At 37.1% G+C, this 72,089-nt stretch overlaps 3 protein-coding genes across 4 annotated transcripts in view; all 3 read left to right on the forward strand.

Moving 5' to 3' along the window:
• Positions 1–36,331: 36,331 nt before the first annotated feature.
• Positions 36,332–56,255, forward strand: adrb3a (adrenoceptor beta 3a). Of its 2 annotated transcripts, none has more exons than XM_043247445.1 (2): positions 36,332–38,251; positions 55,230–56,255. In XM_043247445.1, exons 1-2 carry the CDS (start codon positions 36,933–36,935, stop codon positions 55,255–55,257), a joined length of 1,347 nt encoding a protein of 448 aa, XP_043103380.1. In that variant the 5' UTR covers positions 36,332–36,932; the 3' UTR covers positions 55,258–56,255. The 2 variants fall into 2 exon arrangements, with proteins under 2 accessions (XP_043103380.1, XP_043103379.1); XM_043247444.1 differs by lacking the exon at positions 55,230–56,255 and adding an exon at positions 43,502–43,791.
• Positions 56,256–61,088: 4,833 nt separating this feature from the next.
• Positions 61,089–63,498, forward strand: npm2a (nucleophosmin/nucleoplasmin, 2a). Its single transcript, XM_043246059.1, has 5 exons — positions 61,089–61,440; positions 61,528–61,610; positions 62,682–62,792; positions 62,871–62,964; positions 63,152–63,498. The coding sequence occupies exons 1-5, from the start codon at positions 61,329–61,331 to the stop codon at positions 63,202–63,204; spliced, it is 453 nt and encodes a 150-aa protein (XP_043101994.1). The 5' UTR covers positions 61,089–61,328; the 3' UTR covers positions 63,205–63,498.
• Positions 63,499–63,638: 140 nt separating this feature from the next.
• Positions 63,639–72,089, forward strand: part of got1l1 (glutamic-oxaloacetic transaminase 1 like 1) — a 12,976-nt gene continuing 4,525 nt past the window's right edge. The window contains exons 1-8 of the mRNA XM_043246058.1: positions 63,639–63,859; positions 64,546–64,727; positions 67,165–67,288; positions 68,025–68,242; positions 69,321–69,471; positions 69,584–69,743; positions 70,895–71,037; positions 71,361–72,089. The exon at positions 71,361–72,089 is cut by the window's right edge and continues 4,525 nt beyond it. Coding sequence (XP_043101993.1) covers positions 63,748–63,859; positions 64,546–64,727; positions 67,165–67,288; positions 68,025–68,242; positions 69,321–69,471; positions 69,584–69,743; positions 70,895–71,037; positions 71,361–71,500 — 1,230 coding nt within the window. The 5' untranslated portion in view covers positions 63,639–63,747 and the 3' untranslated portion in view covers positions 71,501–72,089. The remainder of the gene's footprint in view (positions 63,860–64,545; positions 64,728–67,164; positions 67,289–68,024; positions 68,243–69,320; positions 69,472–69,583; positions 69,744–70,894; positions 71,038–71,360) is intronic.

The following is a 72,089-nucleotide window of genomic DNA, read 5'->3' on the forward strand; positions in this document are numbered from 1 at the left end:
GTGCAGTGGCTCTGGATAGATCTCTGGACTCTAGTAGATCAGCAGTGAGGTGACGAGACTCCTGACTGGACTGGTGAAGATCAAATTTGGCTTGACTCGACTCGGATAATCTTGGCTCATGAAGATTAACTGTAGCTCAACTTAGCTGATGATGAGGATCTATGGCTTGACTTGTCTCTTGAAGATCGATGGTGGCTTGCATTGGCTCATGAAGATAAACTGAGGCTTGATTTTGTTTGTGAAAATCAGCTGTAGCTTGGCTTGGTTCATCACTGGAAGCTGTGACATAACGGGGTGCTGTGATGTCTGCCATTTTGCGATCAGCCTCCACCATTACCACCATTTTGGGTGTATGCATACATACATTCCTTCACGGTAGAGACCTGCAATCCCGCGGGAGTACCACGGGTCTCGCGGGACCCGACGCAACCCAGTGCAGCGGGACGAAATTTGATATGTGAACGCGGGTGCGGGCGGTAAGGTCCTCGTGTGTGCGGGTTGCGGGAGAATAAAATTATTTGCGGGACTCCCGCAAAATGGAAATATCTTAAAATTAAATTGTTAAAAAGAAATAAAATATTATTTATCTGCTGCACAAAAGCAACAAGAACAACTCAAAATAACGTAAATTCTCACGTGGTTCTTACGAGGAACAAAGACCCACACCGAGGCAAAATGTCTGAAGAGCATGACACAGGTGGAGCGCTTAGTGCTACAGATATTAGTTCATTATTTAAAAAAGGAACATACAGAACTACAAAGCCAAACAAAGGGAAATCCGATATTTGGAAATGTTTTTCTATAGTATGTGACGGTATGGAAAGCACCTTCCCTTTGCGAGCTGCGACAAATGCAGCAAAATACTCGCATGCAGCAGCCACAAGTCTGGAAGTTCAGGTCTGAAGCGTCATGTGTGCACAGTTTTAATGTTTACATGCGGGCGGGAGTGGGACAAAGCTCGAATATTGCGGGCGGGAGCGGGAAAAAAAAATCTATATTGTTGCGGAGCGGGCGGGAGCGGGACTGAACCTTGCGGGAGCGGGACTGAAAAATCTGTCCCGCGCAGGTCTCTACTTCACGGCACCCACAGTGAATGCAGAGCCAACACAAAACAAAGCAAAGTCCACAAAATTCACAAGCGATGACCAGGGACCCTCACATTGTGATGTGAGCGGCTAATCAACACCTTCGCAAAAAAAAAATCTATGAGTACACAGTCTGGTCGATCGATCGATGTAAATATTCCCTGCTTGAGAGCTAATAACATCTTGGCAATGTCCATACCTGGCCAATGTCCATATGAGAAGCCAGTGGATTTAAAGAGTCTGAGGCGAGCAGATACATCTGCTGGGATTTATTGATAGACATGGTCAAAAACAGGTAGTGTTGAGAAAACAGCAAACAGGTACGGTGAAGGCAAAACACAAGAACAGTTCAGTGAGAAAACGAGGGTTGGTCGATACGCTTTGTAGAGAGGCTAGTCAATACTCTACAAGGATGAGTAACAGACAGGGCTTTAAGTAGACAGGATAACAAGGTACCAAGGGGGAGGAGCTAATCAGTTACTAGGGAAACTAACTAGGGGCAAAAGAATAAGAGAACACAGAAACAATGGGGAACAAACACTTCAAAATAAGAGTCTTTACACCAAGACAGAAAAAGACAGACAGGGGTAGCACAGTCTGGGGTGAAGTGCCCTCTGATGGAGTTTGTGGGCACTCCAGCTGGCAATCGTAACATTACTAGTGCTGTTGTATGTTGTATTATGTGTTTTTGTTTACACAATATATATGTGTATTGTATGTATTATTTATATATAAATAAACACACATAAAGTATATATTTAGAAAATATTTAATTAAACTATATTTACATTTTATGTTTACACATTTATATATTTATATTATATATTTATATTATACATTATATATTTATATTTATATTCTTATATTTTATATTATGTGTACATATATTAACATAACATATTTTTCTTAAATATATACACATGCATATATATATATATATATATATATATATATATATATATATATATATATATATATATTATTTTTTAAGGGATGACAAATTCATTATGGCATCAGGCATCTTGTGAAAAATGAGAAACATGCCAAGGGCAGCAGACAGTCTGAGATAAAGATGAGACAGTATATGCTACATGTTCGTGTAGGTATGTACCAGACTATCTCACTCCATCTAGAGTGATGTGAGTGAAGTGTGTAATAACTGAGTAATGCTGTGACAGGAGCTGTATGAGTGACACAGTGGTTTTTATGTGTATTTATAAGTCCACATTGAACTCTGAATCTAATTTAAACCTGGAAAAAATTGATTGTTTTATACAGTCTTAAAATTAGGAAACACAATTATTTTATAAGAAGGCAACATATTTAAGATGATTTCTAGTAAACACTAATCATATAAGCAAATTACTGACAGTAATTGATCATGGGAACTCTAATTCAAAGGTCAAATTATAGCACAAGATACTCTTTGTTATTGTCAAATCACGTTCGGGTTGATCGGGTTTTGTTCTTGCCATCTTGAATCCTGGTGTCATCAAAACAAAAAAGCTAAATTAAATAGATAAATTCAATGACATCATAACAATCATGCTAATCTTTCAGTTCAACTTTTACTCGCATTTTAAAGCAAATAAAATTTCATTGTAATGAAAATGGAAGCATCTCCACAGTGCTCATTTCTATTCTGATCTTTTACATTACGTTGTATGTGTATAGCTTACCATACTGTATTGTAACAGGGATGATGGATAGTAGCTCATGCATGTGTGTTTGTTCATGTGTCCAGTCTTATATTAGGGTGATGTGGTCCTGCCCAACCTGAACGTCAAGGGCACAGGCTAAAATAACCTTCTTAATTAGTTGTCAAAAGTAATTCCATCTACTTCTATCCGTGTCTATGTGCGCCTACACATTTGTTTGTAATGTGAAGCTCAAGGATTGGTCAAAATCATCCTAAAAATTAAATCCAGGGTACATACAATATTAGTGTAGGGAGAAAAACGAACAACCAAAAAAATCGGCCCTCACTCACGAGACACAAGCAGAACAAATTTTTGGATAGGACAAACACTACACAAACTAATCATCCTACTAGGGCTGGGACAATACGTTGATTCTGACATTCCTCTGGAATCAATTCTGAGCCTGGATTTTAACAACAGATGTCACTCTAATCTACTTTTTAGCCGTATATTTAAATGCTCATAAAGAACATCACTGAAGAGCACACTCAGAGCACTTATGCGTTCAGCCGAGTCATGTTATTTCACCTTAGCTCTGTGCTGCTTTTGACGTGAGATTAATGTAAACACAGCCCACCGTGAACACCTACGTAATTTGCTTCAACCTTTTTTTAATCCTTATGAATGATTGTTTTAGGTTCACGTGCGTGTAAGGATTTGGAAACAAGCAAAAATACGGCTGTTCAATATCAGATGTTCAAAACAGAATAGATTCCGGAGAAATCACGATGCGTTCAGGAAAAACTCCGAAACGAATCATTTCTCGATTCGCAATGCATTGCTCTACATCCTATTTGTAAAACAAGATGTCAGTGTCAATATTGCTGGTTACTGCATTTTTATATTCAGTAATATTTTTCTAAATTAAATACTAGTAACACGTTACTGCCATGGATATTTCGAATCGTAGCAACCATAGCGTCTCAGCTGAAAAAATGCTGTTCCACCAAAGTGTTTTCAAGCGACACCAGCTGGTCGTTCAGAAGAGCACCAGGCTTTTATCAATTTGCTTTGTGGACACAATTTATTGAATATATATTGCGAATGATTGTTCATAAACGGCCTATTTGCGAATGATTGGAAGTCATTAAAATACACATTTAACTAGAATATCTGATTTGTATGGAGTACTTGTGGGTGTTATAACCCTAACTCCTAAAACATACAGTATGTGATAAAAATTGTAAATAGTTTCACAGAAAAGGCTTAGACTAAGTAAGGATTAAGCCATATAGTTCAATTAGGACATTTAAGTTGCTTACTGTAATGAATCTTGATACAAAATAAAGGCACGGATATATTTTAAGACCAGTCAATTCACTTTCCCTTTCAGATGTACTGCAAAATTTATGACGAGAGTAGTTAAATAAATCATGACTCAAAGTGATTTGCTGTCCTTAGATTAGTTAGTCAATATACTGGTATTTGTGTCATTATTTAATGATGTTGTTAAAATATCACACAGCTGAACATCATCAGTTCTGCTTGTTTTTGTGTCCCTAAATTCATTTGTACTGCTCTTGGCCTGCAGGTTGGAGCTGTGGATCCTGGTGATTTCCCTGGAGAATCGCTGCTAACTCCCAGCGACGGCACTGGGCTGTGTTTCCCAAAAGCATCATAAACCTAAGACCATTTCAAAAACTCAGGAAAGTGGTTTACAAAACATTAACAACTCATTATTAGCTGCCTGATAACATAGTAAAACCTACAGCTAATTATATCAGTTAACGTTATGTCCAATTGTATAGAGTGAAACGTAAAAATGAATTGCCATTTAATCTGTAGGCCACCCTATACAATTCATTCTTCCTCTCCTTCTTCGGAATCGGTTTCTGGTTTAAACACAAATGACTAGTGTAGCATTTGCTATTTTTATTTCTACTGACTGTTGACTTTTTCAGTTTTGCAGCTTTGGTTAGTGTGAAGTGTTCCTTCTTGAGCATAAAAAAATATTTGCAAGGTGACAAATGTAAAAAAAAAAGGGGAACTACAACAAACCACTCTTTTGGACCACAATGCACTTCTTCTGAATATTGTGAGGACACATTGTTTATTCATCTACAACCCGAATTCCGCAAATGCTGGGAGGTTTTTTTAAGTTTGAATAAAATGAAAACTAAAAGACTGTTTTCGAATTATATCAGGCGATTTTTCATTCTCAATAGAAAACGGAGAACATGTTAAAACTTTCATCCACTAAATGAGCTCGTTTCAAATACGATGTCTGCTACAGGTCTCAAAAAGTTGGCACGAGGGCAACGAAGGGCTGAAAAAGCAAGACATTTAAAAAAAATACCGCTGGAAGAAAATTTAGCAACTAATTAAGTTAATTGACATTAGGTCTGTAACATGATTAGCTATAAAAGGGATGTCTTCGAGAGGAAGAGTCTCTCAAAGTAATGATACAGAGAGGCACTCCAATCTGTGAAACAGTAAAAAGATTGTGAAATTCTTTAAAAACAACATTGCTCAATGTCAAATTGCAAATGCTTTGCAAATCTCACCATCTTCAGTCCATAACATCATCAAAAGATTCAGAGAAACTGGAGAAATACGTGTGACAAGGCCAAAAACCTTTGTTGGATGCCCCGTGGTCTTCGGGCCCTCAGACAACACTACATCCCTCATCGGCATTATTCTGTCATTGGGCCCAGAAATACTTCCAGAAACCATATAAGCCATATGTAATCATGGTCCAGAAGCACATTTGGGCCAAAGCTCATTTAAAGTGGACTGTTTCAAATTGGAGAAGTGTTCTATGGTAAAACAACTCCAAATTTGACATTCTTGTTGGAAATCACAGATGCCGTGTCCTCCGGGCTAAAGATGTGGGAGACTTTCAAGAGTGTTATCAGCATTCAGTTCAAAAGCCAGCATGACTGATGGTACGAGGATGCATGTTTTGGAAGGCACTATGAATGCTGAAATGTATATAAAGGTTTTACAGCAACTTATGCTCCCCACCGGATGACGTCTTATTCACCCTTGTGTATTTCAGCAGGACAATGCAAAAACCACACGTTGCAGCTATTACAAATTATTTATTGTAATAAATTATTTGTTTTAATTTTTTCAAACCTAAAAACGTCCCAACTTTTCAGATTGTGGGTGGTAAATAATTGTCACCCACGAGTAATGCCTGCTTAAGCTGTCCCAGGGACATTTAATTAAGTTAAATGTACGTTTTTCACTGTATATACTAAAGGAACTTAAAGGTTTTGTTGTAGCATTTTAAAGTTTTTTACCGTTAAAATTACAATTACATGACTGTGAAACATGAGGCTACAATAAAGAGGTAAAGTAAAGCCACTGTCAACAGAAATCCGTTTAACACAATACAATGATTTTGCGGTTGGAACTGTGATGTTCCTCTAAGCCATTAATCTTCTCGCAGCAGTTCAAGCGAGTGTTTCTCCAGGTGTTTCATACGTGTTGATGGAGATGTAGTTCTGCGGGACTCCTATTACACGCTCTGCAGTCTCTGGACCTCCACATCAAACTCCTTCACAGCTCAAGAGCGACAGCTACTCGCAATGAGAGAGTCACACGTGGCCCGACTGTTTTTACAAGCATAGCCGTGAGTGTAATGCTTAAGTGGAAAGGTGTTTTCCCAGGTTGGAGTTAAAACAACTCTCAGTGTCTCTCTCACAGCTAATCTTGAGTCGGTGTTGCCATTTTCTCAGGCCACTACTAGGAAGTTTGAGAAATGTTCAAGCTGCCTCATCAAGGCAAAGTGGAGTTTGACAAAAGCAAGGCATTATGAGATAATCCTGCCGTTGTCCAAGTGCTGCCTCTCACATAGGTACTCGTTTACTTTTTCTATCATTCCTCACGCCTGAAGTCTTGAGGGTGGTGTCTAGTTACTTGCTTCCATGGCCTGGTTGACCATTCTAGCTGCAATGCTAATCCCAGCGTGGAAAAATATCTCTCTCTGACAAATATTTGTCTACACTTCACATCTGTTCAGTGCCTCTGTCAGGGCCCACATCTTTGACAACCAATGACCACAGACGTGAACACCCACACACACACACACACACAAGCATACACACAATCACTGGTGAGTTGCATGTGTGTAAGATGACGTGTTCGGGTTAAAGGTCTTTCTGCCTGTCTGTGAGTTTATTCAGAGTGATATATGAGAAAGAGGGAACCTCGGGAGGTTCAAAAACCTTGACAGTGAAGTTACTAGACACCATCTGGACGATCACAACAGTCACTAGCGAACCGCTCATAAACTTTGAATGTGTTTATTGTGTGCTTCACAGAGAGATGCAGGTTTGTTCTACTTAGTGATATTTATGGTTATCATATTTAATGCAATATAATAACGATTGCAATATTGTTGTTTTCATTAAAAACTTCAAGCTAAATTAATTAAATGCCATTTATTTAGTATATTTTGTTTTATGTATTTTTCTGTTGCTTTAATATAGCCTTAAGTATTTCCATTTTTGTCATCTGAAGAAATTGTTTTGGAAACACTTTACCAGACAATTAGCATACTGCACGTTTATTAGTACTTTTAAAGCACATATGAATGCCTTATTCTGCATGACCATAATTTGGATCCATTAATCCTGCAGTACCTCGTACCTAAACTTATAAACCTTACTCATTATTATTAAGCAGCTAATTAGGAGTTTATTTAGAGAAAATTAACTATGAATATGTGTTCCTCATCCTAAATGTTACCAATGTTTTCATTTCTGTAATTTTTCATTCTTAACATCAGTAAGATATTCAAAATTCATGACAGTGTCATTGCACAAAGCACTTTCTAGCGTGTTTTCTCTTGCTTGTTGTATTGCTGCTACTGTACATGACAACCACGCTCAACCAGTTTACACATTCCTCTCTTGAACATTCCTACTTATCTTATATTTAAATCTACGGTATACTGTCACACACATTATTTTATGTTTTTATCATTTAGATTTTATTCCTACATTTTTTTATTTAATACCGATATTTATGTATATTTCCTCTGCGTTCGTTTTCTATAACATTTGCACGACCTCCATTTCACTGCTGGTATATAATTGCGTATGTAACAAATAAAAATCTTGAATCTTAAAATCATTCGCAATAATGTATCGTTTCTGTCACCCTCGTTAAACTCACTGCAGCAAATCGCAAACTGATTAAGACAAACTAGCCGTCAAATGCAAGTAAAAAAAAAAAGTGAAAAATGAGTGTAAGTTTGTTCTCATGGCACATTATCATGAATGAACTCTACCATTAATATGTGGCACATTTTACAGAGAGTGAATTTCATAATTGTAGCTTCAGTCGGGCAGCAGAACGATTGTAATTGAAGCACCCGGTCTGCAATTAACTAAAGGGCAGATTAAAACGAGAAACCAAGTCTTTTAATGTGCCTTGTAGAGTGCACTTGGTATTACGAGTGGCTTACTTACAGTTGTCTCTGCACATTAAACGTCAAACTAATTACACGCTTCACCTTTAATCAATACCTTAGGGCCAAAGGAAATGTCAGTGTAATGCAAGTGGATTGTCTCACAAGGACTTCTCTTCTCTTCTCAGGCTTTTCCATAGCAAAACAACCAAAGTACTAATTAAGGATATGCTGCTTACTGACTGATCCTCTTCTGCCAACAGGAACAAATTAGTCAAAACAGATTTTAGCGTCCCGTGCACCTCGGATAATAACAACACTGAGTAGAGTAAAGAAGGTGCACAGGACACAAAACAGGAACAGGAAATGGCCGGCAGCGTAAACAAAAAACACTTCAGGGACTTAATTTCAACCAGCTTCCCTTGTCTCTTTGAAAAGTCTTGCTTAAAAACAATGGCCAACACTAAAAGAGGTTAGTCAACGTCTATGACTTATAGGTGGTTGCGCAATCATAATGGGTAAAAGTAATCTGTCTGATATCTCAATGAACAACTTCCTCTGACTGACCCATTCAACAGCACTGTGGTATCTGGCATCATTAATGAAGTATATTAAAAGAGATGAGTTTCCAAAGCAGCTGACTCTAATCAGTTCTCTCTGAGGGCTGCTGTGCAATGGGAAATCACTGAACATCTGTGTATAGAGATGGGATCTGGTAACCAGAAACTAACAGATGGTGCACTGAACTGTTTCTTTTTTTTTTTTTTTTTTTACCTGTGATATTTGACTATAGCACGGTGCAGCTTATTCCAGTTTATTTTCTTTATTATTTCATTTTATTTAAATTTACTTCTTTATTTATTTATTTATTTTTATTTCAATCAAGGTGACAATAAAGACAAAAGAGTTCCATTAATATATTTTTTTTGCACATTTGCGCATTGTGCAACTGTGCATTCATTAAAAGAATTGCATTTTTTTTTGTTAACAATTTTTTTAAAGCAGTAACGTAAAACAAAAAGCAGTTGTGTAACCCACCCCAAACCTTCCCTTTAATACGGTGATCCCAAATCAGCATATTAAAATATTTTCTGATATCTGATCATTTCATATCGTGTGGCACTAAAGACTGGAGTATTGATGCTAAAAATTCAGGTACAGTTTTATGCGTTGCCCTTTTTTATTACTATGTTTGCTAGGAAAAATAGTTAAATGTAGGCATGCTAATAAGCAACCAGTTAACAGAACTGAGAATTGGTCCCTGTACTAAAGCATTACCAACGATTTTACAATTTTACCATATAGCGTCAAATTGTGAAGAGTACAGTAAAGTCACAATTACTAGAAATAAGTGGCTGATGCTTTTGATGTCAGCTGGACGTCCCATAATGTTGGTTTGGGGGGCTATTTAAAGTTTGACGAGTGATATGAATAGAATGTAACTGTGCTTTTCAAAGTGCCACCGCTGACAAAGGTCTTACCGTAATCCTTCCAGGACCCCTTTTAAAGCTCAACTTCATTGAGAGATGAGTTGTGTCCAGACAAGAGTCCAATATCACATTGCCATAAGTGCTCATTAGAGTGAAACATTAGCTTGTTCTTGGCTGGCGATGTGGACATCTCTTGTTTGATTTGTGCGCACAGCTGATTGCCGACCTCCGACGGCAAGGTCGTCTTAAGTGGACAGCCAATGGGCTTTTGACGGAATTCATGCACATTCGTTTATGGCAACATGAATCTTCACGACACCCCCAAACGTCTTCACCTGCCGGCGAAGCACAGGGAGACTGAAGACCGACCCTGGTGATAAGAGGACAATTAGCTTCAGTGATAAACGTCTCACTAACACTTAATCTTATTGGGGGCCAGCAACTGAAGATGTCCTGCCTAATGAACACTGAGTAATCCAAGCTAAAACACTAATTATCCGTGTCCCGCCGAGTCCACCTTCAAGTGCGTCACCGGCGAATGACATCACTGCATGGGCTGAAAAACGGTACATCTGAATAGAGGAAGTAAGAAGATGTTGCCTTCGATTAGTGCAATTATGATATTGATGAGGAAACATGAGTAAGTCATTAGACAAATTTGAACCGTTAGGTCAAAGTTCACGCAATCGACAGTCTGAATGTGTTTGGATTGAGGAGGGAATTGTAAGGAATGACGTCACTGCGGCTCCACCAACACCAGTTTTATATCTGCCAAAAAACCAAACCAAAATGACAAATGATTCTGCATGTTTCAATGTGTCTATGTGTGTTTCTCTGATACGACAAGCCCATCTAAAAGTGATAAAAAAAGTTAACGCATAAAAACACATCTATCTAGCTGTCGAGCTGTCTAAGTGTTGTCATACTTAAATGATTTAAAAAAAAAAAAAAAAAAAAGCTGAAGTATTTTTAAGCTGAAGTAATTGCAAAAACATGTTTTTCATTGTGCATTCCAATTTATCTCGGTCAAGCTACAGATGGGTTGTTTTGATTAGGTTAAACGATCATTAAAAATCTGCTCACTAACACAATAAATAATGATAAAATAAAAAAATATTTTTGTAAATTAAAAATTTGAATGAATATTATATATAAATTAATACCATTTTGGAATGTATAAAAATACAACTGAAATCAACCAAAGTTTAAATATAATTTACACATACATACATACATACATACACTATATATATATATATATACACACACTGTGTGTCTGTGTGTGTTTGCAAGAAATGAGAACATAAATTTGTATAATGACCTGGATATAACGTAGCTATACAAGAATAAGGTGAATTTTTAGAATGTTACGCACACACACCAACAGAGATCACATCTTTTATTTAATTACTTAATTTCCTTTAGTTTTTCATTAATAATTAAAAATTTATTTATTTATTTATTTATTTATTTATTTAATTTATACAAATCTTTACTGGCAGTTTATAGTTTATGTGCTAACTAATGCCATAATATAAACAATTTGAATGCTAAAAAAGTATTCAAATATGTAGAAATCAACATAAATACATACTGTGGAAGATCTGGTTATCATAAAGAAAAGAAAAGAAAAGAAAAGAAAAAAAAAGAAAAGAAAAGAAAACTCTGGATTTAGCCATTACATAATACTCATTGGATTCGTTCAAGACGTTCATAATCGGCAATGAAAAACTCAACAAACAATTTATTCTAATTCATGAATGCTGTCTGGTAATGGTTTAGTTTACGCGGAACAAACGTCAGTGTCATTTCATACTTGATATCATAACTGATAACGGGAGTTAGTCCAAAGCAAAGACAGACAGCGCTAAACAAATAATCTAAAAATACAGTTGTGTGGTTTAGGCTTAAAGTGGATTAGCAGAGAAACACAATTCCATTTTTAACAGCAGAAGCGCACAAACATGCCCACGCTTGTGCGTTGCGCCTGCATCTTGTGTTTAGAAATGTGAGCAATGTACCGCTGCAAAGTAAGCGGGCAGATGCAATCAGTCAAACTCGCTGTCTCTCTTCCTTTTTGCCCTTCTGTCTAAACAGAGCTATTGCCATGCCGTCCTTCAACTTGACATGGGTTTTTACCTCTCCCTTTTTTCACCTATCCCATCCCGTCTTTGCTGTCTCCTGGATGCTGCTGAAGCGTTAACCAGCAGGGCTTCATTCCTGTGGCTGCAGGTTCAGATCTTTTCTAGCAAAACACAGCAAGCCATGCAAAGGAGTTCCCATGGGCCTATTCTTGGCACGTATTGTAGTTAGCTGTAAAAACACTTGCGAGTATTAGAAGACCACAGGCCATGAGAAGATACACTACAGCATTAGAATGGCCTGCGCTAGGGATGCACACTAGCGAGTCCACTTGAATGGGGGTCTGGGTTACGCTTCATGTGCACATGTGTTGGTTTGTATAAACACAAACCATCCAAAGCCTAGAAGAACTAAAATATGTGCGGTATACCAACAAGTCTGCAAGGTGAAAACGGTAAAATAAAATGTAATAAAATAAAATAAAATAAAATAAAATAAAATAAAATAAAATAAAATAAAATAAAAATTAAATTAAATTAAATTAAATTAAATTAAATTAAATTTAATTTAATTAAATTTAATTAAAGACATTTGGGGAAATCTGGTCCGCATGTAAAAAAAAAAAAAAAAAAAACATGCATTTTTTCTTTGGCTCGGTGGCTTTTCTTTTTTTTTTTTTTTTTTTTTTGAAGCTTATCTGCAATCAGCAACTCTAAAAGCTCATTACAGCATGCAGGAGCCGGCGCCAGAGATCAGCGCTGTACACCAAAACTGTATCCCCACCAAAAACAGCTCCACGCTAGTCTACATGCACGCTTGACCGAATTACTATACATGCGGTGTTGCTTAACAGTCTTACGATTTCAATAAAATAAACAGGTCGAGAAGGAGCCAGGAATAACATGCAGATGTCTGTTTAGATTCTGTTGAAGGGACCTCACACTGATTCAAACAATCAAAACAAACCAGACAAAACATACAGTGGAGAGTAAACCAGACCGAAGGTGAAGCAAAGACAACAAACCCCGCTCTGCCCGCAGAATGCTGGACAAATATAGCACAAATAATGCCAGGGAAACTGTGCTGGAGTTTCCGATGCTTTCTGAGAATAATCTCCTTCTCTGAATGTATATATGACTAATAGTTTACACACACACACACACACATACATATATATATCCTATACCCGTATATACAGCGGGATAAAAAAAGTATTGAACACAACACCACAACACCATATTTTGCTCTGCTGTTGACATTTTCACCAGACGTCGGTCACAAACCAAGTAATGCATCCATACAAAGAAAACAACGAAAATCGGTTCAGAAATGAAGTTCTATGTAATAAAATGGGATGACCCAGGTAAAAAGTACTGAACACGCTTTCTGAAATGTATTTACTGCGCTGTACAAAAGCCATTGTTGTTAGCGACAGCTTCAAGATGCTTCCATTCTTCCCAGTCTTCAAATCTCAAAGGTTTCATGGGCCTCTTCTGTAAACTCTAAACTTTGTTCTTTTCATAGATTTTCTATTGGGTTCAAGTCAGGTGATCGGCTGGGTCACTGGCTCGGTTCACCCTCATTTCATCTTCTTCATCCTGGCAGACGGCTGCAGATTTTTATCATTTTTCCATTCATCCTTCCTCTAATTATATGAATTTAGCCAGTGCTACACCATGATGTTTTGGAATAATGCGCAGCGCCATTGAACCTCCAAACATGTTCTGTATTATGGCATACAATTCTTATTACAGTATAATAATCTAGTTATAATTTACGTGAATAGTCTCTTTAAAACAATTTAAAGCATCTTTACTGAATTAAATTAAAAAGAAAGTATATTTTAATGTATATATATATATATATATATATATATATATATATATATATATATATATATATATATTTTTTTTTTTTTTTTTTTTTTTTAATGTGGCTTTTAATGAGCCATTAAAATGTATTTTAATGCATATCTAATCAATATGTGTTCTCATATTCTGATCTGGAATGGCGCAAACATGAAAAAAACTATGAAATGTCAAAAAAAACCAATCTGCACTCATCAACAGCCAATCAGATTAGAGAACTGGAACTAAACGTTGCGTAATTTAACAGACTGACAAAATTCAGGGAACTGTAAGCGCTACAAGCTATATGTCAGAAAAATGTACAAGTCTGAGCGTGTGAGCATACAATATCAGTGTATATTTTCATAAGGGACTCGTATTCTTTTGGGGCTTGTAATAGGAAAAGACTGAGGAAATAATTCAGCGGCGCAAGTGCAGCCCATAAAAGGGCACGTCTGTAAAACAAACAATGCGGCTACGCAGAGGGCTATCAGGTTCGAGCGCGGGACACCGAAAACTGCTTAAACAGGATGTGGTCGAACTCATTGACAATTGTTAATTTTTCCCACAGCTTAATAGCATAGTTCTATATTTGTGCTGCAAAGTGCCATTGACTAACTTGTCGGCAATGAGACGCAGCCGACGCGCTGCTCTGAGGTGGGACGCGCTGGTTGGGTCTCAGTTTGGTGGATAATTATCACGGCTGAGCCGCAGGCGGAGTTAGAGTCCGGAGAACACGACAAGCTGTCAGACGCTCCGCTAATCGCCTCCCACACAGAGAGAGATAAGAGCTCTGCCCTTCTACAGGGCCTCCATCACAGGGGAATACCCACAACACTTGCCTCGGTTAACCTAGAGATCCTCAACAGTGCTGAGGAAAACAACCGAGAAGAATTATAGTAATTAGTCACTGGTTCCCGGTGAAACCAGTGAAGACCATCTGTGGGATTAAACCTATAAAGCTGCATCAGATTTGGTACATCGTTTCATGCTTAAAACCTGTGTAACACTTTGGAATAGGTAACACTTGTGAACTATTAACTATAACTTTCCCCTCAATAAATTCTGAATTTGCTGCTTATTAATAGTCGTTAGGTTTAGGTATGGGATTAGGGATGTAGAATGAGGTCGTGTGGAATAAGCCATTAATATGTGCATAATTAGCACTAATAAATGGGTAATATGCACGCCAATAAGCAACTAGTAGAATAACTAATAAAATAAAGTGTTACCACTTACTACATGAGGTCTTATACCATATTAGGTCTTTCGGAATAATTGTAAAAACATTTATTTTCAGGTTGTTGTTCACGTGTCTTTTTTTGCTGTAAAAATGTATAATGCTTTATGAAGTAAGCATGAGAATAATATTACTGTTTGTTATACAAGTAGAAACTTTATCTTATCTTCAGTGTATTTCATTATTTCATAAAAGACCTGATGCATCAAATAAATAAATACAATTTGCATTTAGTTTTTGCATGAACGATCACTATGCTGCTCCATTAATTTAATTACATTTTTTTATTTATCTCATATCTTTTATTTTTTTAATGTAGGATTTTTCTGTCACCTCCCCTGCACAACTCAATTTAGTTTAAACTGACGGTGTTACAATGAAGCCCTTGTTGCAGCACTCCTCCTCTCTCTGCAGCGCTAAGGTGGTAGTGTGATAAGATACATGGATATGGGTTCCTCCTCAAACCTCCTCAAACCAGCTCAAACCAGCCCACCAGTTGCCATCTTCAGCCCCTATGCCACAGCACCCCACCCCCGGGATAACAGAGGTTATATTTTAGGTGCCTCATTTACAAGATTACTCGGTGACATTTCCGACCCCATTACATCGGAGGTATTATCTTTAATTTCCTTCTGTGATAGAAACGATTACGAGCGACACGCTATTTGAAAATTGTTCGAATAAAATGACCTTTTAAAAGCTATCCTAAATATATACTTTACCCTTTTGCGATCTTTATTGGAAATGATACATAATAAATATTATTACTCTACTCATATTCTGATTGTAATCATTTTAAAGTGGCTATTTCATATTCATTCTCATTCATTTTTGTATGACTTTATGCTTACTTTATGCTTTAACTAGAATTACAAAAAACTACAACGCTTTAAGAGATAAAGAGTGCCAGCTGATATTAATAATATATGCAATTTCTGTAAGTAATCAGTTATACTGCTATAAAGATCTCATTGATATGCAAGACAAAATGTGCTGAAATCTTTATTTCTGCCTTTTTTTAACATCTGTGTGTATTCCCCTTTTATTTTATTTATTTATTTTTAAGATGTAATACTTTCTTTTTTTAATGAATTTGAAAGTCTAAGCTAATCTATCTTTTAAAGGGAACACTGGATGCCCATTTTCCCTTTGTCTTATCAAAATACTAGTTACAGTCGTTTTAAGCAACAGCCTTTTTACCTTCTCAAAAAGAGCTCTGTTAACAGCGACTAGTTTCGGTACATGGCTCTTTAAATGCTAATGAGCTACTGCTCACCCCGCCCCTTTCTGCTGTCTTTTGTGTATTTGGTGAGACTTTACCAAATAAAGTGGTAAAAAAAAAAAATCAAAAAACAAAAACGTATCCTCAGCAGCTCAAATGTCGGGCTTATATTCACATTTTCACGTAGACTTTGCTAAAGCGGCTCTAGCGCGGAGAAAACGGCAGAGAGCGTACAGCTGGCTCAGGGCGGAGATATGCTAATATGGGTCCATCAGCGGTCGTGGGCGGGGACGACACCATACTGCTCAGAAAATCCAAACGGCTTGATAATACAGATGGTTTAGGTTTTAGGGAATAAAGAAAAAAGATCATTGTAGGGAGGTTTTGTCCAAACGCTGCTGACACATGTGTATACAAACACTGTGCATTTTCAAGTGCATTTAACATCTGATGTCCCTTTTAAAGCCCGTCTGTGGTTCTGACACACAGAATCAAAGCTGCATCTCTGGAGTGCCTGCATATTTTATAAGTGAAGTGTATGACCTGAACTAAATAACAACTGTTGATATCTATAGAGAATTTGTCTCATAATTGATGTTATTAAACTGGACTGAACCAACACCGAACTGACAGGAGCTGAGGAGATGACAATTTAAAACTGTCTCATATTTATGTATTTAATAAAGCCCTATATAAATAAAAACGACTTGACCTCGTGTTAACAGCAAGCACGCACTTTCAAATGACCTGACAAAGAGGCTTTACTTTATGTGATCCTTCAACGGGGCCATTTTAGCTCAGTCACTCGTCGTTATTTAAAACTACGTCATGTTAGTTTAATAAGTGCCACGATTAATAACTATCTAAGCAAATGGATGTCATTGGAGCGAGCTTATGCTCGCTTTGTAGGCCGTACACAAGGTCGGTCCACATTGCTGAAGTGCACAAAGAGACCACTTTGATGGAGAAAGGCACCTCACCCTCACACACACACACATTACACCATCCTCCGTCCGCTCAAAGAGACCTCACGTCCTCACATCCCACAGGAGCGGACATTTGAACGAAGGCCTGGCCAATCAAAGAAGCCTCTGTCTTTGACCAATAAAGGCATGTTTTGTCGGTGTGACTTAAATGCATTATTAACGGTTTATCACATCTGAAGGCTGGCTCACGGATGAATTCGGACAAACAAACGGGACGGGATGTGAGGGGCCTGGGGACAGAGGTAAACAGTTTGTGTACATGTGTGTGTGTGTGTGTGCGTCTAATAAGGGTGGAGCTGGTCTGGCTGACGGACAGGAATGATGCCGGAGCCAGACATTTCTGATGATGGCATCAGCGTTTTGACGGCAGACTGGAAAATAAACACATCTTTCTCCTCCGTCCATCTCGGGCCCGGGCCCGCTAATGCAAGCCTTGATCGCTAGCCTAGGTAACGTCTGCAGGGTATGAAAAAGAGCAGGACACCGGCCATCCTGTAAAGCCCTGCGCGAAAACATTCAGGCTTATTTTGACAGCTCAGACAGTACATAAAGTCTCAACGAGCCTGTGAAAATAAAAATATTTGGTGTTAATTTCAATCAAACTTCTGGAGTGTAACAGCTACCGAAAGATCGCCGACGCAGACAGGTCAGAACAAAATGGAAAGAGCAGTTTTGTCCTTCCTTGCTTTTTTTCCACATCTTGTATGGTGCCTCGATTGATTAGCGGGACTCCGGGGGGAAATTTAGGTGTTTAGGGAATTAACATTAGGGAGGCACTTTAGATGCATGAATGAAGAGAAAGAACAAGCTGTTTACTTCGGGACCTAGAACCAGCACAAACCAGACCAAGGTGGTTAGCTGGTGCGTGGCGGTGGTTTAAAAGAGGAGTTTGGGAACTCCTGGTCCAGCTGGTCGACTAGCTGAAAAACAGCTTGGTTAGGCTGGTTAAATACTGTGTGAGATGATAGGAATGAAGCAAGGAAACAAGGACACAAACCAGTAACAACTACTTTTTTTAAGCAGATGAACAGTACTTTACTATACTATACTGTACTGTACTAGTACTTAATACAAATTCATATTTATATATGAAATAATACAAAAACAGTTTTATTCAGAAAGGATGCATTCAGTTAATCAGTAAAGACAGTTATTTCTGTTTTCACATAAATGCTGTTTCTTTGAAGTTCAAAACAGCTTCAAAACAATTATCAAGGTTTTTTTTTTTTTTTTTTTAAACCCAACCTTCATTGGAGAATAAGAAATTAAAATGTGAAAGAAATCTTACTATGAATATATATATATATAGTAAAATCTGTATATATATATATTATTATTATTATTTTTTTTTATAAACTCTATTTGCCACGATAACAGCTTGAAGTCTTCACCTGTAATGCTTGAAGAGTTTGAAGGGCATCTGACAATAGATCAGACAATCTCTCCAGACCCTTTCGAAGCTTGATTTTGTTCTCAGTGACCCATTTTTTTACATTTCCTTTATGCCTGGATATGCGAAAAAAAAAACACTTACAAAAAATCTAAAATCTAATGGATAATATAAGGATGATAAAGTTATGCATCGCTTCTCAACTAAACCTTCCCTATACTCAAACAAAAAGCCTGAAATGTAACTTGTCTAACCAAACGAGGTGAATGTGGACTGATAAAGCTCTGAGAAACACAGACGTCCAGAGTTTGCGGTCAGTGTGCGAGGCTCGTCCGAGGCTGATCATAGGTGTCCAGTGATACAAACAATAGATGGTGTCTACACACTTGTCAAGACCGTTCTTTAAAATGGTTTTGTTTGGCAATATATTCTACTTGTTTCCCCCCAAAAAAATCCCAGATATTTCTCCTCTTGCCACCGCAGGAACTTCACAGTCCCATCCCAGCCAATAAACCGGATCTCTTTGAGCGGACACGCACTGACCACAACAACGTTAATCACAAAGCCAGCTGCACCCTCACATGAGCAGCCTCAGCTCCAGCAGGGTCATATCACATACGGAAATCATATTCGAGACTCCTCACGTTACCATCCAGAACATTCTCACGCACATCATTTATCATCATCAACAAGAATCACAATATCCAAAACACACTGCAACCTGGAGCAGGCTATTACAATATGTCATTACAAACATTATGCCCTATACCACTAAAAAGCCTTCTTTAATATCCCAGAACGACCCAAGCACGCACAAAAGATAGTTTGCATATGGTACGCTTGGAGTTTTCTATTCAGTTAAAATGCGGAGGAAGCAGCGAATGAAAAGCGTTTTGTTTGAAGCAAATCCTTGCTGTCATTCTCTCCATCTCTGATTTTCACTGCATTAAACGTTGTCCGGCGTCTGTACAGTGTGATCGCTTTGCCTTTATTCAAGTCTCTGTTTGTGCTCAATTTGAACAGGCTTGCCACCATCTTGGACGGCGTTCGCATAGAGACCACATTTACGTCATAGACCTCGTTGTGGCTCGTATTCAAACGACTTTCAGCGACGTGCAACTCCTGTCCATGTACTGTAGCAGCTATCCTCGAAATGACTTCCCAGAGTGATGAGTGCTGATACCTGCCATGCAATTGGATTAGAAAGGGGGTATTTCTTTTCAATTACTCAATAGTGACGTAAAGAGGAGTGGAACCTGAATTTGTAAAAATGTATAAATAAATAATAAAACATGCACATTCATTCATTCATTTTATATAAATTATTATTTGGAGTAATATGTTAATGTGCATGCTAATAAATATCAATTAATTTATTCTTTTAAATTATATATATATATATATATATATATATATATTTATATATATATATTTTATATATATATAAAATTAGTATTTATGTGAATAATACTCAATAATTTGATTCTTATTATCATCACCGTTTTAATAAATGTATTTTTTTATTTTGGTATAACAACAATATTAATAAACATTTCATACATACTATAAAATTATATATTTTAATAGCTATAATCTTGTTATAAAATACATATTATATTATTATATCTTTTTATTTAACAATAATAACACTAGTGATTAGTATGCACATAATAAAACTACATATTGTAATATATGTGTTTATTATTATTATTGCTGTTGTTATTGTTACTACTTGAAATCTATAGGAACTCATAATATCGCCTCTATAATCGTAGCCAAAATTATTAAAAGCAGAGGACAGTGTGTTATTACAGTGTGTTCTTACCTTGAGTAAGAGAGCATTGAGTAAGAAGTCAGTCAGTGTTATGATGAATGCGTACGAGGAAACAGAGCTCAGTTCATCCAGTCAGCTGCAGACATTATGAATATATTTGCACTTTTAACACTATAACTCTGTGTTCATTTCATATTTTTTCGTTTTGCCCTGTACTACCCTAATTATCCACATGTTTTTCTTCCACCTGATTTCGAAAGCCTCCCCCTCTTTCCACTGTGCTTTCTTTCATCTCGGTTTACAACCTCGTTCTCTTTGTTTTTACACTCGTTTGCTTTCTTGGTCATTCTCTCAAGTCTGTGCCACACCATAGCATTATTCCCAGCACTCCTGTTTCCTCTCCACCGGTGACACATCCACTCATTCAGAGGAAGTACAGGGAGGCTACACATTCCCTCTGAGCTCTCTGAAACCTCTTGGGTATACATTAAAAAATGTATTCTAAGACAGAGGTTCCCAACCACTTACACTCCGAGGCACACCTCTGTCCACAGACGTTCATAGCTTGTTTACTTTACATTTCAGGATGCTAGCATAGAGTGTAATTATTAATATGCTATCAAAAATATTTGTATGCTCATGGTTTCTGCCCAATAAAACATTTTAGAACTTGGCATAACTTTATTTATTGTAAATAAAATAAAATAAAACTCAATAATTCTTACTGGAAGAAGAGAGGGTAATATATCAATGTGATCTCCTGGTAACAAAATAAAATAGTAATTGGTGATTAAACATTATTATTATTATTTTATACGCGTTTTATAAATTAAATAATACCTTTCTTCCAGGTCTCACTGGAAGAAGCAATAGTAAAGGTGATCTCCTAGTTAAAATAAATACATAAATACTTTTCAATTATATATGACTTTGTCTTCTGTGCTCTTTTCCATACAATGGGATTCAATGGTCAAGCCCCAAGAATGACAAAAAGCTGAATAAAAGTATCGTAAAAGTGGACCACATGAAACATTTTTAATATGTCTATATCCCTTTTGCATTAATGAGTGAAGCAGCGTGAGGTTAAGTAAATAATGCCAGTGTTTATTTTAGTGAGACCTGTATCCCTTTAACTTCTATAAAACAAGAGGCAGGAAACACAAAGCAACTTTACAAGCAAGACCCATTTTCATAAACCATGGCTATGTTTCCCCAAAAGCATTATAAGCCTAAGTAGATTGAAACTGTTGGCAACGACACTTTTTATTTACGCTTACAACGCTGCTGGGGAAACGCAGCCTTGGTCTGTGAAAATAGGTCTTGATTGTAAAGCCGGTTTGTGCTTTTTGCCCAAAACTTAGCTCGTGATGAAATATTACTGCAATATCATTCTGTAAATACCCCACTGTCCTGTTTAGTCCCCGAAGCCAGTGTTGCACATTCTTGTGAATCCAGGACTAATAAATAGACTCTGCTCCATCAGCCTGCTGGAAGACAAGCTGCATAAATAAATATCACTGCTCAAAGAAATCAAAAACCAGCGCTATGCACCATGTGAACTGATCAAAGAAAGAGCCTGCCGCATTTCGGCTTGCGTTGGCCAAATAAAGAACATTTGAGAATGTGGGGGTCATGCACACATAAAAATGATGGTGGCGTTCCCACATGTCACATGCCTTAGCCTCGGATTCATTTACTGTTTAGACATTTTAACAGTACTCGTTTTTATACATTTACCGTGTCATGTAATGACTTCAAATATTAATCCAGGTGGCTTTTTTCCAAATACGCTGCTAAAGTTAAGCCATTTTATACTGCAGAGGTGTAGAAGCTATCTGAAGTGGCATTTAGTTGTTTTAAAAAAACTGGCATGAAAAGTGGCATGAATGCATTTACACATTAACTACAATTGCATAAATAATGCAACAATATTATTGTTTTACATGCAGGAAAAAAGTTAAATAATTAAAAATATATATTTTTAAATATAAAATTACATTATATGCTCTTTCAGGAAAACGTTAAATGCTGCTGATCTAATGTTGTATTTCATTTTAAAAGCACCAAAGCAGTATCCAGACTGCCTTTGAGGTTTAGATTGGGATCATATTTACACATTGTATCACAATTTCTTGACTTGAAAAAGATTTCTTCAAATTTGGGCACTTCTTTGGGCACTTTCAGTTTTCAGTTCTATAAATATAAGACATGTTAATTTTTCTAGAATTTTATTTTTAAATATAATTTATGAATTACATATAAAGTTAATCGTTTTACTCTTGTCCCAATCCACATCTTTGATTTATATATATATATATATATATATATATATATATATATATATATATATATAGGAAGACAAAATACATTTTGAGAGTGTGAAAAAATGTTTATTTGTTTATGTTTATTTATGATTATTTTCTCATTTCCTAAAGTTCACGCGGCCATTTTGCTTAATCATCAGGTAGTATATGGGACGGCTAATGTGTGTAATGTGTGTGTGTGTGTTGCAGTAGAGCTTATGTACATGTGAATTTATAATGCGCTTCGGTTCACTGAGTGCACAGCTTTTTAGCTCCTCATCCTGCCTCTCACCCAACAGTCAGAGCTGTGTGCCGTGATGAAGTGCCTTTCATATAAACCACGACTATGAGGATTTAAATACATAAACTGCTGCGTTTCTCTCTACATTTCGCATAAAGACCGATTGTTGTTTTTACCGGACTGGTGGCCATTTTATTCCCGGTCCTTTAGTCCTGTTTAGATTTGCACACATTTTAAACCCATTGGAAACTACTTCATGAGCCGAAAGCAAACACGAAGCACACATAACCAAGCAGCACTTACGGAGCGAGCATATGCAAAAGGGCCTCATTTCTATAAGCGTTTCCTCTTGGCAAGAGTCAGGTGTGGGGGAACTTATCACTGCTGCATGCAGAGAGGAACCATATGAAGCCACTTAAGAATTTATCGACGCGCTTAAAATTTAGTCTCTCACATTCTCACATTAGGGTTTCCACAACAACACAACTCATCAGTGGGATTTTGAAAAAAACAAAAAAAGCAAAGCAAAGTGCAAAAACTAGCATGTGTTTCCACTCTTCACGTAATGACAGCGATTTCCCTCGCATGCTGATAGCTGCGCAGCTCCAACCTGCGCAGTGTGTGTTAAACATTTGCTTTATGATCTCATCCTTTCTTCTGCAAGAAAGAAGAAACGCTGGTGGGATTTCACAGGACGATTCCACCCTTTTCTTCACATAGCTTAAGGGTTTTTATTATTTATTAGATTAGTGCTTTTCTAAATGGTAACTGGGAGTTAAGAAACGGAGCCTACCCTTCAAAACAATATAATCCTGCATACCAAGTAAAAAAAAAGAAAAAAGACATCTTTTGGCTCGGGAGACACAACAGCAGAAGTACAAAATGATCTAAAGTGCGGAGCGAGAACAGGATCATAAAAATATGAAAGGCTCAACTACAAAAAAGCCGTTCTTAAGCATATTGTATAAATATGATTAGTGCTGTCAAAAAAACGTTTTTATGTTTTATGTGTGTGTGTGCTATGTATATTTATGTAAATTTAAATACAAACATGTACAGTAAATATTTAGACAATATTTGCAGGTATTTAGATGTATATTTATATTAATCTAATATATATATATATATATATATATATATATATATATATATATATATACATACATACATACATATATACACACAAATAAAATGAGAATAGAAAAAGGACACTGAAAATGTTTTTGGAAGGCGGCTGTTATTGTCATACCCTTTGCGACCTTCAGTGTTTTTGTCATTTCTGTTGGGAAGACAGTGAACCCTGAGATGGAGAGGAAGGGAATGGGATCAGGAAATGACACGGGCCAGGTTTGAGCTCGCAAAAGTATCCTCCAAGCGCTCAAGATCTGTCATACCTACACCATCCGAATTTAAAAAAAAATATTCGGCTGCATTCAACGCAAATATGTAATGATATTACAGCAGATATTTCACCAGTTTCAGATTTTTTTTAAATGGAATTGAAGTGTGAAATGGACTTTTCTTCATCTGCTGCCTTTGATGTCAAAAAGCAATAAAATAAGTGAAGTCTAGTAATTTCCCTACAGAGCCAAAATAATAATTCAGAGTTTAGAGCAACTACAGCTACATGTAGATCTCTGTTAAAAACAAACAAACAAAAGCGGTTCAAAAAATTGGGAAATGAACCCAAATGCACTCTTCTTTCAATTATTATTACATAATAGAAAGAACAACATCCTGAACAATGGTTTGGTTTAAACGTACAAACGAGACTGGAAAGGTTTGTGTTCCTCTGTGTGTTCCCTTGCTTTTAGAGGGGACTGTTACTGTAGGTAACATGACATAATGGTTTATACAGTTAAACTGTGGTCTTTTCTGAGGATTGAACCACAAACTCATTTGACTCTGGTGTTGAAACAGCATTTTTTCCTGCTGTGTTGAAACGCGCAGACGGATTGACCAACTGAGCTCCACAAATCATGTGGATTTTGACTCTAGCACGTCTCTGAGCAATTACCGGATAGATCTGTTTGAGAGCTTATAGATAGTTTGGCCTTCATTCCCAAAGCTCCATTATGCAACGAGGGGAGAAGCGCGCTCCTGAACTTTGATACATTGACTTGTTTCTTGCCAAGCTACAGTGGTTGGATCAGTCATGACAAAAACAAGGGTGAAACAAACTGTCTCATATTATCTTGTGGCGCACGTACATGTCCTTACTCTTACTTCAGGTCGAACTGTCACTGGACTTTGACTTCATGACTAAAGCGTTTGTCCCTAAATTTCAACCCATGGGTGTGCTTCTTCACATGAATGCTTTCTTTATGTGTTTTTCATTGATTAAGGAATACCACAAACTTATACAATTATTATGAACAATATACAAAGTTTTGAATCAGTACGTTTTTGAATCAGTACATTATTTTTCTTCAGCTTACTATTCAGTAAGGACCCGCTTACTGGATCAAGCAATGGTTAATCATACAAAAGTAAAGCCTGAAAAATACATTTAAAAAAGCGTGTTCCCTCAAAGATATTCATAAGAATCAGTGTATTAGAATGATTTCTGAAGGATCATGTGACACTGAAAATTGGAATAATGATCACAGGTATAAATTACATTTAAAAAATATTTTTTCTAAATATATTTGAAATTGTTATAGTATTTAAAAACATATATATTTTTGTTTTTTTAAATTAAATAAATGCAGCATTTCAGAACATAAGAAGTTTATTTCAAAAGCATTTAAAATCTTTATTATTAGTAGTAGTATTATTAAATATATTTCAATAGAAAAGAGCTATTTTAAATTGTAGAAGTATTTCACAGTATTACAGTTTATTCTGTATTTTTATTGAATAAAATGCAGTGATCATAATGTACTTAATTCAAAATAATTTAAATCTTTATTATTATTATTATTATTATTATTCAGAATAACTGCAAATAAAAACCAATGAAATAAAGCTGAAATTAAAGGCATTTCCATAGATTCTTGTTGGCTGATTTTTCTTTACTATAACATACATACAGTACATGGATGGATGGATGGATGGATTATCAAGTGTGACCAAAATTTGAACTTGTAATGTATGTTTCAGAAAGTAAAATTAATAAAACAGAACAAAAAATACTGCAAAAATCAAAAATGCCTCCTACTTTTTTTACATACAGTACCCTGTGGGGACAGGCCAGATTTAGAAAAGGTTTAATTGTATGAAAGTATACAATAATAAGAAAGAAAGTTACTGGAATAGCAGAGGTAGAGTGGGAGGGACACACTGTTTTGCTCTGAACGTTTCCTATTTCCTTCAGCGCTCTTGATTAGCCTCCCATGCTAATGGAGAATTTCCTGTGTTAAGAAAACGCCACTCAAACAAACCGAGACAGGGCAATACTAAATTACACACAAACAGGCTAGTCACGACATGCAGTCTTGAAATATCAAAAAGAGAGAGAGATATTAAAACAGCATGCAACGTTTCAAGCCGACATTCTTTTGGACATATGGAAACATTGCCTTTAATAGTTTCAGCTATCGAAGAAAAACATTTTAATGTTTGAAGTGGATTAATATACATTATTTTTCTTGGTACCGTATCCGACTGATTTCGAGAGGAGTGACACATGGAAATATTAGTAAAGGTTTTATGCAAACAAACGTTTCGAAATCACCTGCCGCCGAGTTTCTTTTGATTCCAACCTGAGATGTGGTTCTCCAGATTATATCCTATTTTCTGTTCTGTTTGCTTTGTAATATGCGGCTCACTGGTTTTGAGCAATCACCTGACCAACATATTTTCGTGATTTGCAACACGTGATCATAGCATGTTGATTTTCTCAGCGGATTCCCAGAAAAGCTAAATGCCAATCATGTCTGAGAGGCCAATCAGAGTCCTTCTCTCATCTTCTTTTTTTTAACTCCTGTCCCTTCAGCAGTTTCCACTCCATAGTACTTTTTTTTCTCAGATGTCCTCTCTTGACCAATACCACATGCCACACATTCAAGTGTAGGCAATCTCGCTCTCTAAATTGGATTTGAACTTTCCTTTCATCCTTAATTCCACTTTTCTCACTCTGCTTTTCCCTTTCAAGGAACGGGATCACGTCGCTGTTCCGCAAAGAGGGCCGTCTCTAATTTGATCCCGACGTGCGCAGACGTTTCCATGACAATTAATGAAACAATCCCGAAACAAATTGGTGGCGGGTGTGTGATAAACAGACGGACTAAGGCATTCTGACTGTGCTCATAACTTACGGCCGAGCTTGATAGCATCTAGCTAATTCGAGGAGGCCTGCTCTTTGTAAACGGCATTTCCACCCTTTGAAGGACAGAGTTGCAGTCTTGTAAACTTCTTCCAATCCGGCTAGGCTCTTCTAAGGCAATGCTGAGGGAGACCGGAGGCCGGACAGATGTGGGAAGGGTCAAGGAAACGGAGCAAAACAAATTTACGAGGCATAGGGACTATGTGGATGCTGGGGACATTATGGCTTTGAGTTTGCCTGCAGTGATAAAGAGCTTTTCCTGAGTCATTACTGGGACGATGTGAATGTTCTGGAAGGGCGGTTCTCAAGTGCTTCTCCACTAATAATCAAGGCCCGTTTTGCTGGTGTTACAATGAAAATAGTCTTTCGTGGGAGCACCGTGATCAAGCGGACCTCTTGAGGTTCCTTACATGACCACAAGAATGCGGACACCTGGACACCGCACTAAAAATCACTTGCTGAACATTTCATTTGTAAAGCGCTGGCATTAATATTACACTCAAATTTTTAAAAGCATTGGACTTAAACAGTTAGTTCACCCAAAAATGAACGTTCTGTCATCCTTTACTCACGCTGATGTTGTTTCAAACCCTTTCGTGCACATTCAAAACATAACTGAAGATATTTTTTGCGAAACCTGAGAGAATTCTGTCCCAACATTGGAATTCCAGTCTACCGACACTTTCTGGCTTCAAAGAGTAATCCAAATAAATTGAGTGTGCTAATCCAAGTCCTCTGAAGAGACACAGTGGTTTTACATGATGAATAGATTTCGCATGCATGCATAGAGAACATAAAATATGAAGCTCACCATATTTGCTTGATGTGCATAAAACAGACTTTTTTTGATGGAGGTACAGAAATCTTTTGGGTTTCATTAAAAATGTATTATTATTATAGCATTTTAAAGATGAACAAAACTCCATCTGGCTTGTAACAAGTACACTGGAAGATTACATGGTTAAAAAATAAAGGTTCCGAAAGTGGTTTTTGATTAAAGAATAATTCTGCGTTCCTTTAGAGAACCTTTTGTGGAATGAAAAAAGGTCCATGGATGTTAAAGGGATAGTTCTGGCATTAATTACTCACCGCTCATGTTGTTTTAAACCTGTAAGGATAGACAGCAATAGAACTACCACATTCAGGACTCAGAAAGTAGCAAGTACATCTTTAAAATAGTCCAGTTCGGTGGTTCAACTGTAATTTGTGTCTACTGTCTTTCTGGGTCTTGAACTTGGTAGCTGCGTTGTTGTCTGTGAAGGTCAGAAAGCTGCGAGATTTCATCAAAAATATCTTAATTTGTTACTGAAGATGAATGAAGGTCTTACAGCTTTGTAACGACAACAAGGTGAGCAATTAACAAAATTTCCATTGTTAGGTGCATTATCCCTTTAAAGGTTCTTCACCGAATCATCGATGCCAATAAAGAACCCTTATCTTTAAGAGAGTATGCTAGATGTTGGAACATGGCTTGATGTTATTCAGACACAAGAGTTTTATTGAGCCAATATTTGTTCTGTTTCATTGTGTTTATTGCTTTGACAACGAAACTTGGATGCGGTGGTGAAATTCCTACCTTTAGAGTTTATTATTTAGTGAGTGATTCTAATCTCTATGTATTTCCATTTAAGTTTTCATCATCAGATAGTACACTGCATAATCAAAGAATTTGAACCGCAGGACTTCACTCAACATCAAAGTCATTCAATAAGCGTTCCTGTCTGCTTTCCCATGAACTTCGCTGTGTTTGCTTTGCATTCTAGTATGTTTGATTTTATGCACTTGTTAGTTAAGGGTGTAGCTATGACAGCCTACACCGATAGCTATTTCATATATAGTAAGATATTTACTTCAATAGAAATATATAATCCTAAAAGTAGGAAGTTCACCACTGCATACAACTTTCTCTGTCAAAGTGATAAACGCCATGCAAGAGAACAAATATTGGCTCAGTGAAACAGTTACAATTACCACGACCAATAAAAGTGAAGGAATCTGACTGTTTTGCCAAAAGATTATCGGATGATTGCACCAAATATATATCCAGCGATCACTGTGCTTATCAGTCATTGGCTCAGAAACCCAAACACAGCCCAACTAATGGCTAGACTATTTTGGTCACCGTTATTCAATCAAGAACAAGTTGTGTCAGTCAGTACCTCGGTGTATCCAAAAATTCAATTTAGCCGACTTGATCAAAGGCTCATTTGATCAATGGACAAAGACAAACCAAGTTAAAATGTAATTTTGCCGGTATCCGTCAGGAGCCGTATCTATAGACTCTTATTCGACAAGTCAAGCACGCCGCTTCTGAAAGTTTATTTGGGCATGAAAGCAGCGAGGTGAACTTTTTAAAGAGCCACCGGCCGTCAACACCTCAAGCTGTGCCAGTCTTCACCCCAGCCCTTTGGACATCTACCACAGCCAGCTACGGCACGTTCTCACGCACAGACTAATGACCACCTGCCAAGTCTGTCAGCTCCGACACTGCGGTTCCCATTGACAACTCTACAACATACACACACAGAACAAGAAAACACTCAGATGCATGAGAACACAATTGCAAATATGTGCTGTTTCTATATACGGCGAAAAAAAGCAATATGCCCTTTATTTGCGGTCTCAAAGGATATCCCCTTAAACGCTCCCATTGGAGAAATACTGCCCCTCCTCGGGGCTTTTTACAGTTTCCTTCAAAGGGAGTGTCCACCGTCCTCTAAAAAAGGGTGTAACAAGTGCTGACAGAAACTTTACCATTGACAAAGTGTTCACTGCTGCCTGCACACTGGACAAGGGACATCTGTACCTTTGATAACTTCACTTATGTTGCGACATTAAAGGCTCCTAGTTCTGAAGAATAGTGAATAAGAGTATAATGAAATAACACAGGTTAACGCGGGCATATTTTCTTAAATAAAATAAGTGATTTTTTAATAAATTCGATTTATTGAAAAATAAATAACTTACTGTGGCAGAATTATTTTATTTTTTTGTAATATTTATTTATATATTATATTATAATATAACAAATACATAATTGTTATTTTAAATAAAAGTGTAATTTGGTCAAATTATATAAAAAAAGTTAAAAATTGTATTTAATTAGTTATATAATCAATTATTAAAATATTAAAAATGTCCATCTATATCCTTTACAGAATGAATGTCCACATAACAATACAGGGGTGCTTGATCTGTTCATTGTAAATTATCTGAAATTAACTAAATTAACTATTCTTATAGTTATGTGCATTTTGTAATCATTTAGTTTTTCTCATTAAAAATGTTTTATGAAAACACACACACACACCAAAAGTAATTATAATTGGCAAAAACATTTTTATCTTTGCAGATTTTCCATCAATAAAAAAGTGAAATTATTATTTTAAATAAGGACATTTTAGTGTTTAATGTTAAGTTAATGTTTTACTTTATTTACTTAATTACATTTTTCATGTCCATTTGGTTTTAATTTAACCATTTCAAGTAATGATTTTAATTTTTAATTAAAATTGGTTTTAATTTCTAGAAACTGAATAATCATTTCATGAGCCTTCTTCTAATAAGGAACTAATTAATTTATTTTTACCTTTTAGTCTTTAAAAAAAAAAAAAAAAAAAGAAATAACTTGTGAAAAGAATACTTTTATTTTTGGTCAAAAACATTAAATAAAGCAGTAATTTGGTCAAATTATATTTTTAAAACGGTGAAACTTTATTTAGTTCATTATTAATTTATTACAAAATGGTTTTCTAAAAATCCACAATGGAAGATTTTCTCTACTAGGACAGTACAGATATTAAATAATTATTAATACTGCATATTTTTATTTGTATTAACTTATTTATGGTGACCTTATGCTTAAAAAAATTTATAATAATAATCCAGACCCCTAACTTCCTTTTCCATGCTTATTTTCGGTATATATGCTTGTAAATGTATGTATTACGACCTTCGCGGTGCCCTTCAAACAACCGCTCCCTGCAATTTAAAATCTCACTTAAGAGAAAAAAAGTGGAGCAAGAGAAAAGAGACGGAGGAGAGGGGGCACCTGTGCATTGTCATCAATCAAAATAAGAGACTGTAGAAGAGCTTTTATTGCTCAATCCAATTAAGCCCTTAACAAGTTCAGATGAGCCTCTCGCTAATGAGTCACTCCACTTCCACAGCACATTCATCACCCCGCTTGCTAATGGACTCGGAGCCAGCGCTGACCACTCAAACCCACATCCCCCGTGCCACATTGTGAATACGGTGTGAGCAAAGCGATATATAATGAATTCTACAAACTTTTACTGTGTCAAGCTTTTGTGTGTGTTCGGGTTTTATGTCCACGTCATAAATTTTATTATTAACTCTATACATCTGCTGGAGATGATTCGGTATGAAATGGCTAACCATTTGAATGCCAAATATACCCTAATAAAAATGTTATGCGTTTAAAATACATTTATTTTATAAGTATAAAGTATATATATTAAGTATAGTTCAAAGCTATTTACTGACATATTGCTTAAGACTTTTTGATATACAAATTATAAATGAACTTCTTATTATTTGGAGCACTACTTGCACACATGCTCTTTTCTTAATATTAAGCCTAAAATTGGTTTTAATGGCAATATTGATCTTTTAATAATTTTAGTTATTAGTTTAGTATACAAAAGGTATAATTGCAGGGTATTTTTTTAAGACCCTGGTCTCGTGAAAATGAGCATAAATAGTATACCAAAAAATAAATAAAAAACACAAAATTGGACTTCAATACCGTGAGTTTTTATACACACTTTCATGAGATCTGGTAGTTGTTTTAAGCAAAAAAATATTTAAATGTATTATGAACTTCATCGTTTAGTACATTTGCTTATACTATTGTACTGTAAATACTGTCATCATTTCCCCATCCTAAAACTTTATTGTTTAATACAGTTTCTCTGATGAACATAAAAAAAGAATGTGTGCAACCAAACAATTGCTGGTAGCCTTTCATAACATGTCAATAGAGACCAGCTACTGCCTTGCTTTTACACATTCTTCAAAATACCTTCTTTTGTGTTGAGAAGGAACAAAAGTGAGCAACGACAAAAAATTGTCTTGAGGTAAAAACATTTCTGAGAACAATCATCATAATAAAGCATAATGCAGACGTACTGAACTTAAGTGAGAATAATTGTCCGTCTCATGACTGCAGCAGGTATGAATGATTCATCTGAGCACTAAACAAAAGTTCTCAGTGGAAGAAGCACTAGGTCTTCTGAGGACATCAGTGTTGAGCCGTTTATATGTAGCCTCTGCCCAAATGTATTTAGAATGGCATGAAGCTTGTGGGTCAGTGATCGTTCTGAAATCTAATAAAATACTTAAATCAAATCAGGGTTTACAGAAGAATTTCTCTGAAGATAATGAGCACCGACAAACTTTCGCAGAGCTCGGAGGGAGACACGGTGCACTTCAGTCTGGTGGATATATACCTTTAACTGCATTTGACCACTTTGCCACCTTTTTGTCAATAAAATCTTTAAGAAAGTGTATTAGATTGTCGGTCCCACAATTTCACCGAGCACTTCATTGCTTAAAGGTCCCAAGAGAACAACAAAAGCAATAAAACCTCACTTAACCGAACAGAGAATAATGCTGCCAAGTCTTTATGAGGAAAGAGAGGAAATACAGTTTGTTTTTATCTGTGTTCATCTATATTCAGCACCGTGTGACCGGAACTAATCGTGAGCCTTGTTTTCAATATTAGACTGCACTCTGCCAATTTCTTCGACAAAAGTTAATATAAAATGATTCGGTTAATACAATCTGAGAGGAAATATTCTTGTCGTATGAACAGAATCGAACATAAAGTGACCCCGGTCTAAATATTCACTTGTTCTAACTAAACGTGTGATGCAACCGCTTTCCAAGAATAAGCCGTTTGTCTGGCCGCACTAAATGTGCAACAAAACATTATTCAGTCAATGTTTAAAACAGCCAATTAGATTTCTGTGAGCCAACGAGATTTCTCCTTGAACTCAGCCGTCACACCCAGTTAGGAAAACATCTCAGATTTACATGGAACATGTGCGACATAAGGGCTTTAAATGTCATTTTATTGCCTCACACCTAGTTAAGACAACAGTGTTATTCAACACTTGCCTTGTCAAAATGAAGCGCCTTTATTTGTACACGCACTTCAGTGTACTTTGAATCTATACAACAAAAAAAAAGAAAACGTAATAAACTCTACTTGTATATAACATAAAATTTACATTGTAGTGTACTAAAAGAGTAGTTGAAAGTGTACTAAAAGAGTAATCATGAAATACTTAAATGTCTTTAAGCCATACTTAATTGAGTCAAAAACACTCAACTTAACTGCATTCAATATAAATGTAATTTATGATATCCTATATTTTCATTTGTATATAAAGTGCAATAATGAGTACTCTATTTTAGGGCGGAGAAAAAGCTGTACTTCTTTTTCGCGAGGGTTTGCAACCCGAGAGCGCACGCTAACGTATCGAGTGGTGTGAACAAAATAAGATAATGTCAAACAGAAAGACAGAGAGGAGGAAAAGAGACAGAGGAGGGAAGGAAGTACTTGATGACAAAGTCCTTGGTGACTACTCTACCCAGGTTTTTGCAGCTGAATGGCATGCCAGGCATTTGTCTTGATTGTTCTTCCTGGTTGTGGCCGGGTTGGCGTGAGTCGCAGGCCAGATAAGCATCTATTATTTTTAGTGCTGAACAACGGCCCCGAGGGAGCTGGTATCCTGTCCATATCGCGAAACTGCAACAGAACACAGCAGAATGTGATTGTAGAAGATACCCCACTACAGGTCGGGATAGAGCACGACAGACTTTGCAGCTGTTCTCGTAAAAATTGGTTTTGTGCTTTTGTACAGTAGTTAATGCACTCATTCCTATATTAAAAAAAAGGGTTTTATTTAATGGTGATTTCCTAATAATCACTATAATAATACATTGTATATATATATATATATTGTATATATATATATATATAAGTTAATAAGTTTAATAAATTATAACATTTTTTTGGAGGGGTTATAAAACTATTTCCAATTAAAGGCAGACTCTACAGGAATCCACAATTAGCAGACATGCACTATCAGCCATCAGTTTGACTCTAACTAATCTGAGCTCAGAGTGATTGACAGAGCCTTAGATAGCCTTGTGACTGAATTCTTGAAATACAAAAACATTTCTGACTTCTTTTGAACACGTAACACCAGGACAATACTGAAGGAGATGGGTATGAGCAGATAGCTCCGTCTGAACAGGCCTGTCTGGTTGTGGCAGCTATACCCTTAGGGTGAGATAGAGACCAAGACATGGGACGCTAGACATGGAAACACAGGGCAATTATCTGAATCTCTTTAGGAAATTATTATTTCAACGCCAACATTCATTTTGATATAAAGCGTCATGCATGATGCCTGTAATGTTTTTGTGTTAATCCTTAAACCTCTTATCAGGTTAACAATATAAAAGGTGTTTCTCCTCAACTTTAAGATTAAAGAATTTAAGAATTTCCTTTTACTCCTAATTTATCAAAGACAAAGGTTCAGTTTCTGAAGGGAACACACATACGGATAAAATCAATATGTACCTCGGTGCACTTGCAGTTTCGAAGAGAAAATGTCCATTGAGTGGCACTAAAACATAGGTTTAATACATGAACCCTAGCACATTCTTAATACAGTTTATTAAGTTACATATTGCAGCGCAAATATCCTGTGACTAAAAGTTAATGCTCTATGATGCTGGCGTAGGTGAACCCTAAACCTACCAGTGTAGGTTTCAAAAGCTGTGCCATTTCAACTTCATTTTAAGCAGATTCTTTTTATCGAACTGTAGTTACATGGGATTCGAACCATCTAAGTGAAAAGATTACACACTGCCTCTAGTGTGGTTTCTTTTAGAAACTGCGGTGATATGTACTTATTGGTACGTATTTTGTGTATTGCTAATAAAAAAGTGCGCCCAGGTACATTTATGTCATGAGACCAGGTAGAATAAAATATATACACTTTAAGATGCTTTAGAAAAAGGGTTATTTCCACCTGGAAACAATGATGCCGTGACACCAAGGAAGCCCTCACGAACGTCACGCGCCATAGACCCTTTAAAGTACGTCAGAGATATTTACACACCGGACACATTGTGGCAACATTTCCATGTCCTGAAACAAATTGTGATTGGTTGATCGACATGTCAGTGGCCTTGGCCAGCCATGGATTAATTAATGGAGCTGTCAATCTAAAGATCTGGCTAAGGCGAGACTAACCGTGACGTGGATGTGACACACATGCTCTTGATTTCATTGATGCTTTAATGTGAAACGATACAAGCTATAGCATGTACCACTGTATTTGTGCTTGCAAACAAAGAGAATATGTTACAAGCACAGTATAACAAGCTGACCAAACAGGAACACGACATATGACCTGACAAGAGACTCATCTGACCTTAGTTCACTGATCCTCATCACCTGTACTGTCTCCACGCTTGTTTGACCAGCCCTGATGAGGAGGTGGAGTGCACATCTGAAACATCTCCCGTTTGATGTGGTCTTAAAGATGTTCCATGTCTAATTAAACCGTATTCTTGTGAAAAACAGCTAGAAGCAACAGTTGTGAGTGGGCAGGCCAACCCTAGCTCTGCCCCTGCATTAACTTAAATGTTTTTATGTCATCAAACTGGAAAAATTTATCTCCTGCATTGAAACCCCTATTATATATATATATATATATATATATATATATATATATATATATATATATATATATATATATATATATATATATATATATATATATATATATATATATATATACAGATTTATACAAACTAAACCTACAGACTAAAATAATAGTCAAAATGAATAATAATACATGGAAACGTGAAACGTAATTTATCTAATTATTTATTTAGCTAAATTTGTTTTTTTATTAGTTGTTGTTTTTTTAAGCAGTTCCTCAAGGCACCCAGAAATGGTTATTTTGCTGTGAAACTCATTTTGTGCTGCAATAAATAAATAAATACAATTTCAAAATTGCACGTCTAAATCAAATATTTGCCATTTTTTAGAAAAGGCTAGTAAATTTCACAAATATTTTGTGGAAATAGTTAAAAAGTTTTTTTTTTCAGTGGAATGCCAGTGTTATATGTTGTTTCCTAGACAAACTTTAAACATTACTATTTTTGGAGTATATATTATTGCATGTATGTCTATTTCTGATGCATGACAGACGAGATAAAAAGTGTTTTATGTTTGCTGATTGTGTACTTGGACAGAGGGACAGAGAGGGTGTGTGTGTGTGTGTGTGAGGCACTCTTTACAACTCCACCCCTCGGGCGAAATGTGACTGCAAGTATAGCATGCTAAACACTCCAAAAGAGAGTGAGAGAGCGAGAGAGCGAGCAAGCATTATCAGAGAGGGAGAGAGCGTTTTACCACTGTTGACTGTCGGCAGTGTCACTGCTCCTTTGAGCTTTTGGCAGTAGAGGCAACTCCACTCGCCCGCTCCACACACGCTGACTGAACCTCCTCCACTTCAGCTCAAACTCCACTTCAGTGGACTACTTCAACAAGACGGCTGCTTATCTGCCTTTTCCCTGCTGGTTTCAAGAGCTTTTCAAAAAGTTCAAATGCTTTTTTCCTCATCGCCCATGGACCAGTTTTAACTCTGAGCAAAAGGGACTTTTTTCCCCCTCCTACATCTGCAGTTCAGATGTGTGGAACATGACAGATATGTTTGCTTTAAATGCTGCGGGACGCAAGATGTGCGCGACTTTCAGGATGCTTGAAGGGGAGGTGAAACAGAATTGATGCTGTTGTTCAAGATTGGGAGATACGGCGGTATAAAATGCAAGATTAAATGCAACGGCATCTCAACTGCTTCAGACGTTTCCAGCACCTAGCTATGTCTCTTTGCTGCTGCTTGTTTGTGATATTCAGTTTGAGAAATTGTATGCCTTGATCTCTGAACACCGAAACATGGAAACTCTACAAGACACCACTCTACCACCCAATGTGAGCATCAGTCTACCGATCAATATGACCGGGAGTGAAGGACATGTTAAGCCCTTGGAGCTGTTCATCTTGGTGATCATCATCACCATTATCGTCGTAGGTAACCTTCTGGTCATCATCGCTATCGCACGCACCTCCCAGCTGCAGACCACGACGAATGTCTTCATCATGTCACTGGCATGTGCTGACCTCATCATGGGGGTCCTGGTGGTGCCACCGGGCGCCACGATAGTCATAACAGGAGCATGGCTACTTAATAACACTTTGTGCGAGTTATGGACATCGGTTGATGTGTTATGCGTAACCGCCAGCATAGAGACCCTTTGCATCATTGCGGTGGATCGGTATATTGCAATCACACGACCTCTGCGGTATAAACAGCTTCTGAATAAGTGCAGGGCTCGAATTATCGTTTGTGTTGTGTGGCTGGTCTCAGCTTTAATCTCATTCGTCCCCATTATGAATGAATACTATAAGGCGAAAGACGCTGAAGCGGAAAAATGTTACAAGAACCAAAAGTGCTGTGATTTAGAGATAAACATGCTCTTTGCGATTATTTCGTCCGTGGTTTCATTCTACATCCCACTACTCATCATGATTTTTGTCTATGCACGTGTCTTTCTCATTGCCACCCGGCAGGTACAGCTCATTGACAGGAATCGTTTGAGATTCCAAAACGAGTGCATGGGAAATCAGGTACTGCCGACGCTCCACGGCAACAATAACTTGCCTTCGACGTACAATAATGTTGGAGGAACAACGGCGAGGCGCAAAAGTTCCCGAAGGCGACCATCGAGATTGACTGTGGTCAAGGAGCACAAGGCCCTCAAGACGCTGGGCATCATCATGGGTGTCTTCACACTCTGCTGGTTGCCTTTCTTCGTGGTGAACATCATTAAGGTCTTCGATCGCCAATTGCTGGACAAGGACATTTTTCGCTTCTTAAACTGGTTAGGCTACATCAACTCTGGCCTCAACCCCATCATCTACTGCCGGAGCCCGGAGTTCCGCGCGGCCTTCAAGAACCTTCTTGGCTGTCCCTGGATACCCTCTCTGAAAATGAACTTCCTTTACAAGGGGCTTCGGACTCAATGCCCCTGCTTGTTGGGGTCTCCGGAACCAGGAATGTCAGGATCGTTCCAGAAGCCCCCAGTATCGCAAGAGACACTGCCTGAGGACGGGAGCAGCCAGAGCAGTTACAGAAGCGAGGAGCCATCGCCGGGACATCCGCACTCCAACGGAAGCACCTTCTTCAGTGAATTTTCTGAAGCCGAGGCAGAGTTGTGAGTTTACGTCTTTTCTTACTTCAGTGCTTTTTTGCCGTAGAGTTTTACAGTTTTTACAATTTTCTGAGATGTTTCAGAAGAGCAAAATTGACCTTTTTGATTATGCATGTGAGCATCAGGTCTGCACTGATGAACCAGTGTCATGTCAGTAAGGTCAGCTAGCACTGTATCACATGTCAGGTGAATTTCAAACCTGCTGTAATCATGTGACCTAAAGTTGTGAAAGTGCTTGTGGCCACTTTTCTCAGGGGAGATGAAGACCTGTGAGAAGTGCGTCAAGGTTGAGCCGGGCAGTGTTGAAGTTGTCTCGGATTACAGAGCGATTGGACGAGTACAACATTTCACACAAAAAATGAACAACTTGTTATGGTACTGCTTACGGTGGAATGTGAAACAGCCAGGTGAAGTTTGTGCAGGGGGAAAAAAAATACAAGGCTTAGGCTCATAATTGCTCGTGTTTATAGCTGGAATACACAGAAACAAGCGGGCCAGTCAAACTTAATGCAGTTGAAGCTTCCTCTGGGGAGCTACAACACTTCATGTTCTTGAGGGAGACTGGCATTAGGAGGAATTTTTGCTTTGGTTCGAATGTTTTGGCATTATCTTTAAAAGAACGCGTGTCAGAAGAAAAGTATGAGGAATGGAACAGGACACAAGCTCTGATATGAAAGAGAAACCATGTGCTCTAAATCTGGCCTTTTCTCTTAAACGCTCAAGAGAACTGACCATTTTAAAAAGAAGCACACGTGCCCTTTTGTTTATTTCAGTTGAACTTGTTGACAATAGTTAAATTCTAAAGTCTTTTTAACTATACAATTACTAAAGAGAGAAAAAAATGAAAAGTAAAAACTAATATACAAAATATATTGTATATCATGAAATATACAGATGCCAATCTTAAAATTACCATAGTAGTTACCAACTATATTTTCAGTGTCACTTCAATGGAAAAGTGAGACTAAGAAAAAATGTCAAATAACTTTCTCTTATTTCATCACAGACCTACATTTCTTCATCCAGACCAAATTTATAATTAATCCAACATTGTCCACAGAAACAAACACTTCAGTACTGTTTTGTTTCCTAATGCATTTGCACTAGTCAGATTTACAATGCAATTTGTGATCCGATAATTGTGGGTTTCTATCCAGATAGTATGGTAGTTATTTTAATGACCCACTGCAAGAGGCCAATTTTAAAGGAGTTGTGTTTTTGTGGTTTTTTTATTGTATAAACTCTGCTTCTGCAACACAGGAACTAAATACTTAAACTACCCTACATATTTCCTAACATAAGCAAAATGAATAAATAAATACATTTTTGGTGTCAAAATACATTTTTGGCAAACATGTCACAGATGATAGTAACAAAATCAACAGAGGATTCTGAATCCACTAAAATGACTAAAACTGGATACTGTTTTTGCTCTGTTTATAGAGGCTTTTCAGGAAAGGTTTTTCCTAGAAGGGGGTAGACACACTTGACTATCACAGTACAGGGTTTACAGCAGCTGTTACGGGGGTCTGGGTGGGCAAGCCCTGGAGACATTTCCTAGCCACAATGAAGTGGAAACAATGCACACGCATACGCATTTCACATCCAAACACAGTCATGTGCGCCAGACACTATGCAGAGGCATTTTTTTTATCTTGTTTTGAGGAAATAATAAAAGAGTCAGCTATTTTCTCTTTCAAAAAAGTGGCCAAAAATGTATAAAAATATGTTTCTATTTACGCTATAAATATAAGGCACATTAAAGCTTTACATCAAACCAAGAAAAGCCAACTGAATTGTAAGATTAGATTTTTACAAGCATTTTTGTTAAGTCGTTCTATGTCGTTTCAAATGATAACAGACATAATTGATCTCTACTGAACTGTTAACTGATCTCGCTCTGAGCAAAAACAAAGTTTTTCCATTTCATTTTACAAATGAAAGAGTCATCTTTCTTGAGGACCTGAAGTTGGAGCTGCTGAATCCTTGATGTAGGGTGAAAAATGTTGAACCGAAAGGCGAAAGCGGAGAGAAAGGAACAACTCAGACTTCAATCTCCAAATGCTTGAAGCAGCGAGTTCACGGGTGTCAGGTAGCCCATTTCAACAAACAAAATCACATTATTCAGCGTATAGCTCACCAACTTACGAGTACATTGAGTAAAATTTGATCAGCCCTGTGATGTCTGAAGGCCCTTTACGTAAACTGTGTGCTTTGGTTTTCGTACACCGTGACCAGGTCTCCAGTGAATTTCATTAAACACGAGGCAGCTCGAACATTATGTCTAGCACAATGTAATAAGACAAAATGAGCATTTCGAGTATTTTTAGTGCGGCGTATTATGAAAGTTGCTCTTGTACACATACAGTAATTCAAATAATGACAGATGGGAGATAATGGCAGTGTGTTTTGTTTAACGGGAAGTCAACATTTTGCTTCTCCGTGCTGCTGATGGGTACATTTTGTGTTGCCGGCAGAAACACGTAAATGAATCCACAATGATTGCTTTGTGTTTCACAGGACATTGAGAAAGGGCTGAAATGCTGTGTATGTGCATTGATTAACCCTCCGTGAGAAAGAGCACGTGTTGCAATTGTTTTCTCTGAGCAAGCACGCATTTTTCATGCCGTATGAATTTTGGAAGCGTGACGTAAATTATATTTAACAGTTTTAGAAGCTAAATACGGATTGATTGTTGCTTGTAAATTTGTTGCAACCGCTGAATTAACTTGTATGGGTGAGAATGAGGTTTCTGTAGTGTTTTTGGCATGTTTTAGGGCCCCTCTGTTCCTTCTCTGACACCCCTAGGAGCTGATAAAGTTTATCACTGAAACGCAACACTTCCGCCTTTGAGGAGAAGCTGTTTACGACCTAAACAGAGCACGCGCAGTGAACGCTCGAAGCGAAGGCCAGATAGTCAGCAAACTCTTGACACGAAACCGCAATTTCTGCTTCGAAAAGAGAGATTAGGTCAGGATTTTGAAGACTTTATGGAAAAAAAAAAAGGAAAAGCTTATATAAATATATTTTTAAGAAATAAATGTTACTATAAAGATACAATAATTAAGTTAATACAAGGTTTTTTTAGAAAAACAAACTAATAAGAAGAGAGAGCCACTGAATTGTAAAATTAAAGGCTTTTTTAAAATAAATTTCAGCTGACTAATTAAATGATCACCATTTATTTAAATTTACTATGTGATTTTTACTATATTAAATTGCATTATTTTAGGTTATAAGAAAGATATACAGATGAACATTTTTGTTAAATTACTTTATTATTTTAATGTATTGATTAGTCTCAATATATTATTCTTATTTTAAATCACAGCTCTAAAACCATTCACTGATTCAACACCATTTCAAAAATCATGACTGGCTCACTGAAAAGAACTAGTTCATGAGTTACTTTATTTGGAAACACTGGCGTAATCATTAATGAAACCTTTCATAAGGGTGCTTACTTCATGACAGTTTTCCCGACAGCCACTGGTGACTACATATTAAATTATTATTAGAAAAATTGAATTTTTGATTCATTTGCAACTATTTTAGTCAAACTCTGGAGCCCCATCTGTTTGATTTGGACTGTTTTTGTTGCCTTTTCATCATAGTGTTGGTTTGTGCTTGCTCTTGACATATCATCTGAGAGTATCAAAGGTCAGTAAACACAGCCGTAAATGCAGTAATTACTTCTCCGACACATTTGCATACTAAAGTCAAAATGTGTTTTGATTGGATCACATCCAGTTGTTCTCCTGCTGATGATTGGCCAAAAGAAATAAACTTGGTTCACCTATCCATGCAAACTTCACGTCAGATGGACACTTCAAAAGTAAAGGGAAAATAATCAAACGAGTTAACGTAGACGGAGACTAGAACATCATCTAGCATTCTCTCTGCATTACTCCATAGGATTACAATGTTCTAACTCTAAAAATGAACTGTGTTTTTTTTTGTTTTTTTTTTATGGAACAGCTTTAAATCAGGATATTCTTTCATTATGAGCGAGCTTGGAAATTTCCATTTGCCGCATTGAAAATGCGCGTCATGCCGTGTGACATTCTACAAATTAAGATGTCGGTTCCATCTGATCGTGACTGCTCTGATTTAAAAACCATTTGCGAAGCGGGCTGTTACAGTATGGCTGTCTGACACCTGTCTGCGTATTTTCCTGGAGCCTGACTTTGCAAACAGGTGCTTAATCACTGAATAGGTTTATGAGGAAGAGCACAATACAGCTGACAAGCTGAGGCTGGTATAATGGCTTATCTGCTCCCATCGCCTTCATTGCTGTATCAGTGGGGCACCATGTTTCCACAGATCACAGCTTTATCGCCACCATCAGCTACTGGTATCGCTCTCTGGCTACTGTTGATCTTCACAAGAAAGGAGAGCTAAGATTGGCTCTTGATTGATAAATAACAGAGTGGCGTAACAGGTTTCGGTTTAAGATCTTTAATCAAAGAGTGACGGAATAGTGGGAGTTAAACAGCTTTCTGTTTTCCCCCTGTTCCATTTAAGTGACACACTGAAGCCACAAAGTGTGAAAAAAACTATTCAATGCAAAGGGAGAAATTTCGATGAAGGTATTAGTTGAACTTTTCAATGCTTTTACAATAAAGCATTTAAGCATCAAGTAGGACCTAAAACACAAGTAGTCCGTGTGACCGTATTTAGCATTTTATGAAAAAATATAAAGCTGTGAATGATTCGTGAACCTTTTGGGTAAAGAACTGAACCTGAAAATCAAATCAGTTTCATTTGAAATTTTCTTTTTTTATCCAAAAGGTTCTAGAAAGTTTTATGCAGTATAATTTTAGTGTTTTTGCATGAATTATAATATAATTTAACTATTTCCTTCAAGTTGATGAAAGCCGCATATAACAAAAGTGTAATGACCATCAATATTTGAACAACGAATATGCCCAGATGGCCTTCGGTTTCATAATAACGCTCTAATGTTGGCCTTCTGAACATGTGCATTAAGCCATATGTTGTACATCAGCACTAGCATGCCTTCAAATGATTGCTCTATCATTCTCAGTGAAAAAAACAGAGGGAGAGCTGGAGAAAAAAGAAAGAATGACCAAAAAAGTGCAGACAGAATAAGCAATGAGGTAATTCTCTGCAACAGGATATGAACTCAATATGGAAAAGAGCTCTTTTAGCCACAATATAGAGCAAATCAGTAAGATCTAGCCATCCCTATCTGCCTGCTATGAGATGACCTCAGCGTTATTCTCATTTCAGGAGATCATCTCTTACTGAGGCCACCTGTGTCTAAGCTTACAGTGGATCAGAAGAAGACGCCGCATCAGTTCAGTTTATGGAGTAAAACTTTCATTTTTGGGCATTTAAAACAAGCTACTTCAGCCCTTGTGTTCTTTTAAGATTGACTTGTTTTTCTTACCCCAGTGATGTATGTTTAAACTTATAAAGTTGCCTTGAAAGTCTTTTACTAATCATATAATATAATATAAAATGTGCATGCACTCATACAAATAAAGGTTCTTTCTATAGGCATCTGTAGTTGCAAGAAAAACTTCCATTCAACCTTTCCATTCTGCAAAAAGTTCTTTAGATTATTAAAATAATCTTCACACTATAAAAGTATTTTCTTTTATGGCATCATACTAAACTCTTTTAGGACCTTTATTGTCAGGGTCACATTGGCTTCAGCGAAAATACATTGTAAAAAAAATATAAAACAAATCTAATTAAAGCACTAGTAGGAGTCTCTCTCTGCACCAGTAAGATAGATTCATATGCATATTATATCACATGTTTAGATATTAAACTATTCAAATGGCCTTGGTGTCTCTTCCCAAACAGATAATGGAAGCATAAAGTTGACAGAAGACTTTAATAATAATAATTCCATATTTGCGTAACAATTTTCTGGATGCTACCACCAAATCGAGAGAAATTGTCATAATTTTGTCATAATCACGACCAATGTTGCACAGCTGTGGAGCGGAGATTTAATAAACTATGGAAATATATTCTAAATAAAATAGAAGATATACACTCCTGCTTAAAAGTTTGGAATAATAATGATTTTAATGTAATTTATTCTTGTGATGCGAAAGCTGAATTGAGCATCATTACTGCAAAATCATTCTAATATGCTGATTTGTGGCTCAAAAAAACATTTCTGATTATTATTAACATGGAAAGTGGATGTGCTGGTGGAAGCACTAATCATTTTTAAGAAATGACTGCTTTAATACGGCAAGAATGCATTTAATTAAACAGTTAAACAGACTATTTCTAACATACAAAGGGTTTTAATATATTCTCCAGTGTTCTTTGGAGCTTTCCATTCAAAGAATTCTAAGAGGAAAAGAGTAATCTACATATAATTATCAAATAAACAAGCGTCTATCGCCAAATCGCAAACTAGCATTTGGAAAACCGTATTCCTGTGTGCGTGATGTTGCTTCAAAACATCTTAAAAAACCTTGCGTCATCTACACGCGTCAGGCTCCGTTGACAAGCAGAACGTGTTTAACGATGCTCTGGCTCGTCCGTAATACGTCCGTCTTGATTTTGGAAAGCAAACACACACTTTTGCTTCAGCGTTGAACTCTGTGAACTCTACAAGTAGCGGGCGAATGAATTGGAGATCGCATTATAGATCCATTAAAGCTTATTACATACGAAGCATCACAGCGGCTCGTTCCGAAAAGTCATCTGAATCTTCGCTTCGGCGAACAATCATTTGTTGAAACAGGAGGACGGGAATGATGATATTCGAGCCGGAGAATAAAAAACGAGGGATGTCACCGGGTTAAAAGGATAATGACTCAAGCTGTTGAAAAAGGATTTGCGGAGTGTCAGAATGATGTGGTTTGGCTTGTTTTGGAAGTGGTGCTGAGATCAGAGTTCTGTTCGCGCGGGAGAGATGGAGAGGGCTCTCGAACGGCAGGAGGATAAGAACTGTTCACGTTCTGTTATTGAAACGAACACACTGTACTTTCAAACCCTCGGGAACAAAAGAGCGTAAAAGCAGCGTTTGAAAGCGTAGGAGCTGGTTCCTTGTAATCTGTGGAGGCTTTTCTTTCCAGAGAAGATCTAGGCATGGCCCCCGTACCCACATCAACACCTTAAGTCGCTTTGCAAGCCTGTCACGTACACAGCAGGGCGAGGGGGACGGGGGGCAATGGAGTAAATGTTTCTCATGGTTCATTTGCAACAAATAAAGCTCTTTTTCTAGCCTCAAAAACACTTCTCGACAGCTAAAAGGAAATTCCGCCGATTTTTCAAAATGTCCTCAGTATGCTGGTGTGCGTACGTAGACAAGGCCACTTTGTATAATTGCAGGCACCTCGCTAATCGCTGGTCGTTCAACAACAGCTTTGGAAAACGGAGTAAAAGAAAAGTAATATAACACAGATATGAAGGACACGTCACATTAACTGAGCTCCTGTTTACTCTAAACCAGAAAGATATTCGTTTTATACAGGCAATAAATAAAGCCAGCTGTGAAACATCCTGATCCACCTGCTGCATTTAATACATTTGAGGACAGGAGCCTGAAGGCCAGATAAAACAACTACACACATGTACATCTGTCGCCAGGGGAGGTGATGGCGTGTGGAGGATTATGGGTAATTTATTTTGCTTAATTCTCAATAACTTCATTGCCCTCAATACATGGCTTCATACATCTGTTTATATATCCATATGCATGCATTTCTCGTTTTAATTATATATATAGCTAATTTAAACTTTTTACTTAAAGTACGAAAAATAATTAAGAAGTATTTTTAGTACTTAAGTAGTTTTGTTTTTTTTCAAATAGCATGCATATTACTAGAATATTAGCCATATATTAGTGCTAATTAAGCACATATGAAGCACATATTAATGCTTTATTAAATATGACCTTATTCTAGATCCCTAATCTTACGCATTACCTAAATTTAACAACAAATTAACAATTAAATGAAGGAAAAGTTAAGTTAAGTGTTACTTATTCGAAAAGGGTTACAGTACTTGTATACTTGATTTTGTTTGTTTATTTGAGAATTGTAGACTACGGAAGCGGAAATTATGATTTAATGTTATTATTAGCCATAATTCCATAACTTCAAATAAAATAAATTAAAATCTTAACCATTAACTGGACACAGAAAAATACATTCCTTCATTTTGATAGTTAATTAATTCTAACTTTAAATAATATACACTTTGGATGAATATATGAGTAACAGCACCAGCTGTGAAATGCTGTCAGATCGATCCTCGCACCCAGAATTCAAGAAATTGTTCGAAAACAAGTTGCCTTATCTTGAACAAATGAAGCAAATTTGCTGTTTAAGGATTAATCTATTATTTAGCTACCATTAAGGCAAACGCTGCAGAAAAGAGTAGCTAATGTGTATATCTATTGATTTGGATCACATTTTGTGGTGGTTCTAGTTCAAAGTCTAAAGCATGGAGATATTGTCCGTGAGAGCGATACTCAATCCCTGCGGGATTGCAAATAAACTCACCAAAATTAGTTTAAGCCGTCATTGGCTCAGAGTTTAATTCAATCTTTGGTGACATGATTTGCATAGCCGGTCGTGGATGATCTTTCTGTTCCTTTCTCAGCTGTGCTTGGCTCCCTCATTCTGCCAAAACAGCTGCGTAATAAAGTCAATATCTCTGCATTTCCAAATTTCTCATGAGAGGCAAGAGTCAAGTTGCTTTCACATCAAAAGTAGAGAGGAGCAGCTGTCCCCGTCTCACAGACTGCTTCGCCACATTTTTTTATACGGTAATGATACGGTGCGATTTTTCAGTCGGTGGCCAGCAGCAGCGGTGGATTATGGGCCATTTATGAGGTGATGACATTCACACCGAAGCCTCGTTCACAGTGAACTGGAGTTTATTGCTGCAGGTAGCCAAATGTCTGTATTATTGGTGGCCAATATGTTATTACTGTCACATGCGGGTGGATTTCAGCTGTGTTTGTACTCTTCAGGGCCGAAAACCAGGGGTGAGAACCTCAATGTTCTGTCCTGAGAGGCTTTCAGTCTGTTTTAAAGTTTGGCCTGTGATGAATGTCTCAGAGGCATATTGTATATCAAATCAGTTAAGCCTCGTTCGGTTCAGAGTGGCGGGTAACATTTGATGGGGTTGTAATAGGATTACTAAAGCAGTCCCCCTCATTTCTAACTAGCCACACTGGTGGGTTGAATTTTATATACAGTAATAAAACTTGCCTGCCATTAATGCTTTTCTGAGACAAGTAGATTTTTTTGAAGAGACAAGTGGAAGAGACTTCATTCTTGAATGTCTGAATGAATCGTTTGAAGGGTTCAATGACTCATTAATTAAAATAGTCACTTGCTGCGTCCTGTTGGTTAATGTAGATGCCGATTTCATATGATCGGTAACAGGTAACATTGGTAATATGATTGGTGGCATTGAGACAAAAAGGTAACATCAAGTCCTGACTATCAGGTAGGTTTAGGGATGGATTTGGCGTAGGGCATATTTCCAACATGATAGAACATTAACTCACATTTAACGTAATAAAAACACAGAAATATGTACCTATAATAACATAATAAAACATGCAGGGGTTCACATGTTTGGTTCATCGAAAAAAGCATCAGCAAGTATTGTTTTTGTGTTTGTACTCTTCAGAGCCGAAAACCAGGGGGTGAGAACCTCAATGTTCTGTCCTGAGAGGCTTTCAGTCTGTTTTTAAAGTTTGGCCTGTGATGAATGTCTCAGAGGCATATTGTATATCAAATCAGTTAAGCCTCGTTCGGTTCAGAAAAAAAAAAGTCAGGAGAAAAAAAATGCTGAATGCCCCTGTAGGGTAAAGCATTGGAGGTCAAAGGGCAGCTCTGTGGTGCGGCAAAGCTATGATGGAGTAAAAATGGAGTAATCACCATAGAAACTGAATTGGCAGATGGGTCGGGTGGAAATATTTGTTCAAACTGTTGTCATTTGGCTACCGATGTTGAAACAGCTTCGTGTCAGCTCTAGCACAATATTAAATAACATTTGATGGGGTTGTAATAGGATTACTAAGCGCTACTTTTAGAAATATTTATTCAGAATAAACTTAAAAGGATAGTTCACCCAACATCTAACTACTGTTATCATCAACTTACCCTCATTTCAAAACCTGTATGACTTGCGTTCATTCTGAGGAACACAAAGGAATTTATTCTGAATTTATTCGTTTTGGTTCATATAATTATATTATTGGGGTCCAAAAAAATACTGCACTACTTTGAATTTGATCATATGGACAAACCTTTAAAAAAAAAAAAAGAATGTTCCTAAGGAGAAAGTCAAAAGGTTTACATTTACTTATTTTAGAAAGATCTATTAAAAGCAAACCTTTATGACTTATTTGTTTTATTTCTTCCTAAAGAACACAAAATAATCTATTCTTAAGAATGTTTATTTTTGGGTAATGAAAAGCAATGGAGTCCAAAAATACTGGAGATTTTAGGTGAACTATTGCATGATCAAAATTGCATAGAAATAATTATTGCAAAAAGTTTTAGTTTCTACCAGAATATTTGACTGGGTTGAAATAGGATTACTAAGGACTTCTTATAGAAATATTTATTCCATTATTATTATTCCTCTCTTTCTGCAGAAGATGAAAGTTATTCTGAAGAATGTGATTAGGTTCAAAACGACAATGAACCCCTTTTGACTTTATTTATGTGGACATCTTAAATGTTAAATTTTTTTTTTCTTTTTTTTTTATGTGTGTGTTCCTCAGAAGAATGTCAAACAGGTTTAGAATAACATGAAGGCAAGCAAATGATTGAAGCCTCGATGATCAAATGCAGTACGTACAAAAACAAATTCGTCTGAATTTCTAAGTCAACAAACTCTCTCGCATTTGTTCAAGTCGTTCTTGCAGAGGCCTGTAATAGATTAAGTGTAAAACTTGTGAGAACATTTGTTGATTGTGAGGTCACTTCCTCAACAATGCCAATACTGCGGTTTGACTAAGTGGCTGAAATTATATCAGCGTTCTGAACTCTAACCTCAAGGCTTTACAGTTAATTTACAGTTAAACTGTGTAAATTAGATGGGCAACCGGCACATTTCGATGCCGCTGGATCTACAAGACCTTCGGTTCAAATAACTGTTTGGTACAGCTGGTATTGGAGCATGAAATCAGCCTTGGAAGAGCTCCATTTCACTGAATGATGGGACAGAACTACATCCATGGAAGCACATAATCGGAATACGACATCTTATTACTCAAAATGACTGCACAAACATTTATGTACACATATAATGACATCAAATTTCCTTGACAAAAGAGATGGATGTGTCTGTGACAAAAAGCAAACAAACGCGGGCTGGATTGCCGCGAACTTAGATGATTGGGCTGAACTAAGGCCAACTCGTTGAGATTGGATCAAGTAGGGTTTTTTTGGAGAAGGCCGTATCTGGATGGAATGCTCAAGAAAAGTGTCACCCGGGCCTGTCAAGACTTAGTTCCCAGTGTAGCGCTCACTTCCTTGATATTTGTCGAAAGCCTTTTCCTCCGATACTGGACAATGTCTCTCGTCAATGCTTGTCAGCAAACTTGGGCTTTTTTCTCACGAGAAACCAAGTGGTGAAAAAAAAAGTATAAATGGAAGTTGTTGTTTCTTTTGCTTGTATGCAGCATCTATAAGAAGAAGTCCATGTACGGTACATGAAAGGCCTTCTGGACATCCGAAGGCAGGTTTGATGAATGGGCTGAAGCTAAACAGGATACTGATATTCCACCCACAGTACAAGCTAAAGCTTTCTATTTAGCCTGATATAAATCATGCTTTCCACTCCTGGTTTACATTTTATTACAATGGCGACCTCACTTTCCCTCGGGCACCGTGTGTGACAGGTATTGTGCTATATAAATGGCTGTGATTCATCTTAAATGGAAACACTACGGCCAGTGAGGGCTAAGTGCAGTAAATCAAGGTGGAACTGAATGGAGAGCTAGATATGAGAGCGTATATGTGACTGTGTTATGTTTTAAAAACTCTATTTGTTTTTAAAGGTGTGGTCAGGGGGTCTATATTTAGCATGTTTTCATTTTTAGTATGAACATAACAGAACGTTATGACTCTTTGCTTGTTACCTGGAAAAACAATGTTTTCTAGATTTCAAATCGTGCTATAAATTTTTAGTTTGATACTGTATGAGTCACTTTAAATCAAAAGGAAATACTTTTAGAATTCTGAGGCCTTGTTCAGACAGGCAGGGAAACTCAGATCGGTGTCTGATCCTTTTTTTAATTATTCGGAACAGGGGGAAAAAAAAAAAAACACAATGTGAATTTTCACAAGAACCTTTGTAGGTGGTTTTGAATCTGATTACATGTTTTTTTGCATTCCAGTCTGAACGATCAGATTGGATTTCATGTGGTATTTTTAACATCACATTCCCACCAATCGTTCATTTAGCATTTTCAATTTCGGTTTTGAAATAAGTAATGATTTCTGTCATAACATTACTTAATGAATAAAATATCATGAACTAACAATAACGACCCTGGATGGATAAACAGATAAATGAACATCTGATAACTGTTGCTTTCATTTGTTTAACATTACCATGAGATAACATTAACTTTAACTAACAATGAAAAATAATTTTAAGCATTTAATAATTTTAGTTTTTTTTTTTATTTCCACATTGACATTATTAAAACCATCATTGTATCTGTTAAATATTATTTAATGGACCTGAGCTAATGTGAGCATTATACCATTGTATGTGTAACAAAATATGAATACATTAAAATTGAATGTACTGCTCATTACAAGATAAAAAACATAAAGAACAGCAGAGTTCACACCACAACGATAAACGCACAGAGAAACAATATCGTTGGAATAATTTTCAGAATTTTTTTTTTCAGCTGATGAACAATACATCAACAGCCAATCAGAATCCATCCTGTTCTCACGAGCTTGAGAACTTATGAAGAGCAGATGCGCTTGCGCTTATAATATACAGACAATATCGTTACCTTTATAGTTATCGTGCTTGGTGTGAACAGGCCTTTACAGCTGCCTTCACGCCATGGTGTAATTCTGAGATGACAAAATGTGACATTCTACTCTAAATGACACTAAATGATGTGTTTCTATGGCAACACTACCCTCACATGCTTCTGAACTGGTAATTATAAACTGTAAACTTGGGACGTTTTGGGAGTTATGACTTGGATCGGTGACAGATGCACCACTTGACCACCACCAGGTTCATTTTACGCGCTACTTACGCACTACCTCTGTAGTCCAACAACATGAAAAGCTATAAGTAACATGTCACAATGTTGTCAACTTGGTAATACGGTAATTAAAGTCAACAAAGATTATTAAATAATGTTTAAATGTACTTTTAATTAAAACTGTTTGTTGGACATTATTAAATAAAATGTACTCAAGTAAACAGACAAACCTTGCGTAGTTTGAAATCCAGTACACATCCAATACAATTAGGCACACTTTTTCATAAGGAGAACCCTTAAACCTTATAAAAAACACAAAGTCGAAAACTGGCGGGAAGATGATGAAGCTGATGATGATGTGACTGTCTGAAGAACAGTGCCTTTCAATCAGATGTGCTACAGAAATGAAATTCCAGCTAAGCTAACTCTGTGGCCTTCTTCTCATTGGCCTCGCATGGGTACGGGTGGCGGCAGACAAAAGGAAGCTGCGCATTCTGTCAGAGCATCAGAAGCCGACGGTTAAAAATACCCCTCGTTCCTATGATTCTTTATGATGTAATCAGAAATGCATTCATAACGGCGGCAGAGAGCTGAACGTGATGAATGACTGGGGTGCCACCACGAAACAATTCCGATAAGCGGACATAGCCAGCGAGATATAATAATAGTGTGGATATGAATATTGAAATGGAAAAACGTCTCATGAAATTCGTTCGATGATTAATTGGAATAATTACACTGGGAATAGTACACCCCCAATTTGAAATTATAACATAACAGACCCCTTTGACCCCTACGGTGTCAGGTAACTCCCAAAGCTCTCGGTTTTAATGAATAGCTTTGTAAGAAAAACAGCAGTGGAAGCATGACAGGAGGGAACGGCTCGAGCTGAGTTAGCGAGATCACAAAACGAAGAAATTCAAAACGTGTTCCAGGTGGCCTTTCTGGGCATGGCAGCAAGGCCAGATGTGATTAAAATATTTTTAGGTCATCAATCATTGAAGTTGACCATGTTTTACATCTGACATTTCACTGGACCCGTTTCTCAAATAAAGCGGTGTCCAGTATAGCGGCCAACATAATCATCTACCTTTACTCAGAAAAAGACATTTTAAACTAAATACACAGTATTTGAAAAGATGGGAAAATTTCTCCATTTTTCACACTTAACAGCCTCTCGCAGGCTAACCTGAAATCAACAGCCAAACTGGAAACAGAAGCAAGCGTGCGCTGCCACTGACCTCCGCGGCTAGGGGTGAAGTGAGCTTCCGGCTGATGAAGCTAGCGGCGGCCAAGGACGGGGCTGTGTATTGTTTAATATAGCAAGGTGGACAATGAATCATGCACATTATTCCATTTTGGAGCTTGCAGTGGAGCATTAGCCTTGACTGAATGTCCATGCATACACCAATGTGGTAGATCGTGATATGATGTCAGTGTCAATCAAAGTGGATGGTGTGGTCAAGGTTAGAAGACGATACAAGAATAGTCAGATTCCCAAATGAAAACTTCTTTTTATATACACACATAGATAAGAGAGAGAAAGTTTTTAAATATGCTTTTAGATTGCAACAATTTCACATTAAATCTTCAAATTAATGTACAAAAAGATACAGCAAAAAGATAAATTTTTTATATTTGTTTAATGGCATCTTTAGGAAACAAAAACAAAAATACTATGGGAGTCAATGGCGACCCAAAACTTTCTTCAAAATATCTTCCCTTGTTTTCGGCAGAACAAAAGAAATTCATACAGGTTTGGAAGTACTTGATGGAGAGTAAATGATAACGGAATTTGCATTTTTGGGTGAACTATTGCTTTAATTACTGGTAACCAATAGGAAATTCAATACTCTTGACCCTGTACTGAAAAATGAACAGATAATGCAATATAACCATACCTTTCAATTAAAAGATCCAATTGTCACGCCTTACTCTAAACAACATTTCTTACAATGTGTTATTCTGGCTATATCTTAAACCTAGAAGCTTTAAAAGTGTCTGGTCGTCTTATAGTCCATCACGCTGCCCCCCTGAGGACGGAGCGGTGGGCCGGGCACTCTCAGAACATTTCTCATTTTGTTTTTTCCTCTTCCCTTAGATAGCACATAAATGCTCGGTATTGTTTATGTGTTCCTGTGGAGACATGTACAGTAGCTCAGATAGGATCAGAATCTCAGGCATTTAAAGCAAAAGAAAATAGTGGAGAAGAAGAAGAGGTAGGGCTCACAGCAGTGTGACGAGGTTAAGGAGAGGCCTATGTGACATGAGAATATAACTGTCACTTGGCCAGTCAGTCTTTAGAAGAGAAACACTGAGAGTGGAATGAGATTGAGGCACGTCGTAGACTGCCCTATGACTTGTTTTGGCTGTGTAAGAGATATATGCGTAACTGCTGATCCAACCGTCAAGTCAATTCTAATTAACAGAATGTCCACCATCTGCTACAGATTAGCCACCAACCTGACGCTTCATGCACTTATTTTTTTACGAGAGGACATTGGTTTGCACTCCTGACTTATATGCTGCCCTAGGCAAGATGAGACATGACCAAAGAGAGAGAGAGGGAAAAAAACACTGCAGGGAGACACAAATTCTGACATGATATATGAATGTTTTAAAGTCTGGGATGAGTGAGATTTTTTAAAGTGTTCACAAACATTTTCCTGTGCTCACGAAGGCTGCATTTGCTTAAAAATACACTGAAAAGTTGTATTTTTAAATATTACTACAATTTAAACATGTTTTCTGTTTGTATATGTTTAACAAAGCTGCAATATTGCAAAAAAATATTCTGTCAATAACGTCCATGCTAAACAATAAGTTATAAAAAAATAGTTTTTTTGTGTGTGTGTGTGTGTGTGTGTGTGTGTGTGTGTGTGTGTGTGAGACCCTGGCCCACAAACCTACCACAAGCCTTAAGTCAAATTAAAATTGTACCAACAGCCAAAAAAAAACATTGTATGAGTCAAAATTATATATACTTTTGCATGAGGATATATATATTTTTTTGCACCTTCAGATTGCCAAATATTATCATATCCTAACAAAACCCATTCATTCAGCTTTCGATTATGTATAAATATGAATTTAGAAAAACTGACACTTATGACTGGTTTGGTAGTCCAGGGTAATAAACGCACACACAAACACACCCACCCACACACACACACAAGCACTTGCTCATAAACATATATATAAAATAACTTTATATAAATTTGACAGCCCACCATATTAGTGTGCAATAGCGTTTACGATATACCCATTTTACTTTAAAAGCCAGTTTAACTTCATTTTCATTGGTAAATATCTGTATCCCCTCTGTTTAAATGGAAAGAATCTGTCATATCCAACATATTTCTTAAGCTAAGACACCATGGATTTGGTAACTGGCCTGTGACAAGGGAAAGGGGCAGCACTAGTCCATCCAAATAGTATCTGACAACTTAATGCCTTTTACAAGCCAGTGACTGTCAGACCAAGATTTGCATTTAGACATGCAGCCAGTGTTTTTGGCACCGTTTCCGTTCAGACTGGCCTTATTGGTGTGCACAGCTTTGACCGCTTAACTAAATGTAATATCAGAGAGCTACTTTTGAATTTCCAAACGTGGCGAGTTTTGTAACCCTTAAAGGTAAAGCGAGTTTTTCCCGTATCAAATAAATAAATACATACATAGACATTTTTTCCAGTCTCGGTTTGTGATCTAATGTTGCTGTTTTGAACAAAAAAGTATCGTAAATGCATACTTCAATCAGATTGTTTCTTTTTCTCCAGCTGTAACCAAGAGGGGCAGGATGGCTGAAAGTCTCTAGCGCGGCCGAAAGAAAAGGACGCTGAGGAAGAAGCAGGCAAAAGGACTGACCTACGTCACAGTTGGCTGGATTTCCTCAGCGAGAGACCACAAGGGCCCAGCAAAACATCCACGAAGCCATCGGGGGAGCCTGCTGCAAAAAATGAAAGACAAAAAGAGTGCACAGATATAACCACAGAGAGACAAGCGCTGAGAGAAATTCCTCACAAACAGGCCGTCTATAGAGAGAACGACTGAACTGGTACTGATCACGGAGCGACCCGAAACAAGCCGCGGAGCTCTGGTGAGATCCGCTCCAGCCCGGTTTGGTCCGGTTTCTTTGCCAAAAAGCGAATCAGACCTGTAGGTCCTCCAACATGTGTTTCAGTGCTATGTTCTGAGAATGGACTTCTTTGAAAACACGGACATAATAGACTCTTGAAGCACAGTGTGTGTGTTTTTCTAATATATATATATATATATATATATATATATATATATATATATATATATATATATATATATATATAGATTAGATTTTATACAATATCCTATACTAAATTATTATTATTTATTTTACTCCCCACATTTTAGCTGTGAATGTGTAAAATGCTTTCAACATTAATATATCCGTGTTGTACAGGTAAACACTTCAGCAGTCCACTGATTTTTTTTTTTTTTCCAGTCCAGTCAACTCAATATAAGCTACATTAAGATTTCCCGCTCTAAACCCCGTCCACTCCTGAGGATGTCGAGAGCATGTGGACGTCTTCACCAGTTTGAATGGGAGCGTTCGAATTTGGTTGCTGTGCAATTGAGTGTACATTGTTTAAAACAGACAACGTGAGGAAAGCCAATTCTTCGCTCATTCAGAAAAAGGGATGCACTGATATAAAAATTGTGGTCATTACTAATAAACCAATTATTAATTTCATGGTATAACTGATGGCCAGTTCATAGCTGATGTTGAAATTCTATTTAGTTTTAATAAATTCGTTTGCTAATCTTTACCATCAATGTTATTCATTATTATCTTTTGTGACCCTTTTTTGTGTCCATTTCTTTTTAAATTGAGATTCATGCATCATTTCAAAGCTGAATAAATAAGCTTTCCATTGATGAATATTGTTATGATAGTACAACATTTGGCCCAGGTATAACCATTTGAATATATTTACGGTAGGAAATTTACCAAATATCTTCATGCAACCTTATCTTTACTTAATATTGTAATGGTTTTTGTCATAAAATCAAAAATCAATAACTTTGACCCATTCAATGCACTTTTGGTTATTGCTACGAATATACCCCAGCAACTTAAGACTGGTTTTGTGGTCCAGGGTCACATTTTCTCTCAATAAAAAATAAAGATGGTGACACTTTAGCACAGGCACCAAGTCTCGTTGTTAAGTAGTTGCTTATTAGCACGTCTATTATTAACATATTGACCGTTAATTAGTAATTATAAAGCATATATTCTGACCGTATTCTACATCCCTAATCCTACCCAATACTACCTTACTAACTATTAATAACCAGCCAATTAGGAGATTATTGGGGCAAAAGTTCTGGTTTAAGAAAAGATCAATGAAATATTATTTGTTATAGTGTATCCAATACTGAGGGGTAACAATATTGAATATTATCAAATGACCTATATGCTGTATCATGCATCCCTATCCAAAAATCATGTTTTATTTGATTTTTCTGTTCTGCTGGCTCATGTTCAATGCTGCTATGTTTTGTTTTTTTACGGTTTCTTGTACTCCTCCAGCCATAGCAATGTACAGGACTCTACGCACAATATTGCTTGTATTATATATGCCTACAACAAAAGCAAGCACCCGAACCTCATATTCTACAATATATTTTTGACACGGTGGGCCAAAAGGGGAAATTTATTGTATGATATGACTTCCTATGCTTAATGTGACATTTGCCAAAAAATGTAGTTTTGGAATTTTTCCTGTTTGCACTGATCACAATGCCATCTCTTACCGAGTCGAAACAGACCACTTCCTCTTTCACTGAATTTCCTCTGTAACAGCTTGAAGTGCAGTCTTTTCTAGCAAGTACTGGACAGTGGCGGCAACTTTATGATATTTGATGACGACGGAGTTCAGATGTTGTGTTATCAGGACAAATGAGAAGAGGATTTTAGGTACATGTGTATTTTCAGGTTTTTGATCAGGTACAGTGGTAGATATAAAAGTACTATTTTAGTGAGAATGCAAAGGGAAACCAAAAGTGAAATGTCAGATGGATATTAAATACATTTTAAGCAATCCAAACTTTAGGAAGACTACCTTTCAGACTCTGTACATAAAACCCTCCTTAATGTATGTAATAGAATGTTTGAGCTGACGGAAACGCTCAAAATGACTAAATAAAAGAATCGAAAAAAAAGATCATCTTTATGTGGCTTTCAGAATGAGTGAAGAGCACGGTTGTGATGATTTATGTTTAAATTCATCACGTCACAACAATAAAGCAATATGCTCATTTTAAAATTGGTTTATAATCTTCACACTTAAAGACTTTTTTAGTGAAAAAGTGCACTTAATTGTATAGTAAATTGCATTAAAATAGTACTTTAAATCTTAAAAGCACATTTAAAAATGTTATACTTGCAGATAATATAATATTAATGACGTAAAATGTACACACTGTTTCTTAACATACTTTAGCACTTTTTATACCGTAGTGTGTTAATATATGATATCTAAATGTACTAAATTGCAACTTCTTTAGTACAGATGTATAATTGCAAATATATGTATATAAAATACAATTTTACTTTACCATAAATGCTTGTCATTTCAAAGAAAAGAGAAGTTCAACTAATAGCATCTGATATCATTTTAAAATTACAACATACATTAATTTAATTGCGATTAACATTCACATAAATGACTTTACGTTCAGTTTCCACTTGCAGTACGTTCTTTTAAAGTCTATTTATAACTGTTAGTAGCATATGCTAAAGCGCTTCTTTTTCAAAGTTGCTTAAAAAAAAACTATTTAACTGTGTTAAAACCAGCCAACACACTTTATTACGTCAAATTTAATTTCGTAACTTGTCATTTGCTTTATAGTTCATCCACACCACTAGATGGCAGTATACGTTCATCTACTCTGTGCAAAATAAACAAACACCGGCTGAGCGCATCATATAGATTATTTACAGCTCAGCAGACAGCTACAGAGTATGCGTGCATGAAGATTTGTTTACCAGCTCATTTGGCGAATGCAGCAAACCAGGATGTAACAACACCCTTATCTCTCCGGCTCTACTGGCTGGAAACAATTAAAAGAGAACCCTCATTCACGGTACATGATGAGCTAACAACCGAAGCATGTGGATACAAAGCAAGGCAAAACAATAACCTCGCAGCATTTACACAAGGAAAGACGTCAAAACTGGCATTTAGACTGGCACCGGGGTATTTGACGTCGCTTCACTCTAACGCTGTACCTCCTCCCGGTCGCTGACCTGCACTAAGTACAGAAAGAAAAAAATAAATAATCATCTCGCCAGATACTGATCTTCAAACCTCCCATGCCGCTCAAAGCCATAATAAACAGCATCATGTCAAGAGGGAAGATGAGTTTTCCTAAAGAGGTATATCAGATCGTGGCTGAAGAAGGACAGAGCGGCTCATCTCTAAAACAAATAGATGGTGGAATGAAGGGGATTCGAGACACAACGGATGAGCACGACCAAACTGTTACAGATGTGCTTTAACTAAATTAAAATACAGCACTATGACAATTCTAATGAAGGTTTCAAAGTAGCATTACAATATTTGCTATTATTTAAAAAATTATAATAATATTTATAATAATATTTTCAATGGTTTATAATAGCCATAATTTTAAAAAAAGTCACTATCATAAATATTTCTTTATAATAATATTTATTTTAAAAAATTTCTTAATATACATTTTTAAAAAATGTCTTAGTATACATTTTTGGATTGTGCAGGGAATTATAGAAGCAGCACATAAATAATTATAAATTATTTAATAAATATACTTTTTGGTAACACTTTGCAATAAGGTTCATTAGCTAACATTGGTTAACAACATTAGTAAGCATGAACTAAGAATGAACAATACTTCTACAGTGTTTATTAATCTTAGTGTTAGTTTAGTAAAATCACAAGCTGAGTTTGTTAACATACACATTATAAGTCTTACCATCATTTTAGATGGTGCATATAATTATATAATAATAATAAAGGTTAAAAATTGCCTAAACGTGTAGATGTGGGGAATTACGTGTGCTGCTTTCTATTCCTGGGCTGAAGATTTCACTTCATTGACTTAAAATAGCATCAGCCCAAACAATTCCACCGCACAAGAGTATCTGAGAAACTTAATTCCTATTTCCCCCATAATTCTAAATAATGCTGCGCTCATGCCGTGTTCCTCAAATAAACTGCAGGTCTGGGCAGGGTGCCGATGCCGAGATAACAGGGGCACCGGAGATAACGAGGGTAACGTGAGTGTGAAGTGAGCGGGTCGCTCTTTAGGGACGCACTAAAGAGAGAATGCGCAGAATTCCTCAGAAAAGAGGAGGTAAAAATGTCATAGAGCAGGACCGATCGGTTAGGCATCTGATAAGCAGCTCCGCCGACAGTCGACTCACCCGCCAAAACAATGTGTAGAAGAATTTCACCCTGCAACAAGCCAAAAATTACACGACAATAAAAATCCTGACAGGTTAACTAAAGGTCAGCAGTCTCTCCCCCACCTTTCAGTGAAACACAAGCAGCGCCACAGATCAGGTCAAGTCAAATCCTGATGACAAATCGTTTTTCTACAGAGATTTCGTTTTCTTCTGAAGAAATAAATCTTTCGGGGTACGATTTATTGTTATTTTAAAATACTGTTATTCAGCCAGGATGAATTCAGTTATTCAAAAACGCATTCGGTACTATTTCATTCAAGAATCCTGAAGAAAATCGTGCTTTGGGTTATGCTTTTGTGATCCACATATTAGAACGATTTCTGAAGGATCGTGTGAAACTGATGATGCTGAGGATCCAGCTTTGCGTCACATGAATCGCTAATATGTGTTAATGTATACGCAGTTGTTGATAATAATAACAACAACATAACACCTGTGTGCAATGCTACGTTGTCTGTTTTATCCAATCATTGAGCAAAAAAAAGTTTAATTAAAGAATAATAAAGAGCCTATGAAACACTGCACTGCCTTTACCTGCTTTAGACAGAAAGATAAAATACATAAGTTATAAAGTCAGTGCTTACGATGTGAGTCAGAAGTCAACAGTTTCATTCTGAATGCTAATTGTTAGATTGATAATAATCTCTTATTGCGAATCACACGCTGTGATCTCTAGACTGATACTTGATCTGAAAGATTATCATTTAGCCCTTGACCCAAACTAAGCATACTTTATGTTTGCTTGTTTGTTTGTTTTTTTATAAGCATATGCATATGCTTGTTTAAAACCGACAGGTTGTTGTTTGAGGCGAAACGTTAAAGCTTCAGGCAAACTATACCCAAAAAATTTATAATTTTGACCAACAAAAAAAACATTAATAACATTAATTAATCCGCTAAATGCCCAGAATGATAGAGGCATCAGACTTCATTAAACAAATACATCTCGACAATAAATAAACCACAAAAACTAAAAAAAAAAAAAAAACAAATAAACGCAAACTAATTAATAAAAATATTTTTTGAAGAAACAAGTAGGTTTTCCTCAGGCGTCGCACGTGGTCGGAGGTCCTGGCGCGCCCTCTAGCGTCTGATGAGGCGAGTCACGCGCTCAGGAAAACACCTGAAGTTCATCATCAACAGATTCAATTTATCGTCCGTCTGCCCGCGGGGCTTTCCCTCGCCGTTTACAGGTGCGCGTCCGTGTGAACGACACCGTTTACGTTAACGTTCGACCTTTCCTGCAGCTAGTTAATATACTGATCTAGTCTGCGCGGCGCTGATTGATTTATCAGGGAAAGGGATATCAAGCGTGAATATACTGACTCGTTGTGAAAAAAAAAAGTGCATAACGACTCTCTTATCGCGTCGTTTCACCTCAGCAGCGGTCATGTTCTCTGAAATGAGAAGCTGTTTTATCGAAAACGACTCGGTAGATTCAATCAGTCTGTCTGAATTCTCCAGCTCGTCGTCTGTGTCTGACAGAGCATGTGTTCAATGGGGTAAGATCGTGTCTCTCCTGCGCAACGAGCCTTTTGTACTGCCGGGGTTATATTAGTCGCTTTTACTTGCTCTTTCTTTCCGGTAAGGTTGCGTGCTCTGTGGCTCTGAGACCACAGCTGTCTTTCAAGCAGAAAATGACCTTCTGGAGAACCAGTTTTTCATCAAAACGGTAACCTAGACTTGGGCCTTCACAGTCCATCCCAGCATAGAAACTTAATATTTACTCGCCTTCGTGTCTTCACAAACTCGTAGGACTTCTCCTCCTCCTCCTCTTCTTCTTTTGTGTGTTACTCCGCTCTCCCTCCAGCGAGCTTTTTAATCGCCGCGAGTGAATCGTTAATGATTTGAACTCGAGTACCGGGTTTATGAACGATTCGTTTTATCGTTCGATTCACTGAATCGTTCTAGTCGGTCATTGTTGATTCATGAATCAAAATCGCATCTAAAATTAAGGGTTTTATTTACATATCTGCACTGTGTATATATAAAAAGCGTATTTATATGCTTGTTTTATATTACACAAATATATTTAAGAAGCATTTGTTAAATATTATTTATATGTTTGTAAAAAAAACTTATTAATGATTCAATGCATCCATTATAATTGTTTGATAACACCACAATATGCAAACACAGCCATGTTAGGTTTTTTTTTTCTTGTTTGATTTTATCGTGGACAAAAAAAATGTATTTTATTTGCCAAAGTGATGTGGAAAAAAACTGTGTCGGTCCCTGGAGCTACTTGTGATGATGATTTTGTTTTTCAGCCATCTCTCCCGTTAGTCATTTGTGACCGGACTGTTGATTTAATGATTAGAAATGGAGAACTGCATTCGTGAATGAATCGTATTGTTCAATTCGTCGACTCTCTCTCGTCTGTTACTTTCATGAATGGAACATGCTCATCAATGTGCAAAGGCAGCCATGTTTGTCATTCATTCATCCGTGGCTTGATGATAATGTGCAGGAGTGATTAAAAACGAATGCGACAGACTCTGTGATTTTTATTTCGTAATCCACACATTCTCTCATTGTAATAAAACCCACCGGGATATTTAAGCTCCCGTGTTTATGGGTCATTTACGGTTTGTTTCACGAAGGTGAGTAAATTACTTTCTTAATGGATCGTTCAAAAAGTGTAATCATTAAAGTGTATGAGTCTGATGACCTACGCCCGCATCCGTAGTCCTCAGCCGGTTTACCATTCCAGTGTAAAATGACCTGATTTCTATTTCAACAGATATGTCTTAGTGAGGAGGCCGGAGACGAGATGCATATCGTGGCCGTCTGTGATGGTGTGGGGTCTTCCAAACCACTGCCTATTGCTACCCTCCGACACTGTATGCCAATGGTGAATCCTTGCGGCTGATAGTTTGATTGAACGTTTTCATAAACCGCCTATCTAAGACTATTTTGTCGAATGTCGCAGATCAGTTTTCCCAATTTGGAGCTCATTCCCCCGGTCACCTTTAAACTGTGCTCGGGCAAAGGACCCGTGTTCATCTCCGCTCAGCATGTAACGTGTAAGTGCTTGCATTGGAATATGTATGCTTTTTATTTTGGCTAGCAAAAAGTCAGTATTTATAACATTTTGACTCCCCAAAACATTAGTATTTGAATGTTTAAAGAACAAATACAAATTTGGTTTTGTGTTTTTAAGGTGAAATGGTGCTCAGTAATGATTTTTTTGTTTGTTTGTTCTTTTTGCAGTGAATCCCATTGAGATCGTGGAGGAGGAGGAGGAGGAGGATGAAGATGATTAAATGCCGGCGATGAGAGCTTATTTTGACCTTATGAACCGTAAAGGGGCAGCTATTGTGCCAGTTTAGTTACTGAATCATCAAGGTGTTCAGCAACAAGGACAAAAACAGCATCAACTTCAAGTGTTTTAAGGCTAATGAAAGACAGTAATAAAATACAAGTCTCGGGGTGTAAATAATATCACTATTTTATCTGATGTATTTTTCCCTTGGTGTACACCGAGCTGCTTCGCACGCTATTTTTAATAAAACACGCGTTGACTTGAAGTGAGAAATAAAGTATTTACTGCTGGTGAAGATTCGTGAATCCTGCTTTCGGCAGCCTGTTAATTAAAAAGTCATTGTTATGATTTCGCACTTTGATTTTTTTTTAGGTTAGTGGAAGGTATGAAACCGTGACCCGCGGCAGAGTTTATGCGAGCTGTTGCTAGGAAACAGTCGCGCATCCAAGCAACAGACGGTAAACAAACCCTCGCGCGTGGTCGTCGAGACGGAGCTGCGGGGTGACGCTGTTTACCGTGAGGAGAGAAGGCAGCGCGGCGCAAGATGTCCGACCGCTCCGTGTTTGACGGCGCGGTGTTCGTGTCGTCTGAAATCAAGCTTCTAGGGGATTTCAAGCGAGACACGCACCCTGATAAAGTCAATCTAGCGGGGAGGGGTGAGTGATTTTACTGCCTCTGCCCCGCACTGGACACGGACTGCTGCCTGTAATGATGATGGCTCATAAAAAAAAAAAAAAACCTATGAAACCAAAATAGAATTTTTAGCCCCTTAAGGTCATTTACAGCACTATGCAAATATACTTACAAAAAGTTAGAAATACAGGAAAGTAGCTCATTATGATGCAGTTGTCACGAGCTGCCAAATACCACATACCTTTAATAGAAACAATAATAAATAAAAGGTATATTTACACTACGGATTAAAAGTCTTTTCATTTTATGCCTCATTTTTTTGTCTCCATGTTTTTTTTTATAATTAAAAGACATTAAGAAGCTTAATGATTTAGTCTCTCTCTCTCTCTCTCTATATATATACACACACACACACTTTTATTTATATATATATATATATATATATATATATATATATATATATTTCCTTTTTTTTTTTTGACAGCAAATTAGATTACAAAATAAATTGTAATATTTAACAATATTACCATTTGTGCTCTATTTTTTTTATCAAATAATTGCAGCTTTGATGTGCAAAAAATACTAATCTAAAAAACATGAAATAATATTAAGCGTTCCATACCAAGCTTCTGTTGTAGTTCTTAATTTCTTCTAATGCACATATCAGTGCCTGTTTATAATCAAATGTACATTTTTGATCTTTCTGTAGAGTATGTCGGAGAGCATGGTCACATCGCATGGCTTCCTCTTGTACGAAAAGTCAAGCAGCAAATTGCCGCAGACCCAACTCTACCCCCAGTGTACCCACCTATCCTCGGGATCCCAGAATTCATCAGAAGGGCCACCGAACTTGCACTGGGCAAAGATAGCCCTGCGATCATGGAAAGCAGGGTAACATCCTTTTATTTATTTTCAGCAACTGACGTCACACTGTAGACCATCTTTCTATAAAATACAGTCCCACAATTGTTAAAAGCACAGTTTTTCCCGGTCCCGACTGTGAGCAACAGCTCAAGCTGAATACACTGATAGCGCGCGGGAGGCTGAGTACAAACCCACTGTGTAGTTTGTTTGTAGATGCTGTAAAGCCGGTCCCTTTCAACGCTATCTGAAAATGTCAGTGCAAGCTGTAAACCACATATAGCTTTTGATTATTGAAGTACAGAGATAATGTGACGCAAATGGGTTAGTCACCCACTTCAGACATTAAAGATACTGGAGCTGAATACAAACTAACCTCCACTGATCGCTTTGCTGTTATTAAACTGGTTAGCACTCAAGTTTTAATATTCCTGTTAAAACAATTAAAGGCCTGACACAAACCTCAAACCCATTTCCTTCCTTCTTAAGCTTTTCAACCAGGTCCAGAGGTTTTAAACAAGTAAGGATTTCCTACCATAGGTCATGTGTACCCCAGGGGGTACTTAAGGTTGTTAAACCTAAAAAACTGAAATGATGACTCTTGGTTTCTTTTATGAATTTGACATTTGGTCTTTGTCAGAGAAGGTTTCTCCTTGATTGTCCCCCAGAACTGTTAAAACTTGTGGCAGACAAACAAGCTCAGGTGTCTTATTACGGCGAGTCTGTTTTTCACACACAGTCACGATTGGGCGTCATGTCCAGTTCATGTGATGTTTGCGCAGAGATCGTTTTGAATGCAACTTCAAAAACTGTCTGATCGTTTAAATGCATGATCTGTGCATTCATGCATTTATCAAAAGAAACACAGTAATTAAGATACACATTTCTTGCTTTCCCTGACAATATAACCCATGACCTCCATGTTCTACAGTTTCAATCAACAGGGATACTTGATTATTTCATGTAATTAGTTGAGATTATTTGCTTTTAAAAAAAATGCTAAAAATATACATTTTGGGTGATGAAATATTAATATTTGCATGTTCTGTTTATAATCTGGGTCCCCATGCACACTAAATGAAATATGTAGCACAAAAGGGGTTTTCCTCTCTTAGCCGTGCTTTGGGGACTGTTCACAAATATGTGTTTTGGCATTTACTGCACTTCTTTTTGTAGTGTTTTTTTTATGCTGAAAACAATGTCGTTCCATTGTTTTTCTGACTTTTGACCATTGTGCTAGCATCTTTCACAGTGCCTCACACATTACACAGCATTCTAAAAATACAATAATTTTTACAATCAAAATGTTTGCATGTTAATTGATATTGACGGTGTATTTGGTCTTCACGGATCTGAGGTGTGTTTCCCAGAAACATCTATGGCCGCAAGTTCCGTCAATACCAAAATCATCTTGCGACCATAGTTACTGCAGCTAACGATGTTTTGAGGAAAGCATCCCAGATCTGCTACACACACTGCTGCTGCTGTGGAGCAAGTACTTGCTACTGACAGTGGATACACAGACTTGCTGTGAGCATGTAAAGCTACCTCATAAATCATGTTGATCTAGACCAGTGGTTGCCAACCATGTTCCTGGAGGCCCCCCAACACTGCATGTTTTCTATGTCTCCTTAATCAAACACACCTGATTCGGATCCTCAGCTTATTGGTAGAAACTCCAAGACCTAAAATGGGTGTGTTAGACAAAGTGGTTGGGAACCACTGATCTAGACAAGTGGAGATTTAGAGAAGTCAACATTGAATATCAGGCTATTTAAATGTTAAGCAAGCATTCTCATTGGCTAATCAACTTTTACGCCATAAACTACTCACCCCCAAGCCATCCTAGGTGTATATGACTTTCTTTCAGATGAAAACAGTCAGAGTTTTTTTTTTTTTTTTTTTAAGTTATTTTCCGTAAGAATGCAGAGTTCAGGCTTCTTGGCTGACCTTGACCCGACGTATAATGCAACTTATGTCCTACGTCGTACATCTAGTCAGTAGTCAGCCAGGAACCAGAAATCTGGGCTCTCGCAGAAATTAATCAGAAGTCAGTTATTTGCATTATAATTTTAAAACTAGATTTTTTTTTTTTGCTTTAGAGGACACGTGATAACCCCCGAAGGTGTAAAGGTTAGTTTTACTTTGCAGTGCTTGTGAATATATTCAATTTACAGAGCTTCGAAATAATGGCCGCTATCCACCAGCAATACCAAGCTTGAAAGAGCCAGGATAACTTTTAAAAAAAACTCAGACTGTGGCTTGGGGGTGAGTGGTTTATGGTGCAATTTAAATTTTTTGGGTGAACTTTTCCTTTAATGGGTGTTTCTGGTTTGGCATTTAATTAAAGGTACTTGATTCTTGCTGGGGGGCCGAATAAGACACAAGTGAGTAGGGGAAAAACTTATATTGTGGGTTTCATTTCCAACTGACCAGCTCAGATGAAATGTGTTTGGAAATGTGGTAGGTGTTTGGCGTCCAAACAGTTGGATGTACTGGAGCAGTGCGTCTGGGTGCTGAGTTACTGAGATCCTGCTACTGTTCAAGCTCTTCCTGGAGTGGGACCATCTTGCTCTCCTCTCCCTGTGATGGTCTGTACAAAATGTGCACATGCCATGCAAAAATTGTTCTGAAATTAATTGTAATGTTGCTTTAAATGGGTTACAGCTTAAAACGTCTAAACATCTTATTCATTGTACCATTAAACTTGAAACAAAGTCTCCATCCAGGCATAATATAGCAGTCAATAAAATAGCAGATTGACTGAATCAATAAGCTCTTGTTTTACCTGAGACTTCAGTCTTTATGATAATGTCGACCTTTACGCTCATTTACATTTTAAGAGGTAGAATGTCATGTGAAAAAACTATATTGTTAGTGGCTCCTCAACACAAGCCTGACTTAAACAGAATGCCCGTCTATTCAACATGTGCATCTCAAATAAATTCATAAAAATAAGCCATTTATGATGTTTTTGTATCAATATTTATATATTGATCCTTGGCCATTTGAGATACAATTTCAATGGAAACATTATTTGCATGAGGTTAGAATCATGAATGAATTTACAGCATTTCAACAACTTCGACTCGCATATTAGAAGCCCCGTCGAGCCAAATGGTACCAACAAAATAAGACCGATGATCTGTACTGTGAACTTTACATTGTAATTTAAATAAGACCTTACGAAGAGCTCGTGCGACCCTTGAATATATGCACAGGCAGTCATAACACAGTCCTTTACGTATTCCAGTGTTGCCATTTACACTCAAACATTTGATTTTTAAATATGCAGTTGTAACCCACAACTCTCTTTTTTTCTCAAAGACTCACTGGTTGGCACTTTTAAGGCGGCGGGGATCGAGGATGTGCGACATTATCGATACTGGGATGCAGAATCCAATGGAGTGTGTGTGGAAAACATGGTGCGTGACTTGGAGAATGCCCCCGAACGATGTGTGGTGGTCCTGTTTGCTTCCGGCCACCGTCCCACCGGGGCTGAACTTTCTCAGGAGGATTGGAAACGTGTGGCTGAAGTCATAGTGGTACGATCTCACGAACACGAAACTGAGCTTTAAAACTGAGAGAGTTGTATAATAATTCACAGCGATCATTATCAGGTGTGTGAGGCCTTCAGTTAGACCCTTCAGGGTAAGAGCAATTATACTTCAGCTTCGCTAAAATTTTCTTTCATGTTTTCCTATCCATAATTCATAGTCTGTATGCAGTGTTGTTAAAACAAGTAAACAAATAGTTATGGTTAATAAATCAGATGTACTGGGTACAATGGGGCTACAGACACACACCTCATGAAACTTGCTTTTACTTTTTGTGCAGAAAAAAATCGGTATGTTTTTATTTAACATTTATGGAGCAAGACATTTAGTTAGAAGATAAATCATAAAAGTGTTTTTTTAAGACATATTAGATGATGAAGGCAGGAATGATGCAAATACTGACTAAAGTATTTTTAAGTTATTGCTTGCTTAAAACAATCAGCAAATGTTAAAAATAAATATAATGTTATTAAAATGTGTTATACTGTATGTAGAAAAGAAACAATGAAAGAATCTGATAGCTTTGAAGGACATCCCATAATAATTTAAAAAGACTTTACACTAATAACTTATTTTATGTGATGAATAGTAATTATTATGTTGATTATTGCGCCTTTAGTTACAGATACCATACTTTCACACATTCTTCAGGTATTTAAAAATAATTAATCGGTAATCATAATAATAATCCCCTTAAACAAAACAGAAAATCTTTGACTGAAACATATTTGACCATTTTATTGATTCTCATTTCCCATGTAATAAAATAATATTAGATCAAATTATAGCACAGAATCTACGTTACATTGCTGCCCACGACCAGGATCACAGAGCACTTAAATACGCAAATGTTTAGGAAATTGCCGCAAGTTTTTCTCCCCTTTTTTCCCTAATACTAGGCTTTGATCTCACTATGGTTAGGTTATATATAGCATAGTTCAAGCTTTTACCAGTAATAGCCATAGAGTGGGTGAGTAGCATTTGATATATAATGCTCCTCTAAATGAAGCACCTGTTAAGTATAAGTCAGTCTTTCAATCCTATTCTGTCTCTTCCTCTCGATTAGAAGCAGCAGTTATTTCCATTCTTCTTGATGTCTGGCCAAGGCTTGTGCAGTGGTTCTCCTGAGCAAGACGCCTGGCCCGTTCGCCACTGTGTGTCTTTGGGGCTTGAACTTCTCTGCGCTCAGTCTTTTTCTCACAACTTTGGCCTTTACGGTGCGTTTACCACTTGTAATTGGGTTACAGTTTAGATATTACTCCAGACACATGTCTAAATGTGATTTACATGGTACGCTATAAGACTTATTCTGGATATCCATGTTGATAGGCGAGAGAGTAGGGCATCTTCTCTGCGTGTTACAGCAGAACCTGCTGGCCGTACAATCTCAAGCTGAGAAACACGTTCAGAAGCTGTGGTCCTGCCCACCGATGGAAGGGGCCAGGGTGGTTGCCACCATATTAAATAATCCTGCCCATCTAGTTGAGTGGTAAGATTTCATTTATCATTTTTGCCATGATTAAAATGCTCATTTAATGTCTGTGCTGTACTGTGTGTTCTTTGCACTACACCTCACCTGCTCTTATTTTGATGCGCATTTTGCATATAGCATAAAATAACAACCTGGTCTCATAAAAATATTTACCTCTGTGCACTTTTTGTGCAACACCGTTTTTGCGTACCTTACTGCATGTTTCATTGCAGTTTTAAAGAGAAATGTCCACTGTCAGTGGCACTAAAACATGGGTTACGTCAATACGTGAACCCTGGCACATTTTTATTACGTTGATAGGGGTACGTATTCCTGTTTTTATTACGGTGCATCAATTATGTATTGCAATGGCTCAAAATTTAAATATCCGTGCACTGTCACTAAAAGCTAGCTTATACCTTATATCCAAAACTACCCAAGTGTTAACAAATGCAAATGATATAAAAACACGTAACATTAATAATGTTTCGAAAAACAATAAAATCAAGTCATTGTGTGAAAATTAAGCTTTATTAATCGAAAAATCGTGAGATGTGCCTGTGAACTCCTAAGTGTGAGACACAGTGGCCTCAAAGTCACAATTATGTCTTTTGTTATTCCGTTGTAGAAAACAAGCTTCTTTATGAATGCCATTCCACACTAATACGCTCAAAACAACAAACCAAATGCCATGTGCAAACAAATGATGAGTTTCTTGAATTTCAATCGGTTTTGATTTGCTTAAGAACGGCTTGCTGTGTTTTCTCTGCCATTTCGTTTGACATTTTATCGCATACTGCAAAAACATTCATACATTATAGGTGTGGCTTAAGTATACGAATGCAGTCTGCGTGGCCATGAATTTAAAAAGCCTTTTACTATTAGAACATCTGATTGCCACGGTCTCGTTTTACATCAAAGCTGCCTGAACAGATGAGTGTGTTCTTGACCGTGAGCATTTCAGTTAAACGTAGTGTTCAGATGCAGTGAGAAATCAATTACCTCTGAAACTGGCATTGCAAATTTAAAACATCTCTTTACGGACATTACACTTGTGATTATGATTTTGAGATGAACAAGTGCCCAAGGCTTTCTATTCTTTACGCAGAAACTGAAATTAAAAACTGCTCTTTTTATTATTCAGCAAATGAGTCTGAAGTTTTTCTCAGGCAGGAGAGCGTGAAGGCCATGGCTGAGCGCTGCATGCTAATCCGAGAGCGTCTGCGTGAGAGACTGAGGCTGTTGGGTGGTCCGTGGCACTGGGATCACATAATAAAACCTGGAGGGCTTTATTGCTGCTTCGGATTTAAAAGTGAGTGATACGTTACAAAGAGGAGCTCAATGATACAGTATGCATTTAAAGGGTTAGTTTGCTGTCTTCGCGCAAAAAGTATTCTCGTAGAAGTTGAGCCACTGATTTATTGACTGTTTTACCGATGTATTTAAGTTTCTGGAGGTGCTAACATTTTCTGTTGCTTTCTGTGGAGGGTGAGAAAGCTCTTTGAAAATATCTAGTTTGTGTAGAAGATTAACAAAGGTCTTACAGGTTAGGAACAAATATTAATTTTATTTTGGGGTGAACTAACCCATTAAATGCAGGTCTGAATCACAGTAATTAATCTTTTTTATGTTCAGGTCAACAGGTTGAGTTCCTGGTTCACAAGAAACATATCTACGTGTTACCCAACGGCTGTCTGAACGTCAGTGCCATTAACAGCCGTAACCTGGACTATGTCGCTGAATCCATACATCAAGTCTTAAGCTCTCAGCTCTGATCTGACTTCACTGAAACGTCTCTTCATCTGTAGCACGGCTTTTATCAGCTTTGAGAATTGCTGTCTTTGAGACATGTGTGCATTTCCAGTATATTCAAAAGAACTGTTGTAGGCTTAACTTGTAATGAAGGCTACAATAGAGAGCAGCAATATGCGTTACTGGTTTCCAATTTTCGTACTTATTTGTTATTTTGTTTGATATTTATATTCGTAGGACAGACTGTTTTTGATAGGGCCGAAAGAAAAAACTCAAGAAATAAAAGTAAATCTGTATATCACAGTGTGATGCCAGTTAACAAGTAACATTCTCACATTTCTCTCACATACAACACTTAGAAGAGTATTCATTACCATATTCACACATCGGTATCCAAGACATGTAATGGCATGGCCTGAAATGAAAGATGACATTTTTTTAAATCAGCTGTTTATTTTAATTTTTTTTCCCCCAGTTTTTAAAAATTAGCTAAAAAGTACAAAAAGAGACAGATTAGATTTGAATATATTTGTAATCTGACCGTTACTTTTTATGATTAAACTGTGTGCTGAATTATTAGGTAAATAGATTTTCTGGTCATATTTTTTTTCC

This window comes from Puntigrus tetrazona, chromosome 8, assembly GCF_018831695.1.
Source record: "Puntigrus tetrazona isolate hp1 chromosome 8, ASM1883169v1, whole genome shotgun sequence".
NCBI lineage: Eukaryota > Metazoa > Chordata > Actinopteri > Cypriniformes > Cyprinidae > Puntigrus > Puntigrus tetrazona.

Bases quoted from the DNA above. Each gene is read 5' to 3' on its own strand.
- adrb3a (XM_043247444.1), top strand. From the start codon at position 36,933: ATGGAAACTCTACAAGACACCACTCTACCACCCAATGTGAGCATCAGT. The intron at 38,252-43,501 runs GTGAGTTTACGT...TTCTCATTTCAG, and splicing joins TCTGAAGCCGAGGCAGAGTT to GAGATCATCTCTTACTGAGG.
- npm2a (XM_043246059.1), top strand. From the start codon at position 61,329: ATGTTCTCTGAAATGAGAAGCTGTTTTATCGAAAACGACTCGGTAGAT. The intron at 62,793-62,870 runs GTGAATCCTTGC...CGAATGTCGCAG, and splicing joins TCCGACACTGTATGCCAATG to ATCAGTTTTCCCAATTTGGA. The intron at 62,965-63,151 runs GTAAGTGCTTGC...TTCTTTTTGCAG, and splicing joins CTCCGCTCAGCATGTAACGT to TGAATCCCATTGAGATCGTG.